This window comes from Giraffa tippelskirchi, chromosome X, assembly GCF_054371585.1.
Source record: "Giraffa tippelskirchi isolate mGirTip1 chromosome X, T2T-mGirTip1v1.2.pri, whole genome shotgun sequence".
Classification (NCBI taxonomy): Eukaryota; Metazoa; Chordata; class Mammalia; order Artiodactyla; family Giraffidae; genus Giraffa; species Giraffa tippelskirchi.
Genome location: NC_137289.1, coordinates 111,128,331 through 111,200,097, shown reverse-complemented (window position 1 = coordinate 111,200,097; position 71,767 = coordinate 111,128,331). Strand labels below are relative to the sequence as shown.

At 49.5% G+C, this 71,767-nt stretch overlaps 1 long non-coding RNA gene across 1 annotated transcript; it reads right to left on the bottom strand.

The window, feature by feature from the left end:
• Positions 1-37,195: 37,195 nt before the first annotated feature.
• LOC145536012 (uncharacterized) lies at positions 37,196-65,045 on the bottom strand. Its single transcript, XR_014075597.1, has 7 exons — positions 64,717-65,045; positions 48,444-48,758; positions 45,329-45,407; positions 42,663-42,812; positions 40,340-40,498; positions 39,414-39,579; positions 37,196-38,383 (listed from the first exon to the last, which is right to left on the bottom strand). It is a non-coding gene; the product is annotated as an uncharacterized LOC145536012 (long non-coding RNA).
• Between the last annotated feature and the right edge of the window lie 6,722 nt (positions 65,046-71,767).

Sequence of the window (71,767 nt, the reverse complement as noted above, 5' to 3'; positions counted from 1 at the left end):
CCACCAGGGACAGAGCCTGAGGGTTTGGAGATAAGGGCCTAAGGATAAGGTCTTATCTCCAAACCCTGAGGCCCAACACACAACTCTCCAACTAAGCCTGAGAACCACAAGCACAGTGTGTTGATTTAAAGGAGGAGATCTTTTCCAGTCCATAGCTCCACAGGGCAGGAAGGTGGAAGTCCTGTCCACCACTTAGAAAAGGAGACTTTGAGTTGAACACTAATTCACACCAAGTCTGGAAGATGGCTAAACAGTCCTTCACTTTTTTTAAAGCTTCTTAAAAGTCCACACAGAGCAGGTCTCTGTGATTAATACAGGGGTTAGTTCTGAGTAACGAAGGTCAACAATAAGAGTGTCTTGAGATGGGAGGGAGGTTCTAGAGGGAGAAGACATACGTACACATAAGGCTGATTCATGTTGATGTTTGACAGACAACAACAAAATTCTGTAAAGCAGTTATCCTTCAATTAAAAAATAAATGCATTTTTAAAAAAGAAAAAAAATAAGGTGTCTTAAGGAGTCAAAGTATATTTCTCACTCAAATTCCAAGCTAGGTGTTTGGGGCTGGTTTGGTGGCTTTCTCCCTGAAACTAAGGGAATTAGGCAGGTGGTATTTTCCAGAACTGACCACCACCGTATCTCTCATCCCTCATGCTCTTGTATGATGTGATCCTGACCCTCTTCCTATCAAGATGGGAAGTGTAATTCTACCCTTCCCTTGACCCTGAGCAGATGTGACTGTTTTTGGCCAATAGAGTTGGCAGAACTGATGCTGAGATTTGGGGGAGTGGGTCATAAAAGGTCATGCAGTTTCCTCCTTGTTCACTGGAGTATTCCTGCTTGGGGCTCATGGAAGACATCCAACTACCCTGAGGCTGCCATGGTGTAAGGATGCAAAGCCACACAGAGAGGCCATGTGTAGATGCCTGGTTGGCATCTACACATGTAGATGGACACATGTAGATGGACACATCTACACATGTAGAGGACTGGTTGGCAGTCCTAATCTTAGTCATCCATTTAGGGGCCCAGACATGCAAATGAAGCTGTGTTGGATCTTCCAGACTAGTCCTTCAGCCCACTGAGTACCACTGACTGACCTTCGTCAATACCACCAAGGGTGAAAGAATTGCCCAGCCAAGCCCTGCCCAAATTCCTGACCCACATAATCTATGAGCACAGTAAAATGGCTCTTTTAAGCCAGGAAGTCTGAGGTGTTACACACCAAAAGTAATGGGAGTGGGGACTCAGGTTCCATCCAGTTCATTGCTCTGCCATACGTGGGTGGGTGGGTGGGGGATGGCCTTGTCCTCATTGTTCAAAATGGTGTCTAGAGCTCCAACCATCACATCTGCATTCCAGACAGTAGGATGTTGAGAGTAATGAAGAGCAAAGGGCATGATCCTATTAAGGAAGTTCATGAAAGGTGTCTCAGGACATGACACATCCTATTGGCTAATATTTAGTCCTGTAGCCATACCTAGTAGTAAGAGAGGGTGGAAAACATCATCTTTATTCTAGATGATTATGTGCAAAACTAACAATCAGGAATTCTTAGAAATTGCCCAGCGGTCCAGTGGTTAAAACTCTGCACTTCCACTGCAGGGGGTACGGGTTTGATCCCAGGTTGGGGAACTAAGATCCCACATGCCACACAGTGAGGCCAAAAAACAAACAAACAAATAAAAAATCAGGAATTCTATTATTGAAGAAAATGAAGATTACAGGTCTGGCCCACAGCCAAAAGTTCTTTGCCCTCCTCCCTTTCCCCTCCCCCACATTTATTTCTATACTCTCAGCCACCTGAACATCAAGGCTGAAAAAACTATAGATCTTCAGCTTGAACATCCAAAAGACAAATGAGTGCTTTTCCAGCCAGTACTGAAGGCGCCTCTCAAGGCATAATTTCTGATGCTGACAAAGTCCCTATCTCTTTTCTTTCTAAAGACCCATTTCCACAAAGGATGAGGAAAGATGGTAAGTTGGGGTGGGGGTGGAGGACCTGGCCTGCCACATATATTAACTGAGCATCTGCTAACATGTCCATCTAATCATCACCCCAAGATACGGCACTGCCATTATTTTCACTTAACAGGTGAAAAAACTGAGGCTGGGAAAATGTAAGTGACTCACTCAGAGTCACACAGTTCATCCCCTGAGCCCAAGGTCAGGCGCTAAGCTGGGGGCGGTGACTCTGTAAATACCAGTCCCAGGGAGTCCCTCCCTGAGATCATCAGAGGGCCTGCCTGTGTTTTGCAAGATCCTTCCACTATGACGATGCCATAGGTCTTTCTTCCTGCTTCTTCAGGATCCTCTATGAATGTGTCTGAGGCCTAGAGGCCAGTGTTATTCTTTTTTATTATTATTAATTTATTTATTTTAGTTGGAGGCTAATTACTTTCCAATATCACCTACCACCTCTGCTGTTGACTCCTGTGAAGCAGGCAGGCTCCACAGGGGAGCTGTCGGAAGCCTTGAGCTGGCTGAGGATGGGGGTGGGGGTGGGGGTTGGCCAGAGCTGAAACACTAGGAGCCCCTTTTATTTCAACTCAGGCTGGGTCACGGTCCAGATCCCTATGCCCAAGCCTGAGCCTCCTGTCTGTCTCCCCTCAGAGGTGGACTCATTACTGTGAGACAGTCAGGGAGGTGGGGGCAACCCCCACAGCATATAAATCAGTGAGCCTTGCTATGTAAAGAACCATCACAAATGATTAAAACGTTTTGGAGATGGATGGTGGGGACGGTGGCACAACAGTGTGAAAGTATTTAATGCCACTCAACAGTACACTTAAAAATGGTTCAAGTGGGCACTTCCCTGGCGGTCTGGTGGTTAAGACACCATGCTCCCACTGCTAGGGTCACAGGTTTGATCTCTTGTGGGGAAACTAAGAACCCACATGCCATGCAGTGAGCCCCCCCCCACAAAAAGGTTCAAATGGCCAATTTTATGTAACATGTATTTTACCACAATAAAAGAAAATCCCCAAACTTAGTGGCTTAAAACAGCAACACTTTATCAGTTCATGAGCCTGTGAGTCTATAGCTTGGGCTGGGCAAGGCTGGGCAGTTCTACTGGACACACCCGGGTTCACTCATGTAGTCATAACCAGCCAGCAGGTTACCTGGCACTGGCTAGCAGAGAGGGCTTTACTCCCGTCTGGTGGTTGGTGCTGGTTGTCGACAGTCTGGGCCACATGCCTCCAGCTGCCTAATCCAGGCATGTGTTGCCATCACCAAGGTGTATTCCCAGCTTAGCAGTTGTGGGGGTCCCAAGAACACCAAGAGAGGGTAAGTCCCAGCGCACAACATTTTGCAAACCTCTGCTAGTCGTGTCTGATAGCACCCTTTTGGCCAAAGCAAGTCACACTGCCAAGCCCAGAGTCAATATGAGAGAAGACATCAGGGGATAAATATGAGGGCCACCACCGCCACACGGCTTGTTCATGAATTACTGTTGCAACTTCTACAACACACGTGTGTGATCACCCAGGCACATTCGCTTTCAAACCAGACAAGAGAGCTGGTTGCCCAAACCAGCAGCTACTTTAGTCATTAAAGGCACAAGATGCCTCCAGGCAGGAGTGTGGTTTCTGAAAACGCAGACCAGAGAGAGCAAGCATTCTGGCATGAAGTCTCCCCACGGAGATCCAGCACAGATCCCACATCCTCAGCTCTTAGGGTTTTCTGCAAGTCCAGGGGAGCAAGCCGGGTGCCCCTAGGTCTTCCCCAGACAGTTTTGTGGCCATGCCATGCTCTCTAACCCATCCGCTCCTTACAGGCAAATGATGATTCCCAGGCTATGTTCCCGATCAATACTGACATGTTAAAAATCAGGATTGGAAAGCAGTGAGAAGGCAGCAGAAAATGAGTCTTTCCACAGTTTTCCTTTCTGCCCTGCCCTGGGAACGAAGAGCCAGAGAATGCCTGACTGTGCCCTTTCATAGGTGACCCCCTGTCCATCTGGGTGGAAGGGGCGGGGGTTGTCCTGCCCCAGTCACTTGTGGAAGGCCAGCCAGCACAGCTAAGTGGATGGCGAGAGAGGTGGCCACACCCACAGTTCGAGTCTGCACAGGGATGTGGAGGACCTGCATCAGCCCCACCAACCACTGCTGACTGACCTTGGGCAAGTTAAGTTACTTAGTCTCATCCAATTAGTTTCCTCATCGACTCAATGGATATGAGTTTGAGCAAACTCCGGGAGATGGACTGCTTGCTGTAGTCCATAGGATCGCCAAGAGTCGGACACGACTAAGCAACTGAACAACAAGTAAAAAGACTAGAATAAGCCCTCCTGTGGGGCCATCCAGAAGATTCTATGCCCGAACCCTTGCATGGAACAGACAGTCCAGAGCACAAAGAAGATGTTTAACAACCATGGCTTGTCTTTCAAAATGGCTGTCTCCCCCAAGCCACCAGGCAAGAAAGCTCCTGGGTAAGAGAGCACAGATGTTGTTTTAAACTTTTGTTTGGGCAGCACATCTAGTTTGCCCTCAGCATGATTCCAGACAGCTCCTCTCCTCTGCCAGGAGCCATCCCAAAGTCTAAGGATATTCCAACAGTCCCTGGAAAGCCTACTTCTCATTCACAGTGGCAGGGATAGAGGAGACGTCTGACAGGAAGGAGGTATCACCATGGTGATGGTGGGGTTGGTGGGGGGTCACAGGCCACTGTCAGTGGGCACCCCAGCAGGTTCCAGAGAGCAGGTCAAGTCATGGCTCCATACACCACCTCTCCAAAGTCCAGAAGCTGTGTTATTGAAAGAATTTTAATTTTTCCCTTCCGTAGACCTTCCCCTGTGCATGCGTGCTAAGTCGATTCAGTCATGTCTGACTCTTTGCGACCCCCATGGACTATAGCCCACCAGGCTCCTCTGTCCATGGGATTCTCCAGGCAAGAATACTGGAGTGGGTTTGCCATGCCCTCCTCCTGAGGATCTTCCCAACCCAGGGATGGAACCCGCATCTCTTATGTCTCCTGCATTGGCAGGCGGATTCTTTACCACTAGCGCCATCTGGGAAGCCCAGACCTTCCCCTCCACCCCACTAAATGCCAATCTCAGAGAGGGAGGGGGGGAGTAGGGATGAGAGGGCATTTTTAATGACCTTATGTGGTAGCAATGTCCTCCAGGATGGAGCATCCTTTGGGTGAAAAAAAAAATTAGTATTCTCATCAGCTGGAGAAAGAATCTGATGCCAGGAAATGGTGTCCGGTGTTCTCTCATCCTATTCCATGAGGCAGATAGCCTACCACCACGACCAAAGAGCCACCCCCTGCACACACACACACAATTCACATCCCCTTGGTTCATGAGATTTACCACTGAGCATGTTCAGTCATCCAGAGCTGATCTTCAATGCACCCTAGATTACCCAGGTGCTGAAAACCAGGCTTATTTTGCATGTTGAGTCATTAAACACTGCCCCCACCCGTTCAGTTGGTTTATTGCAAGTTCATTGGTCTCCCCACCCCCACTCAACTCTATCATACTCCGTTATGTTTTAATTAATTTATTTCTCTATATCAGAAAACAATGTCTCCCTGCTCTTTCATGAGATGACCAAAAACGTCTCTGCCTCCCAATTTTGACTTAGAGCTGGAGGGACGGAGACAAGTGATGTCAGCCTGGCACTGGGGGAGATGTGGAAGCTTCCACCCATGGGCTGCCCCACAAAGGCAGGGAAGGATGAACTGCCACCTTTTCCTTAAGGTTCAGGCTAGCAAGGCTGCAGTCCTCCTGCCGTCCTCTGTGAGCTCCTGATCTCCTCATGCCTAGGGGCATCCGGTCATTGTTATATTGGGGAGGGGGCACCTAGGTACATAGTGGGGGGCTGTGGAGGACCCTGATCAATCCATCCTGGCTTTGAAGCTCTAAATAGGAGCTACCCTCTCGTCCTTTTTTCTCCAGGTTCAGAAACCTGGACAAATAACTCCCAGCCTCCCAGGGCCGATGCCCAGATCCGGATGGAGGGGGAGGAGAGAGTGGGCTGCAGGAGGGAGGGGGCGGGAGTGCCGCACCACCGCCGCCGCCGCCGCTGCCTCCCCCTGTGTATAAAACTCCCTTTGTATGCAGGTCGCCGGCTGCTCCCCATGCCAGGTGCAGCTGCCAGGATTCTCAATGCGGTTTGAACACAATTTGCCAGTGTTGGTTCAGCTCCGCTGGCTTCCAGTTGGGGGGCCATATGCTGCCTTTAATCTGCCTGTGCGATTCTCACCGATGTCAATAGGCGCGGGCGGGTGGGTGGCTCAAATGGCCCGAGAGAGCCGGGGCTGGGGTGGCTCTCCCACTGCTGCCAGGCAGGCCGGCTCTCCACGCCGCTGAGGACCACCGACGGGTCCTTGCGGGAGGTCGTGGCGCTGGGTAGTGGGGACAGGCAGGGCCGGCCGCTGGCAGCTGCCCCTGTGTTTGGCTATGGCGCGTGGGAGCCTCTCTGGTCGGCCATCCCCATAGCCATCATTGGCCTTCCCCTCCGCAGAGATCCCTGCCAAGGAAGTTGGCCAGGGAGGTGCCAGCACTCAGTCCAGACTTCACATTTCCCTCATTCTTTCTTTAATTGGATTTTTGGTCCTGCTGGGCAAAATAAGCTTTCCACTGGCAAAGCACTCTAGCCTCTTCTGAACACACGATGGTGCCCGGCAGCTCTAGGGTGTTCTAGGCAGAGCGTCACCTTCCTCCCCCAAGCCAAAGCATTCATGCCTTCTCTCCAGGGACTCCAGAGCATGGTGTACACACACGTTCGTGCACACACAAATATACTACGTGCACACACACCACAGGCACACATATAGCCCTTACCAAATGCACACACACATACCACAGGTACACCCTACATGCACACACATACCACACACACACTCTACCAGTGACAAACTCGGTCCCCCTCCAAGACCTTGATTCTGAGGCCTTCTTTGAAAACAGATTCTCACTAACCAGGTGAAGATCCCTGCTCCGAACGGCCTGGGAGGAATTGGGCATCAGTGCTCTGAGCTGGGACCCAGAAGCCAGCAGCACCCTGTCAGCGGCTGCTTGGCCTCCTCTCTGCTAGTTTGACCCTCACTCCCTGAAACCCTTTAAGTCCCAGCCACAGATCAAAGTGCCAAGAAAGCCACCTCTCATCCTCGCAGGGCTTAGCTGCAAGGGGCTGAGGAAGAAGCAAGCAGGCAGGCTGGAGTCTGAAGAAGTGGCATTTCCCCAGCAACCCGCGACAGAAGACGTGTGGGTAATCTGAGACTTGGACTGAGCCTTAGGGAAGAGAGGGAGAGGAGAATGGTGGGGAGAAAAGGAAGGGGAGGAGAGAGAGGAAGAAGAAGGGAGGAAAATGCCACTCCCCACCCAATCCCATCCGTCTTTAAATGAGGTTCAGTTTTAAATGCAGGCAGCTCCGAGGGCAGAACATGCTAAACCCCCCCCCCATCTACTGCACCCCCCTCGCCCGAGTTTAGCATATTAAGGAAATGCAACCTATGGGATCCTTACTCCCACGGCCTTCCAGAGCCCCTCATCTCCCTGCTGCCGGGCCCTTCGAGACCTGCAAGGACACCGTTAAGCAGCCCTCGCCCCCCGGGGTTGTGAAGGTGCTTATTAAAATACAACGTGCTCAGCCCCAGCCACGGTCCCCCCCCCCCCGGAAAGCTGCTGACCGTCAAATACATCACAATAGTTCAGAGTCCCAGTTAACAAGCGCCCATTAAAATTTGACAACCAGGTAGTAGCACAGAAAGCGCTCATTTTGAAAAAAACTTGAGCGCTTTCTGCTGGTTCAGCAAGACAAAGTCGGTTTACCTGTCCCTGGCATTTTAAGCCTGGAGGAGCACGGAGGCCTTAGCTCCTGGGTGCTGCCTGGTTAATGGAATGCGGGGTGTTTATTTGCCAGGCCACATCTGAACCGGCTTGCTAATGAGCCTGCGGTGGTAAGCTTGCTGTCAGTCAGTCTGCCTTTTTTTAATCAAAAGATGAAACAGTCGGTTATCAAGGATTAATGACTCTTACAGCATCCATATGAGGCTCATATTTATCTTTTAAAAGAAAACGGAAGGAAGAAAAATGATGAGATTTTGTTTCAGTAAGCAGTTTAAATCTGCTCTGGTAAGTTGAATTCATTCATTCATTAATTCAGTCATGTGTCTGGGAGAAGCCAGCGGGAGCCCCTTCCATCATAAGAACTTCTGACTGTGAAATAAACCCCGAGTAACCAGATTAACTATGAAGTATGTCTCCGTCAGGTTTTAGGCATTAGTTCAAGTGTAGTTTCTGGGCATTTCAGCTTATTGTAGCGACTTGCCGATTCTGGGGTTCCAGGCAGCAAGCACTTCTGGAGGAGATAGAGTCTCTGTTCCTCATCTCCGGCTTCAAATTAGAGTTCCTGTATGCAGTGACATGACCGTGCAGTGTTGACTTCACTAGGAAAGAATATCAGTATTTTAAATAGATTCCCATATAATTTATATATTCCTGCATAGCATAAAAAGTGTAAATACCTCTCCATGTCTGAACACACAGAGGCATATGTGCACACACGGGCACACACATGGGTACACATACACACACCTGTATCACACATACATGCTTGTGACCATGCAGAGAATATGGCTACCAAAATACTCCTTTGAACTGTGAGTGGGCTTTGTTTACAACAAATAGTAGGATACTAGGATCTCTTATTTAGTAACCCAAGACATATTTTGGCCCAAAGAGAAAGCTCTTGGCTTTGTTCTCATCCGGAGTGGGCCCGGCCATTTTCTAAGTTGGCTCTCTCTCTATTGGCCTCTTTCTTTGTATTTGCAGTCTTCTCTCTGAGTACCTATGTGCTCTGGGGGATGAAAGCAATAACTCACATGAGGATACTTGAAATCACAGCCAGAAATGTCAAGGTGCTCCTTCCCACATCATCAACAATGAGACACACTCAGGTTACAATGCCGACCATTTTGGAAATTAAATGATGTTTACGACGCTGCTGCCCAGCATTCGATGGCTTCAAAGAAAGGTAAATACTGATTGTGCAGTGGGCTGGGGAATCACAGATAAATTCAGAAACCTCAATGAGGTCTGTCTACCGTGGTTTAATCTCGCCGGGTCTCTGGCTCCTCTGTAATATGGTGATATTAACACCTGATCTACCAGCCAAACTGGGGAGCCAGGAGAATTAGAGAAGAGAACAGAAATTAAAGGAAGTGCCTAACGGGGATTATTTGAGGGTGGGGTAACTAACAGTTCATTTCCCGTGGGAAAGGTGTCACCTGGTGGACCTGGAACTGACTGTTCTGCAGATTGATGTTCTGACCTCTGGGTTAGGAAAAGAGGTTGTTAGAGGGGGAGTGTAGAGACAATCCCGCAGACTTCCCTTAACCAAATGATGACTTCAACAAACCCCTCCCCCCACACACACACAAAGCACTGAGAAGGACACAGCTTTGCTTCCGCCATCTTCTTGCCAGACATGCAGAACCTGAATGGAATCAGACGAACCCACGTCAAAAGACATTTTGCAAAATAACTAGCCTGTCTGCTTTAAAAAGGTCAAGGTCAAGAAACTCAACACAAGACTGTGGACCTGTTCCAGATTAAAGGGAGACGAAAGAGACATGATGATGAAATGCAATATCCAACTCTGAATTGGATCTTGGAACAGAATTTTTTTTTTCTTTTGCTATACAGAATAGTAGTGGGACAACTGAAGAAATATGAATGTCTGTAGATTAGATAACAGTATTATACCAATGTTAATTTCCTGATTTTGATCATTGCATTGTGGGAATGTAAGAGAATATCCTTGTTTCTCAAGAAAGCTATGCCTAAGTATCATAGGTAAAGGGTCATCATGTCTGCAGCTTATTCTCAAAGAGTTCACAGACATCTGTATCTACAGCTATCTATTTACCTACCTATATGCCTATCTATATCTGTCCAGAGAGACACAAAGAGAGAGGATAAAGGAAATTGGTAAAATGCTTACTTTTGAAGAATCTGGGTGAAGAGTATATCAGAATTCTTTGTACTATTTCTGCAACTTTTCTGTGAGCCTGAAATTTTCTTCAGCTATGGATTAATAAATATATAAAAGACTTTGGGTTTCTCTTTGTAGATATAAGCAAAGAGGAAGTGAGGGAAGGGGCTGGAGCTCGACTTGGTGAGCATGAGGGTGGCCATGACCCAGCAGAGAAGAAACAAGATACGGCACAGCACTAGCGCTGACCTGAGCCAAAAGCTGCCTCTGGAATTTTCTGCCACACGTACAGTGAAGCCAGCTGGGAAAGTGTTCTGTATGACTCAGTACCCAGCATGGGGCTCACCACTTAGTAGGTGCTCACTCCGGTTTTGTTACTGAATGAATGAATATACTCCTCCCTAGGCATCACAGGACTGTGGGCTCTACAGGTCTGACCAGGGCGTTAAAGGAAGCTTGCTATTACGTTTAGTGGCCCCAGTTGGGTGAGAAGTCTTGAGTGGCAGTGGGAGTTGGGACTCCCTGCATTCATCCAAATGCTTATTCGAGATTCATTATTTAAGCAACAGTACATCCCCCAAATAAACACGTGCGTCTTTGCAGCCTGCAGCCCAGGAGCACTATTAAACACACAGCGGCAAGAGGCCCAGGCCCTCGCTGCTGCGTGCAATTTCCAGCCGGCTCGCTATTCTTTTGTCACCGCCTTTTTATTGGTTTTCTCAAAGTGGTTACAATGCTGTTATTGTAAAACCCTCACAGCAGAAGAGAGAGAGAGAGAGAGAGAGAGAGAGAGAGAGAGAGAGAGAGAGAGAAAGAGAGAGAGAGAGAGAGAGAGGCGGCAGTGATGTGGAATGGAGCGATTTCTGCCAGGAGAGCCTGCAGACCCCCGGTGGGGAAAGCTACCTATCAAAAGGGGTGGGGGTAGGGGAAATGGAGCCCTTTCTTTGCTCTGGTCAACTTGACCTGCTCATAAATCCACTGGGAGCCAGGGCAGCTGTTGAATTCCCTGGAGGGTAAATGGCCTTGGCGCTTTCTGCCCCTAGGGAGGCCCCCCGGAAAAGAACCTCAGCTGCCCCTCCCCCTTCACAGTCTACCCCTGCTTCTGGATGCTCGGCCAGGCCTCACCCCAGATCAGGGGAAGGAGGAGGCTGGAGGACTGAAGCCATGCTCTTGGGGACTGTGACTTCCCTAGCATTGCCTCTCTTCGCCTGCAGGAAATACTTATTCTCATCCTACCCCATTATAAGTATTGAGGTATAATTTGCGTGCCATGAAACGTGCACATTTGGGGTCTAGACACCTCAGTGACTTTTCTACATCGCCTAGTTTAACAAATAGAGCAACGCTGTCCAATACAATGTTGTGCAAAGTTGAAAATGTTCTGTACGTGTTACATGCGGCTACTGAGCCTTTGAACTGTCACTGTTGTTACTAAAAAGACAACTTTGTAATTGCATTTCATTTTAATGTACACAGCTGCATGTGGCTAAGGGCTACTATGTTAGCATGGATAGAGAACATTCCCATCAGCCCAGAAAGTTCCCTCGGGCTCCTTCCAGTCACCACACCCCAAGAGGTAACCACTTTTCTGACTTCTATCGCCCAATACCAGGGCTACTGCACCTCGGATAGACATTTGGAGCCAGATAATTGTAGGACTGAGCTGGGCCCTGTAGAATGTTTAACAGATCCCTGACCTTGACCCATTAGGTACCAACAGCACTTACCCTCAGTCGTGACAGCCAAAAATGTCTCCAGACATAGCTAAATGTTCCCCATTGGGGGGGGACTACTGGGGGTTGGGAGGGTGGAGATTGACTCCTGGTCCACAAACACTGTCCTAAATTAGTTTTGCTTGTTTTTGAACTTTAAATAGGGCTTCCCCAGTGGCTCAGTGGTAAGAATCCACCTGACCATGCAGGAGACGCAGGTTCAATCCCTAGATCGAGAAGATCTCCTGGAGGAGGAAATAACAACCCATTCCAGTATTCCTGCCTGAGAAATCCCATGGACAGAAGAGCCTGGCGGGCTACAGTCCATGGGGTCACAAAGAGTCGGACATGACTGAGTGACAAACTTTAAAGAAATGGAATCATACGGTGCATACTATATGCCCCTGCTTCTTTTGTAAAAAAAAAAAAAAGAAAGAAAAAGCAGCAGAAATTTGTTGTTCACAGTTCTGGAGGTTGGAAGTTGGAGATCAGGGCACCAGCCTGGTAGGATGAGGGCCCCTTCCAGGTCTCAGACGTCTGTCACTTCACAGAAGGCCGATTCTTTTACTCGATGTAACGGCTGGGAGTCTCATCCAGGTTGTTGTGTGTATTGGTGGTAACACATTCCTTTGTATGGCTGAGTAGTATTCCATTGCACGGCTATATGATAGTTTGTTTATTGAAAAACATCTAGGCTGTTCCCACTTTGGGGCTATAGGGAATTTTGTGCAGATAAAAAGCTTCCCCGGTAGCTCAGATGGTAAAGCGTCTGCCTACAATGCTGGAGACCCAGGTTTGATCCCTGGGTCGGGAAGATCCCCCGGAAAAGGAAATAGCAACCCACTCCAGTATTCATGCCTGGAAAATCTCATGGACCGAGGAGCCTGCAGGGCTGCAGTCCATGGGGTCCCAAAGAGTTGGACACGACTGAGCGACTTCACTTTTGTGCAGATAGAGGCTGTCATTTCTTTCAGGTAAATGCCCAGGAGTGGAATTGCTCGTCACAGGTAGGTGTGTGTTTAACTTCATCAGGTGCTCTTTCCCAGAGTGGCTGTGCCATTCTACTTTCCCACCAGCAACCTATGAGGGTCCTCTTTGCTCCCTGCATCCTTGCCTTATGGCATCACCCATCTTTTTCATTTTAGCCATTCTAGTGGGTGAGAGGGCGGCTTCCTAACAGCCACAAAAGCTTGCCGCAGGAGTCAGATGAAGACTGCCACCACAGTAACAACAGCATAAGAATTGGGAGGGGGTCTCAGAGATCCCTGGCCTTAGTGAGCTCAGAGTCCAGGGAGCAGAGTGCACCTGGTAAGACACCCCCCCAGTGGGGGTGTGGCCAGTTGCTTCCCCACAATGCTCTTTCTGCTCCTCAGCTTGTAGGAGGGGAGAGGCCATGGCGGGAAGAGGTGCCCTGGGACAGAGAAGACACAGACAAGGACAATAATTCCTGGGAAACAGTTTGCATCACAAATGAAAAGAGCACATAATATGTGTTCAACCCCTCCTTCCCTCAGGCCCACCCCATTTCCAACATACATGGGTACACACACCCCTCCACGAGAGACACAGGACAGCAATTTGTTCTTTGAAGAGAGGAGGGGTGATGTTGAGGGTGGCGCTAGTGGTAAAGAACACACCTACCAATGCAGGAAACAAAAGAGTCTCTAGTTCAATCCCTGGGTTAGGGAGATCCCCTAGAAAAGGGCATGGCAACACACTCCAGTATTCTTGCCTGGAGAATCCCATGGGCCGAGGAGCCTGGCGGGCTACAGTCCATGGGGTCACAAAGAGTCACACACGACTAAAGCAACTGAGCGTGCATGCACACACAGGGTGACGTTGATGAAGGGGAGGTAAGAAGAGTAGCAGCTTGGCTGCTACTTGGGGGTTCAAAATGTTGGGCCAAGGACATGCCTACTTTGGGAATATCATAAATTAGACCCTAGAGAGTAAGAAATGTGTCCAAGAAATCAACCTTGATCCTCACCTCAGAGCAGCTTCTGGTCTAATTTTCGACAGAAAAGAAACAGTGGAGATCATATAATGCCACCAGGACCTGGACACAGAACCGTGCCCCCATCAGGGTTCTGACAAAGTGTGACAGGTGAAGCCAGAGGGTCTACCACCGCAAGTCAGGAATCTGAAGAAGAGGAGCACCTGGAATTAACCACAGGACAGAGGAAGCACCCTGATATCTGAATCAGAATCCGTGTCTCAGCACGCTCTTTCATTTGGTGCTATTTCTGAGGGACTTGTTAATTGCAATGCTCCCCTCAATTGTTATCTCAGGGAAATGCTATTCCCTGCCCACCTCCCGGCCAAAAATTCCATTTATCTCTTTTTAGAACCTCAAGTAAACTCCTGGTAATGAAGCAACCGATACCTTCTACTACAGAAAGTGTCAATCTCTTGTGGGCCATCAAGAAAGGTCTCTGACAATATTACCTTTTAGAGGTCAAGGTGTGTGTATGTGGGGGGCGAGGGGCAGAGATAGGGGATAGGAGGGGGGTCACCTGGAGACAGCCTCACCTGTTCTGTCAGTGGCTCAGAAAAAAATTTGGCTGAAACTGGGAAGCAGCCCTTCTGGCATTTGGAAGGTAGATCTTGGTCAGCCTAGAGAGGGGACTCAGTCTGGTGTTTTGGGGCTGGAACATTCCTAAAGGCACCCTGCCATAGTAGGGCTCCAAGCTGACATCTGATCAGGGAGAGATGTTAGCCAGCCGAGAAATCCTAGTGTGAGGACATCAAGCTGAAGATGGTAAGTCAGATGCTCCAGGTTTGTGTTTGTATATTTTCTCTGTGCCTGCCTCCAAAATATTTATGAAAATATTTCTTAATATTTTCATAGTTAAAAATTAACTTTAATATTAGATGATATGTGCCGAGGGCATCATCTGTTTTGTTCACAGCTACATGAACAGCTATATATGTGCCCAGCACCTCAATCATTGATTATATGTGTTGAACTGCTGAAGAGCAAATCCTTGATTCAATGTGGAGGCCTTGGTTTAGCCAAGCAACTCAATCTGAGAAGGCTCAGTATTCAGGAGCAGAGAAGGCCCACTCAGGGTGCGGCAGAGAAACACGAAGCGTCTGTGACACCAGCATGACAGTCTCAGGGGTGACCAGCGTCAGAATCCCAAGGGGAAGGGGACGTTTCTGAGGTTTCGTTGTCCAGTCGTGTTCTCAGTCCCTTGGCGCTGGTTAAGCTTCCATTGCCAGTCTCCAGGGACAGTAGTTTTTATTTTACTCATCACTGCCCTTATGTGGCCTCTTTTCTTACACAGGCCCCTGAATCTTCAAGGTGTGAACACAAGCAAGTTTCTAGGAAGGAAAAGCTCTCGACAGACAGGGGCGGCCAGACTCTCAAACTTCCCTCCCGGAACAATTCTTTCTCTTGGGGTTTGCACCTAGCAGCCTCCAGTAGCCTCCAGGAAAAATGTGACAGAACCCTGAAGGGCAGAGTCCTTTTCCCTGTTTCACCTCAGCAGAGCCGAGACCAGCAGACATTCTTAAAATGAGCTTTGCTAAACACTGAATGAAAAACAGAAGTATAAGTCATAAAAAGTCACACTGCTTTCCCAAGTCTAGACTCATCCACGCCTGTGCTCTGGAACTAGATAAGGGAGCTGGAGTGCCATCAGAGGCCCTGGTTTTACCTAAGTCTCCCTACTCCCAGCTTAGAAGAAGCCAAGGCCACGTTCCTCCAAGAGGCAGACACCATCTCTGTCCCAGGACCTGGGAGGAGAAGTTTCCTAGTACTTCTGCCTCGGGTATGGCACCTCCCAACTCCCCTTCATCTCTCCCCCATGGTGTGAGGGTGCAGCTAGCCTGTGGATGATTTGCAGGACAGCCGCGCTTGACAGCCAGCAAATAATAGAGCTCTCTGGGTCTCTGTTATCTAATCCACCTACCTCTGGAGCTTCCCTTGGCAATTCACTCAGGAAGCGCCCCTCCCCCCACACCATCTGGAAGTGGTTTTTGAAAAATCGACACATTACTGTTAATGTAGGCTTTTGCAAGATACAGTTGCAAGTGCAGCCCCTAAACTGTAAGTTCCTGGAAGGTAAGGGATTTTATGTTGTGCTCCACTGTAGCACTATCACCACCACATAGTAGGAGCTTAATAAGCAATGGTGGAATGAATAAGGAATTAAAAAACTTACAAAAGGGTGTTCCAGTTATTTCTGCATAACAAATTATTCCAAAGTGTAGGAGCTTAACGACTATTTCATTATACTTGCAGTTTCCACGGGTTGGGATTTTGGATCTAGTACGGCAGTGATACCTGAGGTCTCAGTTGAACAGAGGTGAAGGTTTGGGGGCTGGAGTCACCTGGAGAGTCCTTTGGGCATACATCTGGCACTTGGGCTGAAATAACTCAAAATCTGGACTCAGCTGGGACAGTCATTCTGAGCACCTACATGTGGCCTCTGTGTAGACTGTGCTTCCTCACAATATGGCCAACTCAGGGTGATCAGACTGCTTACATGATAGACACTCAGGGCTCCAAGGTGAGGGCTGCCTGGCCTTTCATGTCCCAGCCCTGTCATACTCTTAGTTGAGGCTGTCATCAGATTCAAGGAAAGGAGAAACAGATCCCACTTCCCATTAGAAAAAGTGTCAGAAAATATTGGGGTTATGTTTTTAAACCACCACAAAGGCCGAAAGATTAGAAAGCCCCATCTCCTAATGATTTTTAATTCATTCCCTCCACAGAATTTATCTTGTATGTCTACCACATGTCAAGCCCTGGGTTGGGTGATGCGTAAGGATTTAAGGGAATGAACAAAATAGACATTGTCTCTGCCTTCATGTAGCCTGCATTCAACTAAAGAAGACAGACATTAACCAAATAAACATGCAAACAAATGCATAGTTACAGATCATGATGAACACTATTAAACCAGTTGGGGGGGGGGGGTGACCTGAGAAGGAAGAGGGAGACTTAATTTAGATGGGAAGGGCTTCCCTGATGGCTCAGTAGTAAAGAATCTGCCTGTCTTGCCAGTACAGGAGACAAGGGTTTGATCCCTGGTCTGAGAAGATCCCACATGCCTTGGAGCAGCTAAGCTTGTGCAACTATTGAGCCTGTGCTCTAGAGCCCAAGAACCACAACAAGAGAAGCCACCACAATGAGAAGCCCACCCACCGCAACTAGAGAGTAACCCCCACTCTCCACAACTAGAGAAAAGCCCACACAGCAACAAAGACCCAGCAAGGTCAAAAATAAATGAATTTTTAATGGGAAATATTTTGCTCCTCTAGAAGCAAAATCTGATGCAAGGTTTTGACTGTAAGGAGTTTCTTTTGAGGCAATTCTTGGAAGTACCATAGGGCAATGGGGCATGAGAGAGAGCCAATAAGGAAGCCGGAGGATGTAGTCATAAGTAGGGTACCACATGGGCAAATGCGTCACTGCCCATTGACAGTGTAGAACACACCTCAGACTATCCCACCTGAAGGACAAGAAACTGGGGCAGTGTTAGTAGCTCAGTCATGTCTGATGATTTGTGACCCCAGGGACTGTAGCTCACCAGGCTCTTCTGTCCATGGAATTATCCAAGAAGAATCATGGAGTAGCCATTTCCTTCTCCAGGGGATCTTCCCAACCCGGGGATCAAACCCAGGTCTCCTGCATTGCAGGCAGATTCTTTACCATCTGAGCCACCAGGGAAGTCCTCTAGAAACTGGGGCATCTCCCCACTAAATCCCAGTAGTCACAGTTTGGGGCAATAGTGCAGGCCACCCTCCTGTGGACACTGCCCATTCAAGCATCCAGTTAGAGCCTCAGGCAAAGGGCCCCAAGTTCTGGCGGAAGGAGCTCTCACTTGACTCTGGAGCCAACGGTCAAAGTGGCCCTCCCTGAGCAAGTGCTCTCTCAGAGAAAAAGTTCAAGCCTCAGGAACACAGGATTTGTAGATACTGTGTATTATTTTTGTGTGTTATTTGTGGATTTTCACTAAGCAACACCCCAGTGTCAACACTTAGGACGTAGCCTTCCATAGCAATACATTCAGGGTTTTCTTCCCAATGACTGGCAACACTGCCCATCCTAGCCCCCACCCACCCCTCCTCCTTTGTGACTAATGGAAAAACATCGGCAAAATTGCCCACAGGCAGGCAAGGTGGAGCTGTTTGTGCCCAGGAGAGTTTTCCCTTTGTGTGAGATTAACTGCCAGGAGTTGTGGGTGCCACACCCTGTGACTGTGACCTCAGCTGAGCTTGCAACAGGGAGGCTGGCCCACCTGAAGTCACCACCTAGCAATTCACAGGGCTCATTCAAACCTAGTCAATTCTCTAGGAGGGGAGGACGTGCATATAGTGAAACCTGGGAAGCCCCACCTTTGTCCAAGGGTGGTCACATTAACAGAAGACAATACTCCTGACACGTGCCCGAGTCACAGTCGAGGCTGGCAGGTGGTTCTCTGGCTCTGGAGCCCTTGGTGAGTTTCCAAGAGAACACACGCAGTTCCTCTGAAAACCTTTGCCAGGCTGGGCTCCACCAAATCACAGGGCTGCCGCAGACCGGGCACGATGCTACAAAAACAGCATTTAATAAACTAGAGCAACAGGAAGAGAAAATAAGCAAGTGGCTGAAAAGAAAGGTATTTTTACTAAGACAATGTAATACCCTTTTATTTTCAAATAGCTAAGTAGAATTTCTATAAAATTTTCAAAGAGCGTTTGTCTTAATGACCCTTTTAAAGCATACTTTTCCAATTCCACTGCTACAGAATCTCAAATATACGCTATGCCTTGGGTTAAGCAATTTTTTTTAAGTTAAAAATAATAAGAATAACTGCTGAGGTAGTGAAGGCGCTTGGCAGGGTGGGTGAGTGAAGTCAGGAATGGAGCTCTTGCCACTTGTCAACACGTTTCCCTGCTGTGTGAGCACTACAGTCATCACCTGCTGCTTACCTGAGAGGCGGCTTGCTTGGGGGCTCTTGAGTCGGTTCCCAGGCAGCGGTTCATCCCTGTGTCTTGCCTGGGTCACTGCCACCCTGAGGACAGCCAAGCCAGGAAGGGGTGCAGGGAGAGGAAGAAGGAAGGAAAGGGAGTGAAGAGGGAGGAGGGGAAAAGGAAGACAAGGTAAGGGAGAGGAGAAGAGGAAGGAGAGGAGGTGATGGGAGAGCAGACGAGGGGAGAGAATTCTACCGGGCTTGGAAAAGCCAGGAAGTTAAATTCCTAAGCCTGTGATAAATAGAATCCCAGCTGTACCAAGAACAGAGCAGTGGTAAAATCATTCACACTTGGAATTCCTGACAGTGGAAAATAAACTCATCATTGCTGGTGAATGGAAACTTAGGTAGGGATGATGATGTCCGGGACTCCAGACCCCACATCCTGGGTCCTTTGGGCACAGACACTTTAATGGGTTAAGAAAGCAGACTGGGGGCCTGCCCAATGCAGCACCCCTGGAAGTCTTCAGGCCAAGTTGCCCAAAGCCCAGAAAGGCAGAGAAAAGAAGCCAGAAGGAGGCAGGGAAGAAGTCGGGAGTCAGAAGATGGGAAAGAGAGCAGGCTGGTCTGGAACAGGGAAGGGTAAGAAGCTGAAGCCGAAATGCAAGAAGCCTGGGCTGGGACAGGGGCGGTCGTGACCTGAAGGAGAGGTCCAGGATGAGGAGTGAAAGGAAGGAAGAAGGTTGCTGGGCTTCGGGGAAACCCCAGGCTGCAGCAGCAAGGATCAGAAGCCTCGCCTGTGGGGTGGACAAGACTTAGTCGCTGGCATCCTGGTCTGCCCCACCCCCATGCCTAGTGGCAGGGTGTCCCCAAAGGTTGGGCTTGGACAGAAGCTCCTCAGGGTTCGGCCTCCTCTGCATCCAGCAACCCTTCCACCTGATATGTGGGGCGAGGCCTGGGCAGTGCCTCGCCTCCTGACTCCAACCATCTTCCCAGTCCCTGACACCGGTCTGATGGAGGGCAGCTGGCCTCTGGGTCCCTTTTTGAATGTAAGCACCCTCCCCTCCACTTCTGACAGCCTGCACCTGGGACTTCTCTACAGGCCACCCTCAGCTCCTGACACAGCTCGTCCTCAGAGAGCGGGTGAATCTAGGAGTTTGTAACCCCACTCCCAGGGGCACCCTGAGCGGCTGACAATGCCACATGAGGGAGTGTGACAGCTCACTTCTCTTGCCTGGAGTCAGGACAGACTGTGAGGTGTGACTTACCCTCAAGAGCACCCCCCCTAAGGAATCACTTCCCCACAAATCCTGTCTCAGGGTCTGCTTCTGGGGAAACGGAAGCCCTAGGGCCCATGAGCAGGACCTGAACAACAGTTAGCTTGAGTAGACACGATACAACGGTGCTTCATCCAGTCCTCGGAACCGATGGCCCCACTGGTACTGAGCACGCCACCCCAAAGAGGAAGCGGAAACGCAGTGATCAGAAAGGGACTCTCCCAGTGTGGCACAGCTGGTGAGCAGAGCAGCCGAGATTAAAGCCAGCTGCTGCCAGCTCTGAAGCCAGCATTTAGTCCTTGACATCCCACTGAAATGAGGTGGGGGCTGCTGGCTCTCCTGCGCAGAGCTCGGCTGCTTCAGAAGGGAGCTAACATCTCTGAGGCCAGCCGGGTGCTTAGGACGGGTGACCAAGGAGAGAGCGAAAGCTCCATTCAAGCCCTTAGTGTAGCGATTGATGTGTCTGCCATACCGGCTCACCTGGACCCAATTCCCCAAATTCCTGCTGGATTTGCCTCTGCACCCAGAGGTCTTCAGCTAGGGGCGAGCTGGCTCATCAACCCTCCCCCATTCTCCATGAGTGTGGCTTTTTTTTTTTAAGACAAACCCCCCAAAGGCAGCACTTACTAGGAAGACTGCAAAAGCTGCCCCAAACGCCCCATGAATAAATGTTCAGGGCTCCATCCACAGTGACTGATGAGTCATCAGATGACCAGCTGTCAGCACAGAGTGTTATATATAGAAGGGGAAAGCTAGCGGGGTGTCCAGGACCTAAAGCAAAGAAGAGGAGCAGGCACCTAGGAGGTGAGGCCCCAGCTAGGAGGTGAGTCTATAGGGCACCTGGAAACTATGCCCCCCAGCTCCCCCAAATAAAGGAATCCAGATCAGCGGTGCCCCAGGACAGAATGCTGCTTAATCAGGAAAGAGACAGGGCCGGACGTGGGCGATGCCAGTGAGCTGACGATGATTACTGCTAATGATGCTAATGGTGGAATAATCGCTCAGAGATCTTCCCGCTCATCACCTAGTGTTCTTCCCATCAAACGCACAGACGGGGGATGTACTAACAGTGCTGCCATTTAGGCAGCCCAAATTGAGTTTCCGAACCCCAGGCTTGGTTAGGGTAGGCCTGTGCTATCCAATACAGTGGCCATGAGCCACATGTGGCTATGGAACACTTGAAATGTGGTCAGTCCAAATGCAGGCATGCCGTAAGCATAAAATACACACCGGATTTTGAAGGTTTAGTCCCCCCAAAACAATGTAAATGATCTCGTTAATTTTTTTTCTTGACTACATGTTGAAATGATAATATTTTGGATAAAGTGGGTTAGATGGGATATGTTATTCAAATTAGTTTCACCTGTTTCTTTCTACCTTTTTCATGTGGCCGCTAGAACATTCCAAAAAGGGTATGCAGCTCACATTTGTGGCTTGCATTATATTTCTATTGGATAGCACTGGGTTACAGGCTAGAGGCCAGAATCTTCAGGAAATCCTGGCTATGCCCTCTCCTGACAAATAAAGCCTGCTTCCTGGTTCAAAGCTGAGGGAGGCCAAGGCTGCTCTCCAGACAATGGCAGTGGCCAGCAGCAGCTCCACACCCCGGCTGCAGCTGGCCCAGGTGGCACCCAAAAGCCTCTGGGTATCTTGCCCTTCACATCTTCAGAAAATTCCCAGCCTTCCTGGGAAGGCTGATGAATCCTTTCTGGCTCTGTCTGTCTTCCCCCAGCTCCCACTTCACCCCCAAGAAAGTTCAACTTGAGGCTGTTTGATTACAAAGAAGAGACTCATAAAATGAGGCCACTTCATAAATGAAGTACCCTTTCCCTCGCATATGCAAACAGCAGAGTCAATCAAAGGAAAGAAGGGAAATGAGAAACAGAAAGAGAAATGCAAATGAGAGTTATCACAATTCTCACCCAGAAGGAGAAACTGTATCCCTGCACAAATGTCACACCCTCTGCCCACAGAGACCTGGGAGGGAGGGGAACACGTGCGTGCCAGCGTGTATGTGTGGGTACACCATGTATATGTTTGTTGAGCACAAGAGAGCACCAGAGAACGGTTTGAGAATGAGGCAGACAGACAGAAACCAAACAAGGAAGAGAAACGCAGGAGGCAAAGCCAAACAGAGGCTCAGCGTGAGTGTGTGTGTATGTGTTGTGTGTGTGTCTCTGCGTGGTAGGGGGAGAGCTGACAGCCTCCCCTTTGTGGCAAGGGCCGCCCTTCCTTTCTGTGTCAGTTTAAATTATTCACGTCAGGACAATGGAAAGAATATAGCAAAATAAAAAATGCATCGGGGCCAGGCGGGCCCTGGATTGCTGAGTGGTGGAAACATCCCGGGGGAGGAAGGCTGCCTGCCTTGCACCCAGGAGTGGGCTGGGCTTCAAGTGGATTCAGTGGGTGGGGGGTGCCCCTCTGCTGGTTCCCATACCTCCAGTGTTGACAGAGCCAGGGCTGCATGTGCAGCCCCAGGGGCCAAGCCTGGAGGGTCCCTGCAGACCACAACCCCTCCTGCTGCCTGCCATCTCCTTCCCACCCCACAACTGGCTGATGCTTTGTACCAGCCTCCTGCCTGCCCTCAGCTGACCCCTCACTAGTGAATCCAGAGAGCCTAGATGGCTCCAGTCAATCCAATCAAAGCATCTTTATGTGCTGCTAGGACAGGATGAGGGCCAAGGGGTGTCCCCACCCCAAGGCTCCCACTCCTCCCAGGTAATACATCCAGGAATAGGCCTTCCGGGAGCCTGTACCCACCTTGGCCACCTCACTGGAAGAGGGCTTTTCCAAAGGATAATGCAGGATGAACGTGCTCTTCTGTTCAGACTGCCATAACAAATTATGAGATATTTAAGACCAGGGTGGCTTAAACAACAAAAAGTTATTTGTCACGGTTCTGGAGGCTGAAAGTCCAAGATCAAGGTGTCAGCAGGGTTGGTTTCTCCTAAGGCCTCTCTCCTTGGCTTACAGGCGGCCGCCTTCTTGCTGTGTCCTCACGTGATCTTTCCTCTGTGCAAGCGGGTTCCTGGTATCACTTCCTCCTCTTATAAAGATACACAGTCTTACTGGATTAGGGCTGCACCCTTGTAACCACATTTAATCTTAATTACCTCCTTAAAGGGGGCTTCCCCAATGGCCCAGCGGTAAAGAATCCTCCTGGAATGCAGGAGATGCAGGAGACTCAGACTTAACCCCTGGGTCAGGAAGATCCCCTGAAGGAGGGCAGGGCAACCCACTCCAGTATTCTTGCCTGGAAAATCCCAGGGACAGAGGAGCTTGGCAGACTGTGGTCCATAGGGTCACAAATAGTCGGAGACGACTGAAGTGACTTAGCATGCATGCACACACCTCCCTAAAGGCCCTATTTCCAAACACAATCACATTCTGTGGTACCGGGAGTTGGGATTTCACCGTATGACTTTGGGAAGACATGATTCAGCCTGTAACAACAAACAACAGAGAAGGATAAGGCCAAGCCAGCACAGGGATAGGGGTGGAAAGTGGGGACAGTTCAGGGTGAACCACTCCCTCTACCTGCCTTTTTAGGGCCGTCTCCATGTTTCATTCCTGGGTTGGGAAGATCCCCTGGAGAAGGAAATGGCAATCCACTCCAGTATTCTTGCCTGGAAAATCCCATGGACAGAGGAGCCTGTCAGGCTACAGTCCATGGGGTCTCAAGAGTCGGACATGACTTAGTGACTAAACCACCACTATCAGTGTACATTTATAAAAACTGAAGAAGATAATTCTCTGGGGTAGGTGTTTGGAGGAATTTTCTCCTTGCAGCTGATAGTTGCTGTTTTTTCCTGGGACCAGGAATTTTGTATCCCCAATTCCAGCTCAGTGTCTGGCTCCTAGCAGGGAAGCTATGATGGGGACAGAACAGAGGCTACTGAGCAAAACTCTGGGTCCCTAGTCATTTAGCATCTTTTTATTTATGTATTTATTTAACTTTATTTATTTATTTTTGGTTGTGCTGGGTCTTCGTTGCTGTGCACTCTTTTCTCTAGTTGCAGCAAGCAGGAACTACTCTCTAGTTGCAGTGCATGGGCTTCTCATTGTGGTGGCTTCTGTTGTTGCAGCTCCCAAGCTCACACAGGCTCAATAGTTGTGGTGCACAGGCTTAGGTGCTCCACAGCATGTGGGATCTTCCTGGACCAGGGATCGAACTCGTGTCTCCTGTGTTGGTAGGTGGATTCTTCACCACTGAGCCACCAAGGAAACCCTCATTTAGCATTTGGTCACTAATAGAAGTGACTCCAAAATGAATCTAGACTTAATTCAGAGGCTCTTACAAGGTTATTTTAAAAAATTAAAGAGAAAAAGTATAATGGCAGATTGCATTTTCCAAGATGGCCACAACAAGATCTCCCATGCCACAAGCCCATTTTACAATCTCATGTCATTCTTCCTATCAACAGCTGGGATCTATAGTCCCTCCCCTTGACTCTGTCTGGATTTGTGACAGTGATAGAAGTGTCACTATGTGACTTCTAAGGCCTCCGCTCTCAGGATACTTGCTCTTACAAACTAGCCGCCATGCTGTGGGGAAGCCCAGACGACACAGAGAGGCCTCATGGCAATGTTCCAGCTGACAGCCCCAGCTGAGATCCTTGCTAACAGCCAGCATCAATGACCAGATATGTGAGAGAGGAAGGAAGCCTTCCTTAGGACCTCAGCCCCGGACGTTGTCTGATGCAGTGGCACCAGACAGCCACAGAGACAGAGGGAGAACTGTCTAGCTGAGGACAGACAACTCCCAGAACAGCAGGAGATAATAATGAAATGATAGTTGTTTTATTTTTTTTAAGTCACTAAGTTTTAGTGCGATTCATTATATAGCAATAGATAACTAGAACACAGGCCCAAAACACACACACACAAGTGCACAAAAACCCCACTTCACAGAAACTGTTTAGGGGCCCTGGGTGCTCGCTACATAGGTCCTGTGGACAGGCTGCCAGGATCAAGTCCTTTTTCCAGCACTTCTGGTCTACAACCTTGGACGAGTGAATTCACACACCTCTGCCTCAGTTTCCTCATTTCTGAACAGAACAGGATGGATATGATGGCAAAATCTGATAACCCACATCAAGTGCTCAGATCGGTGCCAGGCATGCAGTAAGCACTCAATAACTGCTTGCAGTGTTGATCTTAGTCAACATCGCTCTTTCCACTTCCTAACAGGTGGGCTGAGAAACATGCCATTTCTGGCAGACGCTCTGCTGACTGTCTTTTTCCATCACACTGAGGTCACCAGCTCTGCCCCACACTTATTTGTTTTGTAAAAATGTCAGCAGCTGGGCCCCGTCCCTTCCCCCAGCCCTTGTGGGAAGTCAGCTCCCCTCCCCCTGCGGTATTTGAGCTCTGCTCCTTGCCACTGTCATCTCTCTCCTTTGCCTTGCAAACCATTGATTGGCAGAAGACAAAACACTAGCTAACAGCTGACCTGAGACCTCTTTTTAAAGTCCCTGGGCCCGGCCCAGCTACCGAACCGTGGGACGCGGTATGGGCCGGCAGCGGATGACGACAGGACAACAGTTGGCTAGACAGGCCTCACCCTCTTGTCTCCCCTTTTGTGGAGTGACTTAATATTACAGCCCGGGGATGCCCACTTCCTCTACATGCTGCTGGCACGGGGACCCACCTCCCGGAGGTGGCTCCCCACCAGCCTTCAGGGGACCAGGCCAGTACAGGTTAGTTCCTGCTGGGGGGATGGTGGGAATCCTCGGGGTAACCACAGAGACAGAGGCCCCGCCCCTTAAGAACTGGAGAAGCCGAGAGCAGAGCAGAAGGAAGTCAGCAGCGGGGGCCCTTTTCTGTTCAGCTAAGGCTTGCCTGGCCTGGGCAAGGGCCCCGTCTGCCTTTTTCTGAGGCAACCCGTTGACTCTGCCCCACCTGAAAGCCCCTGTCTGGGGCACACCCCTGCCTCCTCTGACTTTGGAGTGAGGAGGGGGCCCAACCTCACAGTGATCTACCTATAGTCTTCCTTCTCACTCTCTGTTGGTGGTAACTGGCTTCCCTACATGGCACCACCCCCTCCCCACATACCTCTCCCCTAGACCTCTCCCCACATGCCTCCAAGTGACCAGTGGGTCCTCAGGCCTCTCCCAGGCCTCCTTTCTTTGTAGCTACTAGCTCTGTCAATGGGACAATCCTCCCCAGGGTAAGATGTTAAGTGTCCTTGTCCCCCTCCCTGGTCCCTAAATGTCAGTAGCAGCCCCTAGTCATTGTGACAACTAAAAATGTGCCCCCATTTCCAAATCCACCCCCCAGAGTGGGGAGATGGCTCCTGAACAGGGAAGCACTGTTCATATCTGGGTAAAATTCTTTTTACTCTGCAACCATCACGCACCTGCCAGCAGGATCAGTTATGCATGGCCCTCCTTCCACTGTTCCCACGTTCACCTGTGCACACTGAAAGCGGGGGCTCTGAGCCCCCTAGCTCGACTCCCCTTTACTCAGGCTTAAGTGTGGGTTGCCCCTGATAGATGATTCTCAGCCTAGTGTTTGTTTACTGCGACATCCTTTGTAGAATTCCGCACCTCCCCTTCCATTGCTGGCATCACTTTAAAAACTAAATAAATAAATAAGAGCCACCATTGTGGGAAGTGTTCCATGGGAGCTGTTTGTTCTTCAAGGTCTATTGAGTCAAAATTTCCAGTTTAACTTTGAATGCTCGGCTCCGCTGCTTCTACTGTGAGGTTGGCGTTCATACCTTAAAAAGAGAAGGGAAATCTAGTCATCTAAAGAAAGAGGAAAGGGAATAAAATAATTCCCCCTCTACAGTGTCTACTGGATGCATCCACTTTTCAATATAACATGAGGATGCTGGCCCCTTTTATCTGTTTCCTTTGAGCTATCCTTTTACCAAAACCCATGGCCGGCTTGGCATAAAGTGCCCATACTTGGATCGACCAGGAGGGAAAGCATCTATTTTCAGAGGGACATAGCTTTGACCCTCCTGCTGACAGTGAAGCAGGTCTGTGGGTCTAGCTGAAGTAGGTCCAGACACCTTGGGCAGTTTTCCTTCTTGGAACAACTGCTCTTAACACCAATAGGTTCTTGCTGATGTCTTAGAGTCCCAAACTTATAGTCACAGCCTAGGCCTCACAGTGATAGGGGTTTGGTCTTTGGGGGTCCACTTTAACCTCTCTTCCCAGAACAAGTCATGTATGTGTATATGTGGGCTGTGCCCACCCCCGGTCCCACAGAACTTTTGCACACAATCGGAAAGCTCCCAGAAGCTTGTCCAAAGGCAGTGGATTGAGAATGAAGCCTTCTTGTATTCTAATAGGGAGTCTGATGTCAGAACAGCTCTGGTGGCACAGAGAGATACGATATGCTCCCAGCAAGTAAGGAGATCGACTTGGTAGTGATTCTTCCTGAAACGAGCTAAGAGCCTTGTAAAGATGATGGTTGCTGTAGAGAGCACCACTGGTTTGCAAACACAGCCAGAGATAGAGAAAGCTTCCAGAACCTACTGTTGCTCCTAAGCACACCAAATATATGTGGATTGCTAAGGAGGGAGGCCATAAAACAAAGTAACCTTGAAAAACTCAAAACCCGTTGCCCCCAAAATGAAACAGTTCATCCTGATGACAGTTCCTGGAGCTAATGATACTGCTTTGCTTTCACTTGGATGAGGCTTTGCACAGTCCATGTTGCTTTCACAAGTGTTACTCCATCAATCTCTCAACCATTCCGTGAGGAAGCCAGGACCAGTATTCTTACCCCTATTAGCAGGTTATGACAAAAAAAGGACGGTTCAAAGAGCTGCAGCGGTGCCTGAAAGGACATGTTGATGGGTAGTGGTAAGGCTGGAAGCTGACCCCCAAGTTCAACAGTCATAGGAACCAGAGCGGGTATTACACCATCATGGAGTAATCAACTGATAATAAATATAATAACCACAATTCACTCTTGTAAGCCAGGTCCCTAAACTTCTACCCCCAGTGTTTTAGCAGCCCCATTGGGTTGTGAAAAGGAATAGCTCTAAATGTTCTTTTCTGGAATTTAAACTCATGCCTCTACTTCCAAATATTTTCCTGTCTCTTCCTTCTTTCAACCTGGAGACAGAGGATGTTGGAGTTAGAACAGCCAGAAAAAAGCAAAGAGAAAGGAAGAAAAGACAAAGGAAAACTGGATAAAAGATAAAAGAGTCACACTGATGTTAGTAACAAAGCAATGGGATCTGTAAGCAGAAAGTGGGGTGGGGGCGTATTGGGAAGCAGGAAGCTATGTGGATGGGGAAGGTCACAGTGGTGATGTTGTGTGCCCCCTTCCACCTCCCACCCCCGCCCCCAGCCAGCAAGACTCAGTCCCAGTTTTAGCAAATGTTTAGCCACTGCCAAACGTGCGTCACTATCTTTCTGTTCTCTTTGCCATCTGCCACCCAACCCTAAGCCAAGACCTTATATTTTAGAGTTTTTGTTATAGCTAAATCCCACTTCTGGTTCCAACTTCTATATAGGCTAGGTTATCCTGCGGTAACAATTAGCCCCCAAAATCTCACTCCTTAGTCCCCTCAAATCTTTTTTTTTTTGGCAACACTGCACCTACCAGAGCTCAAACCCATGCCCCCTGTGGGGTAAGTGCTGAGTCGTAACCACTGAACTGCCAGGGAAGCCCCACTTTTTAAAATTTTTCTCTTTTTCCCCCAGCCCCTCAAACCTGAATCATTCTCTCTGTAGTCTTTTCAACTCAAGGAGGCTAGACCAAGGCTTCTTCATATGGTGAAAGCAACAGGTCAAGTAGACAGGCCTCAATGCCCAAGCACTTGTATCATGCTTGTTCATGTCCCATTGGTCAAAATAAGTCATGTGGCTAAACATAAAGTCCATGTGAGAGAGGCCTACCTACAGATGTGGATACTGGCAGGTATGATCCATTGGGGGCTATATTTGTAACAATCCCCCATTCACATGAGCAAAATATCTCCCCACCTGCACGTTGCCTGAAATGTCATCATTTAAGTTTTAGACTTTCAGTCTAAGAATTGCCGTCTTTTGGCTTACTCTAAAAATCAAGCATGGTTTCACTGCATATCCTATGACCCAGCAATTTCATTTTAAGGCATATACCCAAGAGAAACAAGTGCTTATGTTCACCTAGCCCTACAAATGCACAGAGCAGTTTTATTCAGCACAGTCTCAAACTGGAAACTACCCAAATGCCCATCAAAACGAGAATAGATACACCGACCATGATGTAATCATGCAAAGGGACATGACACAGCATTGGAGAAAGAACAAATGACTGCTCCATGTGACCATATGGATAGATGGATGGATGGATGGATGGATGGATGGATGGATGGATGGATGGATGGATGTCCTGGGCAATGTTGAGTGGAAGAAGCCAGACCCATATGAATATATATTGTATGATTCTAGTTAATGGAAGTTCTCAAACAAGTCTATATTGTTAGAAGACAGAATAGTTATCTTTCGGGCATGTCAAAATGTCAGCTGACAGGGGCATAAGGAACTTCTGGGCGAGTATTGATAATGTCCTGTATCTTTATTTATTGCAGTATAGTTGATTCACAATGTTATATTAGTTTCAGGTATATAGTAAAGTGGTTCTGTTATACATACAATATATATCATTTTTCGGATTATTTTCCATTATAGGTTATTACAAGACATTGAGTTCCCTGTGCTATACAGTAGGATCTTGTTGTTTATCTATTTTGTATATAGTACTGTGTGTATCTATAAATCCCAAAGTCCTAACTTACCCCTCACCCCCATCTATGTCTTGTACCTTGATCTGGGTGATCATGAATCTATACTTATGTAAAAAGCCATAGACCTGTACACTTAAGATCGGTGGACTTTACCGAACATATGTTAAATCTTAATTGCTTTCAAAGTACAAAAGTAGAAGTAAGAATAGTTTTCCTAGCTTGGTGGCTCTGAATGTGGGGGGTGAGGAGAGGGCAGAGCCTGAGGAGTTGGGAATGGGAGCATCTGACCCAGTTCTGCTCCACCTTTGAAGCCAGCAGGGAAGAGACCTTGCTAGGGGGCGCAGAAATGTTCCCCATCTCCAGCCCTGGGTGGGGGTACTTGGGGCTAGGGCCCAGTGGTGGTGGCTCTGCGGGCTCCTATGGGGAGGGAAATGCTTTGATGAGCCTTTGTTCCGGGAATTGATCAAGGAAACGAGCTGATAATGAACAGCAGAAATAACAATAATTAATAATGGGTAGAATAAAAATGGATTTCAAATCCTGCAGCTAATTTGCCAGGAGACTTATTTCTGTGGCAGTCAGCCGCTCTCCCCTCCACAGACTGCTGTAAACCAGGAAGTGGCAGGACTAGGGCAGCCAGTTCTTGTGTGTTGGGGGGGGATTGAAGAGAGAATGACGGAAGGGTGGGGGGAGGGTCAAGGAAGCACAGTAACTGTAGGGAGTGGGAATGAGCCTGGACTCTGGGTCCTGAGCTGGGTCATGGGCTCTGCACTCTGCTAGAAAGGGTAGGAGACCTCAAATTTCAAGGATGCCTCTCAGAGACCAGGCAGCCCTTCCTGCCCCCATGATGGCTGCCAAGCCCAGGGAACCACCCACCGGGGCCACCTCCTCAAGCCCTTGGACCCTTGACATATACCCCCCACCAGTACTGTCCCCTTCCAGGAGCCAAGGTTGAAGGGGGAGGGGAGCAAGACCACACAACAATGGAAGGAAACCCTTTGTCAGAGAAGAAAGATTCTAATTGGAGCCCTAAATGCTCCAGAAAGATTATCTTTCCGGTTCCCATTGCACAGAGAGCAACTAAGAGTCACCCCGCCTGCTAACCCTCACTGCCCTTTTCCACCCCACCCCCCTAAACAGGCTGACTTGTATAGCTTTATCACTCCATTAAAAAGTAAGTGCTCAGAGATCCTTCCAGCTTCTCCCCAGGATGGGCAAAACGCAGGCCAGGCCTGTTCTGTTGGTTTTTAGTGCAAGATCTTTGGGGGGAGACGGTCAGTGCTTGCAAGGTGACCATGTACTGGGTTGAGTCTAAGACCTGTTCACACCAGGCTGAACTTAGCTACTCTTTCCACTAGGGCCCAGGCTGTTGCCCATAGCATCTACCCTTTAAGCCCTGCCCCCCGCTTTTTTTCCAGGACCACCTTATCAGGTGCAGGGGGAAGCCCAAATCTATCAGTGCAGCTCTGTCTTTGACTAGAGTCCTTGGAAGTAGAATGTCTTAATCCCGAGACTGGTGGACGAACTGCTTGAGCGGCTGCCTACGTTGACAAACGGATCTCTCCCAATTCAACTTTAGCAAAGTGGATTCTTCTTGCTAAAGGCTAAGTACTCGCTGAGTTGCAAGTTTTAGAAAATGAGGCCATTGTGGGGCTATTTCTGAGGGAAAGAAAGGCCAGCGGTGCCAGCGCCAGCCCCGTCCACCTCCCACAAGAATTGGGCACCATTATTTCTACATCGGGGAAAATTCCATCTCCCGTTTCAGAAAACAGCTGAATCTGGCTTCATCTTCTGCAAAAGTATGCATGGTAGGGACAGGGCGAGCATTTAACATTAAGGACAGTTCAGAGCAGGTGACCAAAAGGAAGTTCAGAATAACCATGACTAGGAAGGCTTGACTGGAGAAGCCCCTGCAATGAGGGTGTCAGCTGTGGAGTGAAGGGGGTAGGAGAAAGACCCCGGGAGGGCAGTGAGCTGAGAGCAAAGCTCCAGGCAAGGAAGCCAGGCCCCCAGGAAGGAGCCAGGAGAGGTGGGGCTCCCAGTAGTATTTGAAACCAGTGGTATTAGTCGGCTCAGGCTGTCGTACGAAGAACCACAGGCTGGGTGGTTTCAACAACAGAGTTTTACTGTCTCACAGTTGTGGAGGCTGGAAGTCGGAGATTAACGTATCAGCAGGGTTGGTTTCATTCTGAGTCCTCTCTCCTTGGCTTGGAGACAGCTGTCTTCTCCCTGTGTCTTCATACCATCTCCTTTTGTGTGGGTCTGGGTCCTAATCTCTTCTTACAAGGACACCCATCACATTGGATTAGGGCCCACCCACATGACCACCTTTTAATTTAATTACCTTCCAAAAGACCCTATCTTCAAATACAATCACCTTCTAAGATACACTGGGAGGAAGGGCTTCAACATGTGAATTTTGGGGGAGACACAATTTACCCATGACACCAGCACAGAATTTCTCTCTTGCTTCCATAATGACGACCTGCTCTCACTACAATCAATGTAGTTGCTGGGTTGGGAGGAGCTACAGGGCTGTGGACCCTACCTACACAAGGGGGTCCTTGTCCGCCCATTCCCCAGGCTCCTTCCTAGGTAAATTCTCCTCAGCAGCCAAGTCCTGCCTCTTTCAAGAAGCCCTCCCTGACTGCTAAGCTCGCGTGGAGGTTTCCTTTTGCCAAACATCACCACACTGTGGGAAGGGTCATTAGGGTTCAGCTCTGTGACCTGAGTATAAATCTGCTTTCTTAAGTAAGACCTTTGAGGATACCCTGATGCTGGGAAAGACCGAGGGCAGGAGGAGAAGGGGGCGACAGTGGACGAGATGGTTGGATGGCATCACCGACTCCGTGGACATGAGTTTGAGCAAACTCCAGGAGATAGTGAAGGACAGGAAAGCCTGGTGTGCCGCAGTCCATGGGGTCAAAAAGAGTTGGACATGACTGAGTGACTGAACAACCCCAAAGCCCCCCCGCTCCCCCTCAACACACACACTGCCAGTATATTTTTCCTCCCTTTCCCAGCCAGACAGTTTGGAGAGTTGGGGCTGGCTATACCCCCAGCTCCAGGGATCAGCCTGATTGGTTTAATTAGAGGACATACATGACCGCATTGGTCCAATCAGAGTGAACATCAGGACTTTGGCTGGGAATGCTGGGTCTCTCTCCTAGGCTGGGTTTGTTTGAGGGAGAATGCCAGGCTTAGAATACATAGCTGCAACAAAGGTGGGGGAGATGAGGTGTGGCAGAGTGCTAGAAGATCCAGGGATTTGAGTGGGAAAGGGCAGGGCACAAACACTATATGCAGCCACTGAAGCTTATCCAGAGGAAACAAAGCAAACAATGGGTGCTAGAGCGATATTTAAGCCCTAGATCAAGCCATACATGAAGTAGGGAACTCCTGGATCATTCAGTAACATAAAGCCATAAATTTGTCCTTTTGCTAACATTGGTTTGAGCTGAGTTTATAATGGAAAGATCACTAACTGATACAATTTCTTCAGATCCTCCAAAGAGCTTAACCCCATGATAACAAAGACACCCAATAAATATTGAGTTGGCCAAAAAGTTCATTCAGGTTTTTTCGTAAGCTGGTATGGGAAACCTGGAATGAACTTTTTGGGCAACCCAGTACTGCATGCGTGCTAAGTCACTTCAGGTGGGTTGCCTGCCATGCCCTCCTCTAGGGGATCTTCCTGACCCAGGGATTGAACCCATGTCTCTTAAGTCTCCTGCACTGGCAGGCGGGTTCTCTACTACTAGTGCCTGGGAAGCCCCAACTCAATACTACAGAGTCACAACATGTGAAGACTCTGTAGATGAGGAAACTGGAACCAGAGTTAAAGGGATTTGCTGAGTCTAGTGGCAAGTGAGTGGCAGAGCCTGGGTGAGAGCCTAGGTCTCAGTCGAGGGCCTCTCCTACTGCAGGGACAAAGGCCACTGTTCCTCCTGCCCTGCCCCCCAAACCTTGTCCCTGGGGGGAGAGGGAGGGGCCGGAGAAAGCCAGTGCGAAGCCGCAGCACCCTCAGCCCCCCAAACAGGAAGACTCGGTTGCAAGCCAGGAGGCCAGAGGGGAGGTGAGGCAGGAAATTGAGTGGCTCTGTATCAACCACACGTGCCACGTCACCTGGAGACTGTGAGCAAGAAGCCGGTGCAGATATGGGGAGCAGCTGCCAAAGTGGGCAGCAGGCAGGTCCATGTCCCCAGGACCTGGGGGGGCCCCATCCCATGCTTCAAAGAGCTCTCTGCCCTCAGGAAGGCTGTCCTCAAGTGGAACAGTGGGGCTGGGAAAGCTCCAATAGGGGCAGAAATATGTGGTCCCTGGAACAGAACAGTCAGACATTTGTGACAGACAAGTGCTTATGGCCATCTGCATAGCAATCGGATGCCTTGGATTTTCAAACCAGTTGGCATTTCAGTCAACGAATGTTAAGCTCCAGAAGCCATCTTGGGCCATGAAGTGACTTTAGGAAAAAGAGCTGAACCAGTTGTTTACTGCTATGTAACAAATCACCCCAAAGTCTAGTGGCTTAAAAGAACATCATTTGATGGTCTTGTTTTGTTTTCTCATGTTCCAGGGGTTGACTGGCCTCAGCTCAGTGGTTCCTGCTCTTTTGTGTGTTTGTGGGCAGATGGTGGCTGGGGTTAAATCAACTCCTTGCAATGCAGGAGACCCGGGTTCAATCCCTGTGTCAGGAAGATCCCCTGGAGGAGGGCATGTCAACCCACTCCAGTATTCTTGCCTGGAGAATCCCATGGACAGAGGAGCCTGGAAGGCTACAGTCCATGGGGTCACAAAGAGTCAGACACGACTGAGCACTCACGCACGTGCACGAGCACACACACACACACCCCTCATGCATCTCTCTCCAACATGGTGGCTTCAGAATAACAGAGCTTCTTACATAGCAGCTCAAGGCTCCAAAGACCTGTGAGAAGGGGCAGAGAAACAATCAGAGGGAAGCCATATCTCCTTTTGTGACCTCACCTCAGAAATCCTTCATTGTCACTTCTGCCTCATTTAATTCATTAGAAGAGTCTGGCCTAGGATCATCCCTCATAGTCTAGTAGCTAAAATTCTGTGCTCCCAATGCAGGGACTCCAGGTTCGATCCCTGGTCAGGGAACTAGATCCCACATGCTGCAACTAAGACCTGGCGCAGCCAAATAATATATTTATATATTTTTTAAATTTAAAAAAATTTTTTTTAACTTTATTATGTTTTTAAATTTTTTGCTGTGCCCATGGCATGTGGGACCTTAGTTCCCCAGCCAGGGATTGAACCCATGCCCCTGAATTGGAAGGCTGAGCCTTAACCCCTGGTCCACTGAGGAAGTCCCTATATATATTTTAAAGAAGAGTCTGGCCCATATACAAAGAGAGGGGACTTAAACTCCACCCAGTTGGAAGGACCGTTGAAGAATGTTCAGACATGGTTTTCAACCACCGTAGAAGCCAAACTTGGCAAAGCAACAAGGTCAGGGGGCCCGGGTCTCAGCAATGCTGGAGGTGCCGGGACTGCCTAAACCTAAACTTCTCAAACTGGAGAGAGAAATCGAACTCTGTTCTGAACATGCCGCTGTCAAGTGGGGTTTTTCAGTGACCCTCAGCCCAACTTGACCCTAATGAACAGAGTACAAACTGCCATGTCGGGTTCCTGGCAGAGAGCAAGCTCTCAAAGGGAGGGAGGTTAGGGAGTGTGTGGCAGGAACGAGCAGGCCATCAGAGCTCAAATATTCCCCTGTTCACTTCCACTATGTCCCCATATTGATTTGTTAAAATGAGAAAACACACAAAGGAAAGCTAAGGAAGTAGAGTGCAAACAGTAAGTGCCTATCAACGGAATCAATGAATGAATAAGTACAGAGGCTTAACGGACAAGGGAAGGACTCCAAAGCAAAGGCTCTCACATGTGGCCGAGGGGCCCAGGGTGGCTGAAGACCACATTATGAAAAAGTCCTTTGTCTTAGGATTTGTCTCTGTTCCTCTCCTCCTCCTTCTCTTTCTTCTTTCCCTTCATTTCTCACCCTCTCTCTCTCCCTCCCTTTCAGGTTTTCCTCCTCCTCCTTCTTCCCCCAGTGGCTTCTTTGGTCTCTCTTCCCACACCCACCTAGCTCCTATTCTTCCCAAGGAAACCAGGAATGCTCTGATGCCCTGGACAGAGGAAAGAGAAAAATCAATCCCTCCATCGATCCTATCTCTTTGGCAGGCCTGGAGGATGTGGTCCCAGCCTCCATCCACCCTCCCCCCCTTCCCTCACCACTTCCACCCACATGCTCCAGTCACCTCACCACATTCCTCCCCGCTTGGTGCCTTTGCGCACGCTGTCCTCTCTGCAGAGATGTCTGCCTCATCTCCCCTTTCTGTTCCGGCAACACCTACTTGTCAATCACCACCCAGCTCAGATGTCACACCTTCAGTGGGAAAGGCCCGTCTGAGCTCTGGGGGAAAGCTCTTGTCCCTTGTGTGCCCAGAAGCTGGTGCTTGCATGGTCGGAACACTTATCCCACTGGGTTGGTGCAGTTTGTCTTGGTCTTGCATTGCAGACCCTCTGAGAGTACATTTTCCAGAACATTTGCAAAGCCAGCTCTAATGACTTACTCTCTCCTGGATCACAGCAAGGACTAACCCAGAAGAGGGTGTCTCCTGTGTTCCGACACCTGGAATGAACATCTTCTTGGCATCACTCAGATCAAGGCAGGTGAGCAGCCCTTGTATCGTGTCTGGACCCAAAGGAACCCTGGGTGTTCCTTGGACTGGTTCCCTGGAATCTGAGTTTTTAACATGTTTGAGCAATGTCTTACCCACTTATTCCCTGGACACTTCTGTTATGATCAATTGTATTTTTCAAATATGTCACGGCAATATTTCCGGTCCCATAGGTTCTTCCAGAATCTTGCCACTCCCATCAAGAGGTGGTGTCTTTTTGAACCTGGGTGGGTGTAAGTGATGCTATGCGACTCCATGCTAGGTCATAAAATGCAAACAGCTTTCACCTATCTCTCTCTCTCTTTTGGGACCCTCACTCTTGGAACTCAGTTGCCATGCTGTGAGGAAGCCCAAGCCACCTGGAGAGGTCACATGTAGATTTTTGGCCAACAGTCCCAACTCAGCTGACAGCCAGAATCAATTGCCAGGCATATGAACAAGCCAGCCTCCTTCCTGGATGAGCATGCTTGCCTGACAAGCAGGCTCCCGCAGTGTATGCAGCAACAGAGAAGCCCCTGGCAGAAAACACAAGGCACAGATGCAAGGTTCACACTTTGGGTGAGAGGCTGTCAGGGTGAGTTGAGTGGAAGCCCTCATGGAACTGTCGGCCGCAGCCGCAGCTGGAAATGGAGGTCAGGCTGCTGGGAAGTGAGTCTGGGCACCAGAGACAAAAAAAAAAAAAAAAAAAATCCCAGCAACTTCTTTAGCCCCTCAGTCTCAGTTTCCTCATATGCAAACTGGCAATCCTCACAGAGCAGTTGTGAGGATTACGCTAGATGACCCATGCAAAGCGAGGGCCGTGTCAGAAGGGCTCAATGAATCTTAGTCTGCTGGGAAGGAAAAGCTTCCAGGGTCTCAGGAAGACTTCCGTAAATCTGTAGCAGATCAGCTGCCATGAATTCCCAATGCAAGCACCCAGGGCTTGGGACAAAAATGAATGTTCTGGAATTCTGAAAACCTACCTTCTTAGGTGCCTGGGATTTAATGTTCATTCTATACCATAACATGGAGAACAGGGAGGCAGGAGAGCAGCTTTCCTGCCACAGGGAAAGGGAATAAAGGTTCCACTAGTTTGAGAGGTTGGTTAACCGGTAGAAAGGTCTCCAGGTCAACTGAAGCCTGGGACAGGCCTGAGGCTCTTACAGTACAGAGACAGGAGAGGCACGGAAAGCCCAGAGAGGTTGACCAGTGTGGAAAGGAGAGAGGGGCCCGGGCCTTACTCTGCAGCAGCCCGTCGGGACAATTGTACACCCTAGAGAATCCCATGGACAGAGGAGCCTCGTGGGCTACAGTCCATGTGATCACAAAGGGTCAGACAGGACTGAGTGAGCACACTCGCATGCAGAGGTAAAGGGGCCGTGAGTAAATGAGGGGCCTTGGCAGTGGTCCCGAGGTTGGCACAGGCCCTGCACACTCCAGCACAGTGGGGGGAACAGCCAAGAGCACACATGCACCCACAGTACCCCTAAGGGTTAACTGAAGCCCCACCCCCACCCTGGGGCATGTAAGGAAACAGCATGCCAGGCCCCTGGACCCAAGCCTCCCAAGGACATCAGGCTCTGTGTTCTAGCCTAGGAAGGACAAATGCAACTGCAACTCGTCCAAGATCAGCAAGCCCAGGGGAGGGAGGGGGAGCAGGAAGCAGGGCAGCATGTGGACCACAAAGAACTCCCTCCCTCCCTCCCCAACCCAGCCCTCCCCAACCCAACCCTGCAACTCAGACCAGGGCAGAAAGGGCAAGAGAGACTCGGCCCCAAAGTGACCATGATCTCAACCCAAGTGAGTTGTGCCTGGACTTGCCAAGTTCAAGCTGCCCACCACCAGCAGAAACAGGGGCTCAAGAGCCCAGCTAAGCCTGCAGTTTGGGAGAAATAGGGAAAAGCACACCTGAGGGTCAGGACTTTAGAACTTCACCCCCCTACATGTCTTTTCTCAAGGCTTGAAAACCACAGCAGGGAATGAAGTCAGAAGGTAGAATCTGCTTGACAAGCTGGGACTTGCTCTCTGGGGGTCCACCAGGTGGGGGCAGGCAGAGGGGGAGGGGCAAAATACCAGGAGTCTTTCAGACAAAAACGTGTGAGTCTTCTTTTTGGATCCTGCTGGCTCTCTCAACAACTCTTAATTACCAGCAATCAGCTCTTAATTACCTACAACAAGAGAGACCGGGAAAACACAGATAAATGAAATCCATAGATAATCCCCAAACCCCTATTTGGTCGATAATATCATCTAGCTTCCCCAAGCAACCTCTCGCCAGGACTGCTGATCTCCTGACAGGTCGTGGTGTGGAATGACCCCCAGTTCCCCGGCTGGCCTGACCCTTACCCCTGGTACAGAGGGAGAAGCCCTGGGGCCCCAAATAATGCCCACCTCCCTACGATGCTCTTTCCTGCCAGCCCAGGGTGGGGGTAGGGGGTGGCTACCAGGTTGCAAGCCTCTGGAACTGGACTGTTTTCACCGTGTGTTTGCCCAGCAAACAGGAGTGCTGGCTGCAAAGTCACACCGCCTTGAAGAGTAAGAAGGAAGACAACAGGTCCCAGGGCCAGGGCCTCTGGGACCACAACAGTCCAAGGGCTCCTGGGGGCCACCGCGCATCCCACAGACCCAGGGGCGTCTTTGTCTACACCCCCGGTGTAGGATGGCCACCCAGAGCAGGGGACGCAACTAAGGCAGGTGAGAGCCTTGAGAAAGAGCAGGAATGGGAGCAAGATGGTGCATCCCAGGGGCTCCCAGTTTCCTGACTTTCCACACTCAAGGATTCTTAAGTGTTCCCCCTCCTCTTGAGTGGGCAGGCCGGGCAGAAACCTCATGCCCCACATCAGGGCCAGCAGAACCCTGGGAAAGCTGTCTGTACTGAAGAAAAAGAATGTCTTGTGGTCATCACTTGGGGAAAAAATGTCCAATTGTGACCCAAGGGCACTAAAAATGGTGCCCAGCATTAATTCAAATGGTGTAGGAAATGGCAACCCACTCTAGCATTCTGGCCTAGAGAATCCCATGGACAGAGGAGCCTGGCAGACTAGGGTCCCTGGGGTCACAAAGAGTCGGACACGACTAAAGTGACTTAGCACACCTGCATTAATTCAAAAGAAAAAAATAGAGGACAAGGGGATGCAGAGAATGAGCAACAGGCCCCTCAACCCCCGCCAAACCCTCTCCTCCCCCCGCACCCCATACCCCCAGTGGCAGCCAAGGTAGAGGTCTGCAGGGGTCCAGAGGAGTCGAGAAAGTTGAACACAAAACCGAATGCTGCTCTCTGTTTTCTGACTTTTCCTTTTTTCCTCCAGTCCAGTTAACACAGTGGACAAGCCAATCCTCATTCCCGCCGGCCTCATTAATGAACCTGCAGTAGCAAATGCGCCTTGTTATTGCTCAGAGCCTGGAAGCAGCACGCTCCCCACTGATGTGCAAATACCACACAGAAGGGCTCCCCTCCCCTCCCCCATCCCTGGCCAGGCCCCCACGTCTCCAGGAGCTGTTCTGAGGCTAATGCCAGCAGCTGGGTCCCCCAGCACCACTCCCCACCACCCCCATCCCATCCATGGCCCTTACCCATCCCCCCCCAGATTTCTCCCCAAATCTGGAAATCTGACAAGGGGGTGGCACACAGGGAGCCCCAGGGAGGAGGCTACCCACCTGAGGAAGGATGGGATGCAAAGCTATCACTTCGCCCATGCTCAGACCTGCTCCCCCCGCGTGCAAATGTGCAAATCGGGGCCAGACGGTGCATTGAAAGGGGACCACTGGGCCCAGGTTGCAAAGGAGACTAAGGGATGCTAAGAGCTATGAGGCCACAGTGGGGGGGGGACATCCCCCCACCCTCCCAGCCCAGCCCTGACCCGGTCGCGGTCCCTTCCGCACTCTAAGTGGGCATTAATGTGGCCAGCGCTAACTTGATTTCATCACAGGGAGACAGGGATCATTTGTCTCCCGTCCTCTGCCTCTGCATCGTCTCCTCTGATGGGGACACTTGGCTCTACCTCATGGGGTCAGATTTGCAGGGGTTTTGGCCTTTTCTTGCTTGCTTAATGACAACCTGGGTAAAGGAGAGGCCAAGAGAGAGAGATGGAGAAAAACACAGGCTCCAGGCACAAAGAACTTGCCTGCAATCCAAGCCGACATGTTTCTGGGGGGTCATTCTGCATCTCTCCCCTCACCTGGTGACCCAGGAAGCCCGGGAGCCACATGGCACAGCAGGTGAGATATGCCAAGAGCCCATCTTGCCAAATGGATGGGAAATCAAACAATGCAGGGAAGTATTTCTAGAAGGGAAAAGAAGAAAGACAACATTTGATTTCCTCCCGCTGAGGAGGCTGACATCACTCTCTGCCAAGCAGAAAGTGCCTGCCTTTCTCCAAGCCAGCATTCTGGAGCTGTTTTCTGATTATTTCAATCAGCCTAATAACATGTACATTTGAGACAGCTGCCTTGGCGATTTGAAGAGTTTGGCTCTTCTGCTGGCTCCTGCAGAAGCATAATTTTTGCTCCTCGAAGTTCACATGCAGCTAGGAAAAAAGGGTTTGGATGGATTTCCCAACCCCAAAATAGAGCCTTCCTGGAGTTAGGTTCTAGGTGCAGAAGTCTTTGCACATTGACTGGTCAGCTTAGAGACCCCACCACCAAATTCCCATTGGAGCATTTATTAATACATTCTCAGCTGGTTTCCTCCCCCTACAATAGGAACTGGGTAGTCTGGGGTTCCGTTCATTCCTGTTTGCAATCTGCCAGCCTCGGAGCCCCATGGGAGCGTGCTGGGGGTGATGGTTCCCCTCATGGCTTGTTACTTCATGCCAGGCACATGTAGAGCCATCCGCCACGTGCAACAGAGCCCAGAGAAATGGATGCAACTCATTGGACTGCGCTTAACTCAAGGTGGCTCTCTGGGCAGGCAAGGTTAGACTCAGGCTCCTCTCAGGCGGAAACAAAAACATTCAGAATGGCATCAGAGAAAGTTAACCAACGTATTCTATAGAACTCCATGTATTAGAATAACAACACTCACATTTTGAGCGCCTGTTCTGAGCCTTGCATACATTACCTCATTTAATCCTCAGGACAAGGAAGGCAGATATTACAATCACCATTTTCATTTCCGAAATCTGGAAAACCTTCCTGGGAGTTCATTTTTCTTCTGCAACTACAAAAGCTCCCTTCTCTGGGCCTATGTGTTTCCAAAACAGACACACTCCTAAATCAGCCTTAAAAGATCATGGTGTTCAGAAAACAGTGCAGGAAGAGGTCTGTCTTCCCGGAGGCCAGCCCTGATGGGAGAGGGAGATGGAAGGGCACCCGTCTCCTTACTGTTCAGGGGAAGTATGCTCTTTTATCCTTTTTCTTTTTTTCTTTTTCTGGCTACTCTGTCCCTGATTGGAAGTTTCTTTCTGACACCACTGCACGCATGTACAAGTCGGTTCATATCTTTTCTCTTGGTTGCAGAGTGTGAACAGCAGCCTAACTGTCCTAAATATTTCCTGATGCCCATCATACTGCAGGTTTTCAGAACATGAGGAGGAAGTTGTCACAGACCCTGGAGAAGCTGATGTCCACTGCCCACCGCAGAGGGAGAACCTCAGTCAAACAAGGTGTTCATGGAACAACTCTGCACTGGGCTCCCCAGAACTCACAAAAGCCCCCACCTGAGCAGGGAACCATGTTCTGCCATCCCTGAGCAAAGAAGAGCCTTCTCAGGAGAAGTCACTAAGAGGGCAGTGTGAGAGAGCCAGAAAACTAACGAGCGCCCTAAAGGGTACCCCAGCGGACAGACACCCAAAGGTGTCTCCCTCACCGCTGACACCTGATGAGGCCACAGGTTTACTTTGATCATGCAGTCATCACTCACAACCTCGATCAACTCCACTTTTAGAATCACTGCCAGAGGTAGTCGCCAGACCACATGAAAAACTTTGTTACATTGCATTAAGCTTTGCCTCATATTGGCCCCCTCCCCAAAAGTGTTATTCCCCACACATACAAGTAATCTCTTTGGGAGGTGATCCCAGAAAATACAATGGAGAGGGTGGAGAAAGTGAGATAAGAAAGAGGGGAAAGGCAAAAAAAGGTATGTTAGAGACTTCCCTGGTGGTCCAGCGGTAAAGAGTCCACCTTGCAATGCAGAGGACTTGCATAGCAGGTTTGATCCCTGGTCAGGGAACTAAAATGCCACAAGCCTCGGAGCAACTAAACCCACACACTGCAACTACTGACCCTGCATGCTCTGGAGCCCGTGTGCCACAACTACCGAGTCCTTCCCCAGGTTCCAAACGATGCAATGAACATCCCATGTGCCGTCATTAAGACCCGATGCAACCAAATCAATTCTTTTAAAAGGGTGCATTAATAAGCATATTTGCCATGTGGTGGGACCCTCCAGGAGACTGTAGACTTGTCCCATGGTGCAGTGATGAAACAGAGATATTGATGAATTACCTCCTCTGCCTCACTGGTTAATAGTTGCTCCAAGGGTGTTCATTCCCCAACGCTTGCAGAGCCATTATCCCGCCCATAAGCCACTTGGAAGGGCCTTCATTCCTTCCAAGGCCAGACAACACCTTTTGGCAGCGACATGCAGGACACCATCTGCAGGTACAAGAATGGTCAGAAGAGGCCTCTGGGGTGGGCAGAGGGCACACTGGCACCAACAGCACCTGCCACAGATCTTGATGACTTTCGAACTGTCAGCAAGAAATCCAATCCACCTTCACAAGGTAAAGATTGCTATCAGCAGAGATGTTTATGGGAGTAATAATAATAGCTGGAGTTTATTGAGTGCTTATTGCGTGCCAGCTGCTGTTGTAAGCACTTTATATGCACTAAGTCTTTTAGTTCTCACACATCTGTATAAAAGAGGCACTATTATTATCGCCTGTTGACAGATAAGGACATGGATGTACCACAAATTCCATAGGCAGTTAATTTCACAGACCTCTTGGAGCAGTGAACCTCTCATTGGAATGAACTGTCATGCAAGGGATAGTTTCAAAGAAGGAGATAAGGTAGATTTGTGTGTGTATATATAAATATATGTATATGCAAATGGATTTGGGTGTGTTTGTGAAAAGCAAAATAGTCTTATTGTTTATACATGAACCAATGAATAACCAGTTGAATTTTGACCACCTTTCAGGAAGCAGGAAGTACCTGTGCTGGGAATATTAAGAAAATCTTTATAGGAATGATAGGCCTGGAGCTGTGGTTAAAAGGTGAGAAATTAGCACGAAATAAGTCCTCGAAGCAGGATGGAGGCAAGCATGGAGGGACTAGATTATCTAGAATATTAGTCAAGATGGTTCACGAGATATTTCCAACTTTCTGCTTCCCTGGCATATGGTAGAATGATATTGTCTTGCCCTCCTTTGAAGTTCAGTGTGGCCATTTGCTTGATTTGGCCAATGAAATGTTAGTGGAGCTTACTTGTGAAACTTACTTAGAGTGAAAGTTTAAAGAGCCAGGGCACTATTCGCCATGTTTCACCCCCCCTTGGAGGTGATCACAGAGCACAAACTAAGATGGACTCTCCATCCTCCTGAATACCTGAGTGACTATGACAGGAAGAGCCTCTTCTCCTGCTGACCTACACAAAACATGTAGCATGAGCAAGAAGTAAAGCTTTGGTGTTGTGTGTAAGCCAATGAGATTTGGAGTTGTTGCTACAGCATAACTCCACCTATCCTGACCAACACGTTTGGCTTGTGCTATCATAACGAACAACTCCCAGATCGCAGTGGCTCAACCAATGGACTTCATCCCCTTGCAAGGTTCATTGCAAGGCAATGGATGAAAGGGGAAAGGTGTTCTGTTCCATACAGATCACTCGGGGACTTAGGCTAATGGAGGCTCCACCCTCGGGAACATTCCCACTACTCACCCAGCAAGACTAGGAAGAAGTTGGAGAGTCCTACAGGGTCTTCCCATTGCCTCAATATAATGTATCATACATCACATCCATATGTATTAATATTTCATTGACCAGAACTGGGCACTGCCTCTACCTAACTGCAAAGGGACTGTAAGAATCATTTCCCCCATGCTGGAGAGAGGAACTGGCTCTTGGTGAACACTAATAACATCCACCACACCTGGCTCCAGAATACTGGAAAGTAGTGGGTAGTTGGAGAGCGTGGGCTCAGGTGAAGAAGGCTTTTGAAAGCCATAACATGACCCATGAGGTATCAGGGAGCCACTGTACATGTGTGAGCAGGGCAGGGACATGAGAAAGGCTGATTTAAGTATCACTGGACTAGTCTAATGCTGGATAGATGAGTATGCAGGGGGCCAATGGAGGTGGCATGGGGCCTGTATGCCTATGTTCAAGGAGGTTTGTTAGGAGGTTGTTGTATTATCAACATCTATAGTGAAGAGGGCTTGGTATCCACTGTTGTCAGAGGAAGAGATGAGGAGTGAATCCTGTGATAATTTAAGGAAAGACGAAGTATGGTGTATTGGGAGCCCAGGCTTTGACATCAGACAAACCAGGATTCAAATTCCACCTCTAACACCTACTAGCTTTTTGATCTTGGACAAAATACATTAACTTCTCAGAACCTCAGTGTTCTTACCTGCAAAATGTGGATAATAATATTACTTACCTTATGCAGCTACTGTGAGGATTGAAAGATTAGTGATTATGTTTGTAAACTGGCAGTGCAAATGGTGGAAATGGTGATGGTGGTGGTGACGATGATGATGGTGGTGGTCGTTAGTGGTGGTAATGGAGACAGATGGTGGTGGAGATGGTGGGAATGGCAGTGGTGCTAGTGAATCATAAAAGGAAAAGGACTAAGATTAAAGCTTAGGGGGATAAAGTATCTAGAATTATGGGCAAGACAAGGAAGAGGCTCCCACCCTATGCAAAACATAGAAGTCATAGTCAGAATATAGAAAGTGAACTATGAAATCTAGGATCCTAGAAACCAAAGGGGAAAAGAGTTTCATTAGAAGGCTTAAGGACACTTTAGGACACAGAAGATAGGAACAACAGTCATTAGATTTTATTAGAATAAAATGACTATGACCTGGTGAAGGAGCCAGTTGGTGGCAAGGGATTAAGAGGGACTAGGCATCTGAAAGTGGGTGCCCAGAGAGTGTAGACCTACCTCATAAGGAGCTTCCAGTGGAAGGAAGAACCATAAAAGGATCTATATCAGTCAGAAATGTTTTTGGATGTAAGTAGTACTTTTGTTTAAAAAAGAAGTCCATGGAAAGAAAAAGAGGAGAAATATTTGTTAAAATCCTTTGCATTCACAGAGTTGAAAAGATCAGCCATAGCTAGAGAGAGGGGAAAATATCAATAGCTAAAATTTAAAGTGGGGCTTCCCAAGTGGCATGGTGATAAAGACTCTGCCTGCCAATGCAGGAGACAAGAGATGCCAGTTTGATCCCTGGGTCAGGAAGATCCCTGGAGGAGGAAATGACAAGCCACTCTAGTATTCTTGCCTGGAAAATCCCATGGACAGAGGAAACTGGTGGGCTACAGTCCATAGGGTCGCCAAGAGTCAGACCTGACTGAGCACACACAAACACACAAAATTTAAAGTAAGGCTCTATTTAACCTACAGCTCCTTTCTTATCTTAACAGATATTTATAGAGCATTTTCACTGAAGAATCCCAATATTTGGATGACGTTGAGCCATTTTTTTAAAATATTTATTTATTTTGGCTTTGCCAGGTCTTAGTTGCAGCATGTGGGATCTAGTTCCCTGACCAGGAATCGAACCCAGGCCCCCTGCATTGGGAGTTCTGAGTCTTAACCACTGGAGCATCAGGGAAATCCGAGCCATTTTTCATAGTCTATGAACTTGTCCCTCAACATCTCCTCTCTCCTGGTTCCCTAGGAGAAAGACTCCATTTCCCAGCTAGGTGTGGTCATGTGACTAAGTTCTGGCCAATGTGCCATAAGTGGATGCATGATCTATTAAGTTTCCAGGAATCTTCCTGAAAAGACAGCAGTGCCTTTTCATCCCCTTCTTTTTAGTCACTTCCTCTCTCCTGTTGCCTTAACACATGAGTGTCACAGCTGCCATCTTGGACCACAGGACTTAAAGTCCCATTCTGAGGGCAGAGCATTGAGCTTGGGGATCCTAGATCTGTCAAAATTTCATGGTACAGAGGAGTCATTCCGGCTCTGGACTCAAGCCAAAGCCCATCCTCCCAGACACGCTCCTCAGGGAGGGGACAAATGGCTTGGATACCCACCGGGGTGGCCTCCAAGATTCACCCAGGGAGACCAGCCCTCTCTCTGGGGGTAGCAGTCTCACAGAGGGCTGCCCCTGTTTCCTAGGTACCACTTTGTAGGAAGGAGCAGTAATGTCCACACTGTCCTCTGCCTCCTCCTCAGGCTGGAGAAATCTTAGAAGGAAGGTGCCCGAACAGCCCTTCAGCGCAGCCTGTGAGGCCCTGGGCCTCTGCGCTGGCTGGCTGGCAGGAGGACAGATTCTGATTTCAGTTGTGCATTGCTAACAAGCGGTGACTTCACATTGGCGAAGAGAGCCGATCTGAGTGCTTTCAAGGACAAAACGTGTCCTGCTATCTGGAGGTGAAAATCAGAACCCAGTCTCACCACCTTGCTATTTCTAGAGGCAAAGGAAAAACTTTTAGAAGCAGATCCCACCCCTGCTCTGAAATGAAGGCCACTCCTCACGCCAGCCCCTCACCCCATAGAGTTTCTGCGTCATTTCGCCTTATGATTCATCCAGTACATCCCACTGACAGCTTGGTTCTATGGTCATCTCTTGGGCAGGGTCATCCCTCTCATGACCCTGTTATGAACTCCACGGGAACAAGGAAGGTCATTTATTCATTTTTGTAACCTCATGACATAGCACTGTGCCTGGCATGCAGCAAATGCTCGAAAAAGGTTTCTGATTAATCATTCCTGCATTTCATTTGGGGATCTTTGCCTGCAAATCAGAGGCAAGTCATCTGCGCTGATCCCCTGATGCCAGGCCAGCCGAATAAAGCCACATCTAGTCCATGTTGAAAACCTACCTCTCGGAACCCCTAAAGTTTCAGAGAGAACAGTCACCAGCCCACCTTGGTAAAAGGTAGTGATAGCGGTTTTCCAATGACTAGCCTAAATTTCTCTTGCCGCATTTGAGAACTACTCCATCTGCTCTGCACGTCAGTGTGACAGCCCAGCTGCTCACTGCCACCTACAACCTGGGCTGACATTCAGCTGCAATGCACAGCTACGACAGCTGGACAGGTTGTTAAAATATTGAAATGCTTCTGTACCGTATAGTAAATAGCCCCTGTCCTCAGCTCCTGAGTGTCCTCATCTGCCACCCTGGTCAACCTCAGCTACTCCCCTTTGATCCCCAGATTCCACTCCAGAGCACAGAAGACCTCCAAGAATGGTGCTTGGTGCCCACCTTCGAATCTCTCCCAGCTGTAGCAACTCATACTTCTCCTCCCCAGCTGAGTCTGGCAGCCTGTCCCTTCCCCTTGGGCATCACCATCCTATGACAGCAGCCCCTGGCAGACATGTAGGCAGATGTGCCAATCGCAGGCTGGGGAAGGATACTGTCAGCTATCCACAACGGGAGGAGAGGTGAAGTCACTCACCAGAGACAGGTAGGGATTGAATGCCCAGAGAGGGGACAGGTCAAAGCCTGGTCTATGAAGCCACCAAAAGCCACAATGAGGCTGGGCTGGATTCAGTGGGAGTTAGACCTGAGCAGGATGCCTGGGAGACACCAGGTTCTGGGACAAGGGTGAGGTCGAGACCAGCCAGACAAGAGACAGGCTTATCTAAGCCACTTGCTCCCTCTCCCAAGCCTGGAAATGCCCATGAAATGAGAAGGTACCCTATATTCCAGCAGGCAGCCAAGACCCAGTGAGAAACTCCAGGAGAGCCTTGAAGTGGTATCTGTCAGGATGGTGGGTGGCCAGCGCAGAAATGAAGGAGCAGGTAAAGAAGAAGCTTTTGAACTTCGGTTTTTGCATCATCTCATCTGCCCAAGACTTTGGGACTGTCATTTCCTGCCCCCAACCCATGGCAGAAATTGGTGGCACCAGCTCATGTTGCCAATGCCAGGGTCGTGGGGGTACAATCAGGTGACACAAGCCCACTGGGTGAGGAACTGATGAAAAAAGGCGCTGGGCGGAGCAGTAGCCCCCAGGACCAATAGGCTAGAATCCAGCAAGGCTGCTCCCTCCTCTGCTGTGGACGTTGGAGGGTTGAAAGGAAAATCACCATCTGGAAGATATACCTGGTGATGTGGCTGTAAACCTGGGTGACCGACACTGGTTCTGTGGTGCCTGGCTTTCAGCCCTACCCCATGGCACATGACCTCACAGAGCAAAGCATCGAGGCCCCTGAGGAGAATGCCCAGCACAAAAGAAAGCTCTGGAACTGGACGTCAGGCCCAGCAGCGGCAGACATGCATAACTGGCACCGAAGGCCCAAGCATTTAAAATAAGCGCAAGGAGGGACTTTCCTGGCGGTCCAGTGGTTAAGATCCCAGGTGCTGCCAATGCAGGGAGTGCAGGTTCTATCCCTGGTCGGAGAATTAAAATCCCACATGCTGCAACAAAAAGATAAATAAAGAAATTAAAATCAGGACGAAGACTCTCTTGAAGGAGGTAACAGAAGATAGGAACAACTTCAGAGAAGAACACAGGATCATTGAAACATAGCAAATGGAAATCAACAGAAAGAAGAGATGAAATTGAGAGCATGCTGGCTGGGATAACTATCAGCACGGGGACAATTAGAGACCAAATTGGCGAGTCTGTTCTTTGTAAGTCACCCATGTCCCATGTGTATCCCTCAGGTCCCTTTCACATTTCTGTGTGTGCCCAGAAGCTAGCCCCAGTGTCCCTTGGCCAGAGGACCCTCCTCAGGCTACTGGACTCGCTTGATGTGAATTCAGCCCTGAACCACTCATTGGAGAGAGAGGTAGTAAAATTCTGGCCCCTCATCCCAGACCAGGGCCAACTTTGAGGTGTGACCTGCCCTGTCTCCCAGTTCTCCGTGAGACTGAGTCCAAGTGCCCTCCATGAGACTCTGCATGGCAGCATACTCTGGCCTGGCCCCCTTCCCTCCCCCTCCCAGTTCCCCACTCCCCAGTTTGTGTTCCCCAAAAGCAGATTCTAACAAATCACTTTCACATACCGCCCTGGCTCGGGGGCTAGCTGCTGGGGTACCCACCCTAAGACACAGAGCAGTCTTTCTCAGTGAACACCACTGCCGTCTCTCCAACTGCCCAAGCCCCAAACCATGGAAGCAACTTGCATCCCATTCTCTCTTTCACCCCCACATCCGATCCACCAGATATCCTTGGCTCTAGCCCTTCAACGCCTCTAGAATCTTCTCTCTCTCATAGTCACGTCCTGCGTGAACTACTAAAACAGCTCCTAACAGCCCATCTCTTCCTGTCTTGGCCCCTCCAATCCTCCTCCAGGAGGTGGGCCCCTCTGGGGCTCTCTGTGACTCTCAAGCTAACACCCAGTCTTACTCATGTTTGCAGGAGCTCTGCTAACCCGGCCCCTTGCCCTCATCCAGCCTCGTCTCTCACCACCCACCACCTCCCAGCCTCACTGAATGCATCACCTCCTGGTCTCACACAGGCTCTTCCTTCTGCCTCCAACAGCTGTCTCCCCTGCAGCCTGCTCTCTCAGCTTGCCCTATTTCAGCTCTCCATCTAAACATCCCTGTCTTTGAACACCTGCCCCCCGACCCTCAGCCTGAGCCAATGCCCCTACCACTCTGGAATGGACACTTCATGTATTATCTGCTCCTTTTCCACAAGTGGCCCCCTTCCCATTCACTCGGTTTCCACGGACAGAATCTTATTAATCATTCATAGCCCTGCCCCTTCACAGAAGTGATTGGTTTAGAGCTGGGCACCTGACCAAGCAGAGCCAGTGAAAACCTTCCCTAGAAATCTTGGACCTGGAATGGAGTTCAGTTCAGTTCAGTCGCTCAGTCGTGTCCAACTCTTTGCGACCCCATGAACTGCAGCACGCCAGGCCTCTCTGTCCATCACCAACTCCCGGAGTCTACCCAAATCCATGCCCATCGAGTCAGTGATGCCAGCCAACCATCTCATCCTCTGTCGTCCCCTTCTCCTCCTGCCCCCAATCCTACCCAGCATTAGGGTCTTTTCCAATGAGTCAGCTCTTCGCATGAGGTGGCCAAAGGATTGGAGTTTCAGCTTCAACATCAGTCCTTCCAATGAACACCCAGGATTGATCTCCTTTAGGATGGATTGATTGGATCTCCTTGCAGTCCAAGGGACTCTCAAGAGTCTTCTCCAACACCACAGTTCAAAAGCATCAATTCTGCAGTGCTCAGCTTTCTTCACTGTCCAACTCTCACATCCATACATGACCACTGGAAAAACCATAGCCTTGACTAGATGGACTTTTGTTGGCAAAGTAATGTCTCTGCTTTTAAATATGCTATCTAGGTTGGAATGGAGTGGAGACTTACAAAGAACAGACTCGCCAATTTGGTCTCTAATTGTCCCCGTGCTGGTAGTTATCCCAACCAGCATGCTCTCAATTTCATCTCTTCTTTCTGTTGATTTCCATTCGTTATGTTTCTCCTGGAATGGAGAAAGGTGAATAAATCTGACTGGTGGCTAAAGCTTCCAGGAGATAACACTCCAAAGCATCAGACATTATATTCTATGTCACGTGAAGAAAATTAGTCTTTGTGAGAGAGAAGAGAACCACTAAAGAGCAGTGGGGAGATGGAGAGAAGAGGTTCCTGGGTTCCTAGTGTCCTGAGCCCAGACACATTACGGCCTTGAGTTCGCTGAGATGCCCGTTTCCCTGAATATAATGGTGGGACTTGAACTCCATTTTCCTTGAAGCTGCTTTGAATTGAGTTTTGTCCCTTGCAACAGACAAGATGTAACTATTAAGCTAATGTCAGACTTTACTGTAAGCATCTGTTTAGTTGGCCCTCTTCTAGTCGGCAAGCTTCTGTCCCCATCTTCGTCCCTATGGAATCAGAGGACCAAGAGCCATGCTTGGGTCATGGTAGGTGCTCGGCGTGCGTGAGGTGGCAAGTGTGGCAGTTGCTCATGGCTGCAGAACAGGTGCAGGCACAGACTGGTCATCTCGTCTCTCCAAAGGCTGCCCAATCTGGCAGCTCCTGCATCCCTTCTTGTGCCCTGCAGGTGGGCAGCAGGGGAGGAAGGGGCATGTGCACTGTGATTCAGTCTAGTTCTGAGCTTTAGGAGTCTGAAAGTGGCTACTGAGGGGAACAGCAACCCACTCCAGTATTCTTGCCTGGAGAATCCCATGGACAGAGGAGTCCATGGGGTCGCAAAGAGTCAGACACGGCTGAGCGACCAACACACACACACACACACACTGACAGCTTGAGCAACACTTCTAAGTAGCTTCGGTCCTGGTGCAGGTTGAGTTATGCCCCTGCAGGCGTCTGGCTGACCTCGACCACAGGCTCAGGAGTGAATCTGCTGTTATTCCAGAGCCTGATCAGGAGGACGACATAACCACACAGAAACCCATTACCACATGACTCCAGACACATTCAGAGAAATGGGATCCTATTCTCACAGACCAGCACACTGACATTCAAAGAGCCAAGGAATATATCCCCGCTCAAAGTCAGCCCCAAACATGTCTGGAAAATGCCTGTGGCATCCTTTGGAAATGTCAGCGCCTGGTCATAAGCGAAGGTGGGGAATGTTCTGTCAGTCCTCAGGGACAGCACACCCCAGAAGCGGAAACACCTGCCCTTTCACCTTTAGAGAGAGGGTGTTTCCCAAAACAGATTCACAAAGGGCAAAGCAGATTAGGTACCGAGGTTTAAATTAGGCATAATTACTCAGCCTCCCCATTGCAGGCTCGTCTCTTTTTTTTTTTTTTTAGATCTACAAAGACTTCTAAAAGCCAAGCAAGACTGTGACTTTCCCTTTCTTTGCTCCCCACACTATTCATTTCTTATTTCTCTTTCCAGAGTTAATTTATGCAAATACAAGCAAACACAAATACATAATTCTTATTTCTCTCCTCTATTTACATAAAAGGTAGCATACTATCCACACTGCCCCGCACATGGCTTTTTTCACTTCAACTACCTTCAGGATTTTTCCATTCGTACACAGGGGGATTCTTCATCCTTTGTTCAGCTGCAAATGATGCCAGCTCATGGATGCCATAGTTTATTTAGTCCATCTTCTACTGGTGGCCATTTTGGTTGATTCTGTCACAAGCAATGCTGCATTGAGTAACCATGCACAAACGTCATTGCACACATGTGGAGGATTGAACACATATGTCGTTGCATTGATGATCCCAAGCCTTTAGCTCTTCCTGTGTCCCTGCCCTTTGACCCTTGACTTTGCTGCTTCTCTCACTAAAAAGGCACAGTGCCTTTCCTTGACCCCTGAAATCTGGACTTTACCATGTAACTTGTTTAGCAGACTTGATGTAAGAAGAAACTTCAAAACATACTTGAGGTTTTAATTTCTTCTTTCTTTTCTCTGAAATTGCCATAAACATGCCCAGATCAGCCGAGAACAAGCTCAGGCTAGCATGCTGGAGTATGAGAGCATGTAGGGTGCAGGGCCCAGTGGCCCAGCTGAGGCTGTCCTAGACAAGCCAGGCCCTAGCCAATCTGTCAGCTGACCACAGATACAGGAGTGAACTTAGCCAAGATTAGCTGAGTCTACCTTAAATCAGCAGAAACACCCCCAACAACCAAGTAGTGAGAAATAATTGAGTTGTGGTTTTAAGACACTAAAATGTAGGGTGGTTTGTTATGCAGCAATGACTAACTAATACATCATACAATATAGAGGCAAGTAAGATAAATTCCCAGAAGTGGAATTGCCAGATCAAAGGATCTGGTATATTTGAAATTTTGATAGATATTGCCAGTGTCTCTGCATAAAGATTGGACTAGTTTACACTCCCACAACAAGGCATAAGAGTACTTGTTTGTAAATAGTATGTTATCAGTTTTTTGTCAATCTGGTAGATGAAACAGAATACCTCTATGTAGTTCTGTTTGCATTTTCTTATCATAAGCATGAACACTTCATATGTTTAAAAACCATTTTGACCTCCTTTTCAGTAAATTGTGTGTTCATGTTTGTGAACCATTTTTCCTATTGGATCATTATTTTTCTTATTGATTTCTAGGAACTCTTCGTATATTAGTAAGATAGCCCTTGGCCTGTGAACACCATTCCATGAAACCATACACTCCAGATGAGAAGCTTAATGGTAGGCGAAGGGGGTAAACAGAAAGCAGAGCTCTAGCAGAAGGTAACTTTTCCTCAATCAGCAACTATGTCTTGAGCACTTTTTTTGGTTCAGGGTTCTGGGTTAAGCATCCCAGCATACTCAGAAAAAAATTGACATGGTACATAAGGAATGTTCTAGAGATGGCTATGGTTAAATCCCCACATATATCTACCCATAGTCCCTGCCTAAGGAGTGGGCAAGGGGACCATAGACATTCCTCATAGCTCAACTTCCCTGGCCACTGCTGATTGATCACAGCAATATGCCTGATTGAGGGCAGAACCAATTCGATTCTCTTTTGAGACTTTGAGCTCAGAGACATAAAATCAATCAGAGAATGGTGGGTCCTGAAGGTATCAGATCACTTTGCAGAGGTGGCGCTACCATTTGGTGCAGCCCTACAGAGCCATGTACAAGCAGACAAATGAACTGAGGAAGAGCCAGGGTGCAGACAGAAAACAGCAGTCACTCAGACACCAGCAGGGAGGAGCAGACACAGGCCCCAGCCTGAGGGAGAGACAGACAGACTGCCCCCTCATTTCCAGCTCTTCCAGACTCAGATCCTGCCCCCTTGGCCCCCCAACAGTTTCTTTCTAGCTGGGTTTTGTAAGAGCCCTTTGAATCCTGTTACTAAACCTCCTTGTACTAATTTAAGGAGTGTTCTTATTCTTGGTATCAAGAGTGTCTTAAGACAAGGAATATTCATATCAGCTGAAAAAAAGAATAGAGCCTTTTCATCTTGTATGACATAGTTCTGGTTTTAAGTTTCCTAGTTGCCATCACTTCTCATTTCATAGTGGGAGAACCTGGGGGCTTGGCCAAGGTCACTTTGACCACAAAAGGCAGAGCCCAGCCAGGAGGGGAGGGGTTTGCTGCCAAATGGCCTTTCCCCTCAACCCCGACGTGTTGCTGCCTCCAGGCCGAAGCATTGTATAAGTGCATGCTTAATCATGAGACTAAGACTCTAGGTGCTGAACAGCTCCCGCGAGAGGGTGATCAATATAGACTAGCATCGCCAGGGCATCTCTCTACCCACAGTCTGTGGGAGGTAGAGAGGCTGTGGTCAGGCCCTGAGGACCTCTCAGGCTCCCACTGCACCCCGCACCCCGGGACACTCAGGGATACATCCCACGCCCACCCGTGCTTATTTATGTGTATGGCACCCTGCCTGGGAGGAGGGCTGGTTGTCTAAAGGAAAATCCCCCAAAGAGATATGCTGGCTGTTTAATGGCCCATACCTCCCACTCCACCCCCACCCTGCCCCCATCCCACCCTGGAGGGAACTTGCAGACCCCCTTCTTTGGGGGCAAAGGGGCCCCCTGAAAGGAGTCCCCATTGTCCCACTGTCCACAGTCACATCAGAAAAAAAGAGTGAGTTCACCCAGTCTTTCCTAAGCACCCACTGCATACAAGACATCCCGCAGGGCACTGGCATCGCTTCTGGAACCTTCTGGGTGCATTCTCTAGGTGGGGGAGGGGACAGGGCTGGGGCCCGGGGGGAGGGGGAGCAGGAAATTAACCTCCTGCCAAGTAGAACGGAAATTGAATTTTTTCCCTTCCCCCTTCTTCTGCCTCTCTCACCACCCCTCCCCGACAACTCACTTTTTATCTCTCTCCAATTACAGTTTTAAACATTTAGGGTGCTGCTGCTTTAGTTTTAAAATTTGTTAGGCTCAATTTATGCCACTTAGTAAAACCTCTTTTCCAAATGAAGCCAAATTAGAACTAAAACACTGCAAGCCATAAAATGTGGGCTGGGTGGGCTTTTTGATTGTTTGTGTAAATGAAGCAGAGAGAAGCATTCAGGAGTCTGTCTCAGGTCTTGGTGAGGGGAGATCCCCCTGGGTCCCCCAGAGGTCTGCCGGTGGCTTAGGCCAGCCAATCCCCTGGCCCTCAGTTTGACCCTCTTGTGCCCCTGGGAGACTAGTGAGCCTTGAAACAGGTCACTCCTTACTTTGGCAATGCCCTCCCATCCCTAAGTTCTCCTCTAACAATGGGGACCACTTCATGCAAGCCAATGGCACCCACTGCCACCGAACAGCATACAATAAATCAATGGCGAATTCAATCCAACTGGCTGTGACTAGGGGTGGGAGCTGGGGGCACAGTTTGGAAATATCTACTCTCACACCCTTGCAGTGCAATGTCTAAAAAACCCCTGGTCTCAGTGACCTTCGACTGGAGGGAAAGGTGAGCCCCACCCCTCTCCTGGTGGAGGAAAGGAGCCGGGAAAGGGGGGAGGCGAAGGGGGGCGAGGGAGGAGATCCTGAGCCACTAATTAGGCTTCTGGTGTTAGGGGTGTTGGCTGCCAAGAAGGTCAGAGAAGTTGATGAGCTGGGCCTCCCAGGGGCCCTCAAGAGGTGACATCTGGGGTTCCCAGGCTAGCCCCGTCTGTGCCAGGGGAAGCGGGCAGCAAACACCACCAGGACTGAGAGCCCAGGAGGGGAGACAGGCAGCAGCGATGGCCACAGTGATGAGACGGTGACTAAGGGCTGGTGTGGACCTTGCCAAGTGATTTGGCTTGTCCCCACACCAACAATAAAGGCCCGGTGTCTGGCAGGGGATGGAGTTTTGTGTGCCGAGGGACACCTTATGACTGACCCTGGCAGAGAGCCACAACCATCAGGAACCAGCTCAAGAAGAGAGCAGACAGGAGCGGGCAGAGGAGTCCTTTATGGGAGCAGGGGCTGGCCTCGGGTTGGGGGCAGGGTGTCTGAGGAGGAAGGGCAGAAAGTGAAAGGGAGGGAGTGAAAAAACATTCATGCTGAGGACCAGTGGGGGAGTTCCCCTAACGAAGGAGTTGACTGTGTTTGGGATAATCTCTGAAAGCGAGTGGAGATAAAACCCAGTCAGTGGAGGAAACTTTGGAAACCATTTAAAGGAAATGGGACAAAACCCCCAGAATAAAATGCCATCTGGAGTCCTGCTGGTCCCTAGGATGGAATCCATGATCCAAGGTGTAGGTGACCCTCTGTCACAGGCTGGGTTCCCCGGAAGCAGATGCTGAGATGGAGTTAGGGGGCCGAGGCGTGTTTGGGAGGGATCAATCCCTCTGAAAGGAAGGGGGTGGAGGGGAACAGGACTGGACAGAGTGGGGAGTAGGGTTGAAATGCAAGCCTGACAGATTCAACCAACCTGGAGGAGCGAGCTAGGGTGTGAGGCGTGTCTAGGACAGTGTCCTGCCTGGAGCCAAAATGGCCAGGTCTTTATAAAGGCTTTCCTGGTGGCTCAGAGGGTTAAAAAAAAAATCTGCCTGCAATGCAGGAGACCCGGGTTCGATCCCTGGGTAGGGAAGATCCCCTGGAGAAGGAAATGGCAACCCACTCCAGTATTTTTGCCTGGAAAATTCCATGGACAGAGGAGCCTGGCGGGCTACAGTCCAGGTGGGGTCTCAAAGAGTTGGACACGACTGAGCAACTAACACTTTATAATGGCCCCACCCCACACCAGCTCAGCCACCAGATGAGGGTCTCCCAGGAGAGGGGCCCCTGGGTGAGGTGTTCTCAGCTGCTGAGGCCGAGCCTGAATGGGCAGCAAATCCTTCCTAGAAGGAGGCTCTTCTCCTCTATGTCTGTCACATCCTCCCCCTCCCTTAATTTCTAAGCTCCTGGCTTAAATCCCTCTTTTCCTCTGGGCCTGGTTGCCCCCTCCCTGTTCTTCAGGCCCCTGTCTGGAACCCGGTCTGACCCTAGCCCAGCCCAGCGTTTTCGATTTGCTGCATTCTCCCAGGCCCACAGAGGAGAATTCTGGTCTTATTTCTCCATCATGATTTCCTCCTCCACTCAGGCCCTGCGTCCTGGTAACCAGCAGCCATCACAGCTGTCAACTTGCAGGGCGCCTAACGCTCATGGCTTGTTTGGGGCTCAGACTTGGTCCTGCAGTGCTGGTCATTAAGCTTCATTGTGCTGCCCACCAGGGCACTGGCTGGCCCAGGATAAGCCTCAGATGAACTCAGCCTCACTTATTAACTAGGACAAACCAAGCCGGACCACAAAACGTCCACTGCTTGAGCCATCAGCTGTAGCAGACGTGGTTCTCTGCAGCCTCCAGCTCAGCCTCCCTTCTGTCCATGGGTTGCCAGCAACCAGCTGTTACTCAGCCCCATAGCTTCACGTCCACAGAATCCAGAGCACCAGTTCCACTTTGGAGCCTCGTTAGTGGAATCACTGGCACGTTCTCCAGATACATGCCCATTTCCTGATTTGCCCAGGCTGTTCAGAAGCACATTTTCTCTCTCTGGACTCATGGGGAGGATTCTGCAGCGAGAGGGGGACAAGTCTGGGGATGCATAGGAAAGGAGCTAAACATTCAGGCCTGGTTTCTCTTCCTGACTTCTGTCCTAACCTCTGCAGCCCCTGAAGCCCATCCAGGATAACACAAGTTATAGCACAAAATGAGCACTGTTCGGGGCCTAAGTGAAGGCAGGGGCAGCTGCCAGCTTCCATGGTGGTGGGAAAGGAAGGCCAGGAGCCCTAATCTCCAATGAGCTGGGGGAGCCACCGGGGGGAGGGCATGGCACACCCAGCATACATGTGCACAGAGATGGAACCAGTTAAGCCCAGCTCTACCAGTCTTCCCGCTTTGCTGGGCTCACCCCATGGCCCCAGGCCCCTACCAGGAGGGAAGTTTTGCTTGGAGGTGCCCGGCCTGCTCTCACTTGTAACTCGGGTCAGGAAGTAGCTGTGGGCTTCTGGGGGTGGAATCCTGCAAGAGGCCTCCTACAGGCCTACTTAACCCCCATTACATTCGTTCCCTAATATACTTTTCACCTTCAGCAAATAGTGCAAATTTGAATTTTTACTCACTGATCAAATATTTACCCTGTGAGCTGCCAATCTGGCTGAGCTCGGTTTCTCCAATTCTCCACATTTGTATTAGATGAATTAGCATTTTATTGTTGGTCCACTGGTTTGGGACTCAAAGGTGAGACAGGGAAAACCAGAGGAAGCAGCTCAAGAGATTCTCCATGAAGAATGGGTTCGGTTTAGTCTTGTGTCAGGTCTCCCAAACAACTCGTGAGATACACGAAAATAGTTATTTTGGAAGCGACAGGCAATCGTGGCTTCTGAAGAACAGCTACTTTGTGTACTTCCTATCTGCACGACATACATCTTTGAAATCTATTATCCAGGAATGTGGGTTCAAGGTTCATCTCATGGTTTATTTGCTGTAGAAAAGCAGACAAATCAGGTCATCTCTCAGAGTCTTGGTTTCCTTATCAGCATAGTGGGTACAATAACATTACCCTAGTCGGAAGGTTGTTGCAAAAGTCAAATGAAATATTGGAGGTGACAACACCATAAAATGGAAGGCACTAAATGGAGAGTCATATAAGATCAGAAAGTGAAGCTGTTTTAAAATATAGCCCCCAAATTCTCTGATACTCCTCACACCAAGAATTGTGGGGTCTGTGTCCCCTCCCATTGAATTGGAGTGGGCTTGTGACTCCTCCAGTGGCTAGAGTATGGAACATGTAACATTGTGTGACTGTCCAGGCTGGATCAGAAAAAACCATGTAGCTCCCCACCTGAGTCTCTTGGGACTGTTACTGTGGAGGAAGCCAGTAGCCATATAGGAAGTCAATCACCCCAAAACTTCCCTGCTGGGGGGCAGATGCAGATACTCCAGGCAACAGACATGGGAGAGAAGCATCTAGACGCATCACTGGGCAGCCTCAGTAGATGCTACAAGGAGCAAAAGAACTACCCAGTTGAGCCCTGTCTGAATTCTGACCCCAAGATCTGTAAGCATAATACAATGCTTGTTATGTCACTAAGTTTGGGGTTGTTTGTTACACAGCAGTAGTAACTGGAACCCTAACAATTCATCTATGAAGTTTCTATATCGGCTAAGAGATCAAAACCCCCCATCACTTGTTTTCTCTCCTTGTCCCTATTTGACTCTAAGCATCAAGGTGAGGTGGGATTTCTTATGACCCAGCTTTGTGGATACAGGACCACAACATGTCCAAGAGTCCATGGAATCATGGAAGGCTTGAACCCAGGGGTCCTGCTTTGTGGACGCTGGCCTCTCCCACAGGACAGAACAGCAAAAACCCCAAAAGGTAAGGCTATCCTCGTGGGTTGTGACCTCATGAAAAAGAAAAACGAAGAAATTCCCAAATACCAAACAGTAAAGCAAGTGGGTACCACAGAACACCCCCAACAGCCCATCATCCACAATTAATTTCTTCTGGACTTGGGAATGCTGGGGAGGTTGTTGTTGAAGCAGACTGTCTTTCCACTTATGTTTGGGGTTCTTCTAAAATGCAAGAAAAAAAAAAAAGAAAGGAAAAAAAAAAAGGCTGGCCTTCCCAGAACCTCCTCTATACTGCCTGGAAGGAGCTTGGTGTGGCCCAGCAGGGCGTGATAAGCGTGCTGGCAGTGGCCTGCCAGGGATCTTAAAAATACCCTGCCTCAGACAATCCGGAAAGTGAGCAACCCACACCTGGAAAGCAGGTTGCCGGCTACACAGAGGTTTCCAAGTATGGATCCCGTTTACACTTGCCGGAGAGCAGCCTTCTAATTCCAGCCGCTCATGAAAAGGCACGTAGGTCCTCCTTGACGTCAAATCGCTCTTTCCACTGAGCATAATTTCTTTCAATGATGGGCTTGGAGGGGTTTCAGCGACGGTGGGTCTTTTTTTTTTTAATGAATCATAGACATGCAGATCAGATTTAGTGTTATGACTGTGGTGCACTGAGCGTCACTGTTAATTCTTGCTAAGCGCTGACAGCAGGATCAACCCCCAAACAGCACAGGCAAATATACCACCCCAGCCCCGGGGGCTTAGAGACTGCATAATTACAGGCGTCAGCACGGTACTCATTACCACCGGAACATCTCAGCCCAGGCACAGCAACCCCCACCCGGATCCAGAGAGCCCCCGGCGCGCCTGCCAGCTCAGGTCCTCTGAGTTCACTCCCCTTCTCCAGACAGGAACGTGGTCACCAAAAACAAGCTGGGCTGAGCTATATAGCAACCCTTTTTCCTGTCCTGAAGGTTGTGGTCCATGGCGGTTGAAGCTTGCTCTGAAATGCCGCTGAGTTTGAGCTGGAAGGGAAGGGGTGCAAGGCTTGCTAAATGCCGAACAGCTGAACAAGTCCCCAGGGCTGAGGAAAGAGCGTTCTCCTTCCCTGTGAGCCAGTCGCTGGTTCTCCGTGTTTCTCATCAAAGGACGGGGGTGGGGGGAGGTGGAGGGAGGCAGAAGTCACAGCGCTCGCCTGGGGTGCCCTGTCACTGTGAGTTGTCCCGGGATGGCCTGGGGTCGGGGCGGGGGGGGGGTGGCCAGTGGGAGTCACCAGCCCTCAGCTGTGTTCACACTGCTCAATCAGGGCATTAAAAAAAAAAAAAAAAACCTACATCTGGAGTTTTTGCTCCATCTTTCCTCCAAAAGGTTTAAAGGGAAAACCAAACTCCTGGGGTCTGTTGAACTCGGCAGGGTTCTCCTTGCTCCTTCTCTGTCGACCTGCAAATATTTAATGAGCCTCAACCACATGCAAGTGATGGAGTTGGGCTAAGAAGGCTGAAAAGAAAATAGGCAGCCACCAGACCGGGAGGATGGAGAAGTGATTTTATATCTTTCGGTTCAATGTTTTCCGGCACAGGAAGGCCAGCAATCATGCTTTAGCACCTGCTTCATGGACCCTGGCTCACTTGGCCCCCACAAAGTCACTGGGACATAGGTATCACCACCATCCACTCAGCAGATAGGGAAAGGCTCTGAGTTTGAATGGAATTCTGTTCCAGGTCAGACCCTGGAGGTTACTGGTCCTGACTCGGGGACTCACACTAGAGTCCCTAGAGAGCTTTCAAAAACCCCCATGCCCAGGCCATGCTCCAGACCAACTGAGTCTGAATTCTGGGGGCTGGCATGTAGACATCAGTACTTTTTAAAGCCTTTTGCGTGCGTGCTAAATCACTTCAGTCATGTCTGACTCTGTGACCCCATGGACTGTAGCCCACCAGGCTCCTCTGTCCATGGAATTCTCCAGACAAGAATACTGGAGTGGGTTGCCATTTCCTCCTCCAGGGGATCTTCCTGACCCAGGGATCGAACCCGGGTTTCCTGCTTTGGAGGCAGATTCTTTACCATCTGAGCCACCTGGGAAGCCCCATTGAGCGCTTGCTGGGCACTAGATGCTCAATAAATGAGCTCCCTTCCTTGAAAGCAGTGGTTCTTCAGCACACGTGTTTGCACGTCCCACAAACAATCCCTGAGAGTGATGCGGGGTGACCAGACATGAGTGGGGTTGCTAGAGTGGCCAGAGTGGAGGCAGAAAACGGGGTGCAAAATCAGGACCCTCAAGGGCCCTGATCATCAATCCTCTGGCTCTGGTCAGAGACTCCAGAAAGGAGACGAGGTGAGGGGGATATGGCATTGATCATTCCAAGCTTGGAAAGTTTATTCCTCAAGTGGCTTCCATCTCCCCAGGAGGAGAAAGAGGCACACCAATGGAGGCCTAAGCTCAGCCTCAGGCCGACAGGGCCCCTATAACCAAGGGGGAGCCCTTGGATTACCTCCACTGCACCCATCCAGCCTCTGTGGTGAGCTCTGCTGGACCAAAGGGTCCCCTTCCCTATTGTCAGGAACAAAGGAGTGGGGAGCACCCTCCTTCCTATTGTACTACCAGCCCTCCTGGAAGCCAGGAAACAGTGCTGCAAATGAATTGTTTTCAAACTAAAGGGTGCTCTGATGGGCATGCTTCTCAAATTCTGCATTCAAAGGAATGCCAGGCTTCCTATGTCAAGTGAGATAAAGTGAATTTTCTTGGGCAGCCAGCAGAAATTTTTTCATCTTTCAGAAATAACATGTAGGGAAAACACTAACCCCCTCACTTAACCAGCATCAGGGAACAATGAGCTATTTTCAAGAAATGAATCTGCAGGCAAAGTAAAGTTCCCCCTCTGGAAACACTAAAACTTCAAAACAAAAGTGCATGTATTTTTAAATAAACCATGTCCAGGGGGAGGGATGAATTAGGATTATCAGATACACACGACTATATATAAAATAGATAACCAACAAGGACCTACTCTATAGCACAAGAAACTCTAGTCAATATTTTGAAAGAACATATAAGGGAAAAGAATCTGAAAAAGAACATATAATATATATGTAACTGAATGACTGTGATGCACATCTGAAACTAACACAACATTGTAAATCAACTATGCTTCAATTAAAAAATAATAAAATAAAAAAAAGTAAATGGCATTACACGTTGCCTCTTTCCTTTGATGGCACAGACACAGTTGAAGTGGTCTTGGTGGCTCACTCACTGGGTACATGGACAATCATGCCACGCTCACAGATGAGGCCACCTTCTGCATCCATGTGCCCCATCACTAGATGGCTCCACCCTTGCCCTCCTCCTTGATGTCTTGTTTCTGCTTTCTTTCTGTCTCTTCTTTTGCTCAGATGTGCGTAATAACACCTTCCTGTGGCTGTCAGTATCCCAGCCACATCACCTTTTCCTCCTATCTGCTCCTCCTCCTCTTGTATTCCTGACCCTGGTCAACAGCACCCGTGTTCACCCACCGTCATCAGCAAAACAAAAACTAAAATGGAAACAGGAGTTGGAGGGAACTTCAGAGTCATCTGATGTGTTAGAATAGTTTGTGAAGTAACAGTCAAGAGATGCTGATGAAAAGAGATCCCAATATGTCTGTGGTAAACAGTCAATGAACTTCAGCGCAGGGAATTCTTCAGCTATTTTGGCTCTTTTGGATGGTTCCCAATAGTTGAGGTCACTAAGGCCAGTAACTTCTGGATAAGCAAGGTGTCATGGTTCATAGGTTTTTGCTTGTTTCCTTTGGTTTAAAGGATCGATTTTGTATTATTCCAGAAACAGGCTACAATTCAGGGACTTGATGAGAGCTTTTGACTTCTCACTTCCCCCATCACTCCATCCCCAAAGGGCCAAGACTCCCAAATTGGAAAGGGCAGCTGTCAGACCAGGATGAGTGTGAAATGAGGGCAAGGCCTCCTCCATCATCCCTTCTCTCTTTCTTGTCCTTCTTTTCCCCACCCACAGCTCTACCTGTCTCGTACACCAGTCAGAAACCAAGGCAAGAGGCAGCACTGCCCGGGAAGAAGGGCAAATAAGGCTCTTGAAATTCCAGAGGGGAATGAGCTCTCAGAACATGGGGCAGGGCCGGGCACCCAGCAGACCACCACATTCCAGAGCTGACTCAGAAACAGGATTTGGTCAGTGCACCTGGAGCAGAGGAGGGGCGGCCAGGGCTGACTCACCATCGCCACACTGAAGAGACTGATACAAAAGTCAGATGCCAACACAGCCATTGGCCACAGAGCCTATTCCTTTCCCAGGGCAGGAAAACCCATGCCCGCCTCCCAACCATTCTCTTTGAGGCTCCTGGGACACTGAGTCAGTGTGGCAGGTGTGTGATGCAAAAGAGAGGCCGAAGTGGAGGTCAGTGACTGCATAAATCCTGCTGTTGGATGGTCGCTTTGGACCTCCTGGCTCTGTGCTGACCCACTCCCTGCCTTTGACACCATCTACCAGACTGATCCCAAAAAGACAGGCTAGGCAAGAGCTCTCCCTGACGTCCCAAGATGGTAGGCCTATGTTGTGGGTGAGCTAGACTATCCCAGCCGCCCCCAGGCCCAGCCCCAGATGAGTGTAAAGGGGAGATGGTTTGGTAGAGCGAGGAGAGTGGAGTAACCTACAGACGGCTACTCATTTTCCCAAACTCTGCGGGTCCTCACCAAAGACCCCTATAAACGGACTCCAAGTGCCTCTGGTAAGATAAGTCCCTCCAGCCTTTCCCACTGGCTTCCAGGCACCTAAAGGCTAATCATTAACTGTTTTAAGATTGTGGATTCTCAGAGAAAGCCTGCCAAGAACTAGGAGCAGAGACGGCATGGGGGGTTCCCTACCATGACTCCCACCACACTTCTCCAGAGCACCAGGTCGGTCTCCCTGCCCTGCGCCATCACTCACCAGGGGAGCTGTTCTTGACCTCGTGGAAGTCGCCTGCCTGCCTGGGGGGCCAGCCTAGCAGAATAGCTCTCCCACAGCCTGCTGCCCACCTCCCAGGGCAGTGTTTCCAAGCTGTCCCTCTGGCTAACACAGGAGCTTTGGAATAAGACAGGGAGAGAAAGACATGAGGGGTGGGGGTGGTGGCCCTTTCTCCGAGCTTATTAAAAATCTTTTGTGTGCCATAGAATAAGTCCAGCCTTCTCCGTCCTGCTTCGCCCCCCTTCCCCCCGCCCCCGCCCCCAGCACTTAACTTTTTCAGGCCTGAGCAGCATAAACGCTTCAGTTAGTCCATGTAAACCAAAGATCCTTCTGGCCTTCAACAGTGTCTGGGTCTCCTTTACGTGGCCTTTCACCATGAAGCAGCCGCCCGACCCCGTGGCCAGAGGTGCCGGCTCCGCCTCGCTACGGCCCCGTCTCTGTGTCTGAGGACCCACGCGTTGTGCCAGGCTGGAAGAACAGTCTGGAAGGAAAGCCCGTTGTCAAACAAATCATCGTTCTGGGAACACAAAGCCACGGGGACCCTCTGGGTGAGGCTGACACTCGGGCCGGCAGCATCAGAGAGTCGAGTCTCCTGTGTGGCGCTGAAGCCCCAAGTGGGAGACAGAAAGCTGGCTGGCGGCCAAGAGCAGCGGCCGCGGACACCTTATCTAAATAAAGGAGAGCTTGCAGCGTGCAATGTTATCACAGGCGCACAACAGGCTCCGGGAGGGGAAGGGGTGGGTGGACGCTGCGTGGGTGGTTTCGTGTTGCGATTTTTTTTTTTCCCTTTTGTGGCTGTTGTTTTCTTTTTTATCTATTCAGTTTTGGAGTATTCAGCAGCCGGGGAGCTTGGCAAAGCCTGGCAGCGATACCCACCTGGCCCTTTCCAGTCCAAACGGCTCCTGTCAACTTTTACAACCCTGCGCTAAAACTCCAGGCACGCCTCCCATTGCCGGCACCAGGTTATTTATTTGCCCGGCCTGTCTGGCCTCACATTTTTTCACGTGTGTGTTACCCCCACGGTGGCTACAACTTCCCTCCAGCTCTTAAAATGCCAGTAACCACCCAGTCCCAGGGAGAGCTGGGAAGTGTTTCAGCCGTTCATGGTTTCAGGATCCGGCACTGCTTCGTGTCATTTTCCTCTCCGCTCAGCGTTTTTGTGACCTGAAGGAAGAGGAAGACTTCTCCATTGTGAAAATTGCTCTTTTTCACTGGAAACCATTGTTACTAATAATAACCTCACCAGGCGCAGCTGTCAAAGGGCCTGCCGGCTGTCCCCTCCCTGCAGGGGTCTGGCACACACACAACTCAGAAGGGACACGGCTGGCCCAGGTCAGCGGGTGAGGGCCCCAGCCTCCGCCACTCCCACCGCCCCCCACCCCCGCCCCATCCGTGATCTGGAACCCTGCTCATGTTCTCGAGCTGGGCTTTTCATTCTTTTTTAATCCTTTACACAAACAGCTTGTGTGTGTGTGTGTGTGTGTGTGTGTGTGTGTGTGTGTGTGTGTGCGTTCCTGTGTATGTGTGTGTGGCTTTGAAATCATCCAAAAAATAATAATAATAATAAAAAGGGTTTTCATGGTTGAGTCTGACCCAGTGCAATGCAGAATATATTATTTCTTTCAGAGCATGGATAGCAGATCTGCACGTGAAACACAGATCAAACACGGCCCACAGAAACAATGATAGGAAGCATAACCAGAGTGAATCGATTCCTTGATCCTGCTGTACCAAAAAATTAAAGAGGAGCACTCCTGGGGTTTTTAACCCAGATACGTCTTCAGCCACAGCTGTGTTTCCCATGTTCTGAGATCTCTTGCTCTGGCTGCCTTTTCGTGTGTGTAATATGTGGAATACAGTAAGCAGTGTCAAGTTCTGGTTTTTTTTTTTAATTAAATACCTTCATCCAATCACCCTTAACACACACATACATACTCTCACATGCACGCACTTGTTTTACCTTTTCCCTAGAACTCAACACTACACGGGACAGTCTCTGCCATTTCCCTCATCAGGAAAACAACAAGAAGCCAGAGAAGTCCCTGGCAGACATCAGGGGGAAAAAAAATCCTTACAGCAAAGAAGGTTCTATTCCTCAGCCTGCGGCCCGTCCTCTCTCTCCATCCCCAAGTGATAACATGGCCCCTTTGCTCTCAAAGGTCTGTTTTAATATGTAGGTGGTCTTGCTCAAGTCCGCTGGTTTTTATGTCGGCATTGACCCCGGGCTGACCCCAGCCCTGAAGATCCAAGATTGCCCAGCTTGGCTGAGTGCTGGAGGGTGGAGCTCGCAGCCCGCCCCTAGCCTTCTGATGGGCCACCAAGGCCACCCTGTCTGGCTGGTCAGCAGCAGCCAGCGTCCTCTCCTGACCTCTGCTCTAATCCCGAGGACGCCCTTTATTTAGACAGCACAGTCCAGCCCTCAAGTCCCAGATTTGTTCACTGGAGACAGGCTGGCAGTGGCCACTGGCTGACTCCAGACAGCTCCTCAAAAGAGGCCTCAGGAGGGTAGGCCAGGCTCAGGCAGGTGCTTGCTGCCTGCGATGGAACAGAGATCATAGGTTTGAGTCTCCAAGGGTTCAACTTCCAGCTCTCTCATTGGCTGTGACCTTGGGCTACTGTGTAAACTCCCGGCTCCTGGTATCTGCATTCATAAAATGGAAGAGGAGAAGGTCACAAAAGGACAGAGCAGAGAGAGATAGGAAGATGCTGGCCTGGAAGTCTGGAGTGATGAAGCCACAGGCCAAGGAAGGCCAGTGGCTATTGGAAGCTGGCAGAAGCAAGGAACTGATTCTTCCCTAAATTCTACAGAGGACACACAGCTGATACCTTGATTTCCACCCCAGTGAAACCAGTTTCAGACTTCTGGCCTCCAGAATTGCGAGGGAATAAATTGTTATTTTTTTTAAGACCCTGAGTTTCTGGGCATTTGTTACCGCAGCAATGCTAGACCAATACTGGCTTCCATGAGATGGGCTATGACCTGGCTGTCTGATCTAAATGGGCCTCACAAAGAGCCTATAAAATCTCTAACCAGTAATCCCTTTACTGATTAAAAATTGGAGATGCCCCAAAATTATATGTCTCGCTCAAGGTCACATGCGATTTGGTGGCAAGGCCAGGACTAGACTGATCATTCAGAACCTGGCTCCTCTCCACCACTCACCATGCCCTGTACCCACCCTTTCCCCTCTGGACAATTCTAAGCAGGTGGAAAAGAAGGCTCACCCCCTAATGGGAGCTGGGCAAGGCCTCAGAGGGTCTGGAGGATGCAGAAACTACTTTCCCAGCCCCTTCCTGGCCCCAGTGTTTGCCTTTGGAGGGTGCACTATAGGGTAGATGCCACCACCCCACCCCACCCCGCCCCACAGAGTTGCATCTCTCCTCCTGGAGGAGAGGGAATCCCGGGACGTGAATTCTCTTTCAGTGACTCACTTCTGAGCCCTGTCAGGTCTCCCGGGCCTCAGATTCCTCCGGGGTGACATGGAAATACTAACAGGGCTGCCCCCCCACCCCCGGCCTTCAAGGAGCCGTGGGATGAGAGAAGGCAAGCCTGTACAGAAATGCCTGAGGTCAGTGGGTTAGCAGGCCCCCCTCTCTCCACCGGGACTCCTCAGGAACAGGAGGGCCACAGGGAAGCTCCAGACTGGGGGGAGGCCTTGCTCAGCCTGCACGCACGTGGGCCCCAGCCATGTCTCCTGGAGCTACCCAGAGAGGCTTCCTCTTTCTCCCTGCCTCGCTGTCTTATTCTCTCATGGTCTCTGCTGCAAAGGATGCCCCAGAACTCCCCCTCGGGATCTGACTGAGGCCAGACTTCTCATGAAACGGCATCCTTGCCTAACCTCCTCTTCTCCCACTCCTGCTTCCCTCACTCCCTCACCGGTTTCTCCTGAGAGCACACTCTCCGTAAATCACATGCACGTCGCATGAAAAAGGGCTCAACATCGCTCATTATCAGAGAAATGCAAATCCTAACTATAATGAGATATCACCTCACACTGGTCAGAATGACCATCATTAAAAAATCTACACATAACAAATGCTGCAGAGGGTGTGGAGAAAAGGGAACCCTCCTACACTGTTGGTGGGAGTGTAAATTGGTGCAGCCACTATGGAAAACAGTACGGAGGTTCCTCAGAAAACTAAAAATAGAGCCACCATATGATCCAGCAATCTCACTCCTGGGCATATATCCAGAGAAAACCCTAATTTGAAAAGACATGGGAACAATCTACATGTCCACTGATAGGTGAATGGATAAAGAAGATATGGTACCTATATACAATAGAATATTACTCAGCCATAAAAAAGAATGAAATAATGCCATTTGCAGCAAATGGATGGACCTAGAGATTATCATACTAAGTGAAGTAAGTTGGATAGAAAAGATAATTATCATATGATATCACTTATATGTATAATCTAAAATATGATACAAATGAGCTTATTTACAAAACAGAAACAGACTCACAGAGATAAAAAACAAACTTACCAAAGGGGAAAAGGGTTGGGGAGGAGGGCTAAATTAGCAGCTTGATATTAACAGATACACACTACCTTATATAAAAATAGAAAAACAACAAGGTCCTACTGTATAGCCCAGGAAACTATATTCAAGGTTATACAAGGTTGTATAACCTTGTATATTCACAAGGTTGTATATTCACTATATACCAGGTTATATCTTGTAATAACCTATAAAGGAAAAGAATATGAAAAAGAATATATACATATATTGTTGTTGTTGTTTAGTCACTAAGTTGTGTCTGACTCTTTTGCAACCCCGTGGACTGTAGCCCGCCAGGCTCCTCTGTCCATGGGGTTTTTCAGGCAAGAATACTGGAGTGGGTTGTCATTTCCTTGTCTAGGGGATATTCCCAACCCAGGTATCGAACCTGTGTCTGCCTTGTCTCCTGCATTGCAGGTGGATAGTTTACCACTGAGCCATTGGGGAAGCCTATATATATATACATATATATATATGTATATATGTATATATATATGTATATATGTGTGTGTGTATATATATATATGGGATGTATATATATAATGTATATGTATATACATAAAATGGAATATATATATATATAATGGAATCATTTTCCCACATACCAGAAACTAACACAACATTGTAAATCAACAATACTTTAAAAAATAATAAAATTTAAAATACCACGTGCACATGATTGCCTGTCTCAGGCTCTTCATCCAGAGAATTCTCATCTGAGATACCACCACATTAGGTTCCAGGGAAGCAAAACCAGTAAAGTCATGCCCTGGCCCTTCAGGAGTTTCTGGCCTGCTGGGAGAAATAGCATGATGAAGAATACAGAGCAGTCTCCAATGTTCTAGGTGCAATGATGGCGGTCTGCTCAGCCCACAACAGAGCAGGTGATCTGTCAAGAGTGTGGAGGGGTAAAGCAGGGAAGGCTTCATAAAGGAAGAGGCCCAGATTAATGAGGGGGAAGGGGAGGGAAGGGAGATGAGAAGAGAGGAGATAGGGCTACAGTCTAGCCCAGGAGGGAGCTGCTGTGTGGGGCTGGAACACGGGGTGACCAGGGTGGGTGGCACACGACGATGAGCCTGGAAAAGTCAGAGGGCCTCATACAGCAGGCTTCCGGGGGCTCTGCTAAGGAGCTCCAACTTACTCCTGAGGGTGGTAGGGAGCCATTGAAGGTTTTACAGAGATCTGGGTTTGTTTCTGAGAGCTTACCTTGGTAGGAGAACAGAAAGATTTGAGCAAGGCAACTGGAGGCAGGGGTTTGAACAAGACGGCCTCTCAGATGCCTTTCAACCTGAAAGTCCTAGAAGTCTCCAGGGAAGACAGGGAGAACTGTGGGACACGGAGAATAAAGAAGGGCAAGAGCTGGCCAGTTAGTTCCCCTGGACAGCGGCTCTCAGGAGAGACGGCAGAGTAAGGAGCAGGCAGAGGGCCTGTCCAAGTGCTGGAATGGCCACACACTGCCAATAGCCCCCTGGCTCAGAGACATTCCCACTGGGGTCCATCATGTAGCCAGGACCTGGAGCGCCCGGGGCTGGCAGACAGGGGGCAACAGGGCGATGATGGACTGGGGAGATGCCCAGTGAGGCCCTGGGATGGAGCCAGGTGGGCTCCAGACCCCTTTATTCCTCTGAGGGCCCTTCTCCAGTCCTGAGCACCGCAGGCCAGCATCCCACCCCTTCCCCAGGGGAGCAGCTGCAAGGAAAGGTGTTCAGGCCACCTCCAGTGTCCCAAGAAGACAAGCTTGTGGCCTTTCTGCCAGTCTGGTGATGAGCAGAGTCCAGAAAGCAGACAGAGCCCTGAGAGCCCGGAGGGGACAGGGCAAGGGGCCGCTTACTCGTTAGAATGCAAAGCACTTCCGTCCATCCGAAAGCCTCTCTCTAGTGCCCTGGCCACTCTCGCCAAGAGCTGTGTGCAGAGCTGTGGGGAATAGGGCAGGACAAGGTGCCCAGAACCAGGAGTCCCAGGAAGACAAGGAGATGCTTGTCGGGGTTCTGGGAACCAGGGGCAGCCTCAAGGCCCAGGGCGGGGAGTCAGCACCCCACACACTGCCCTTTTGACCTGACTCTCTCTTCCCTGGCTTTCTAAGACCCCAGAGCAGAAGGAGACAGCTCTAATTCCTTTCTGTGTCATTCTGCAAACACAGAGATCTCCTTCTAAATGGGCCTGAGTTGGAGGGTGGGGGCAGGGTGTGGTGGGCGAGAGAGGTGGGCTGGGAGTGGGGGGTCTCTACCATGCAGCTGTAAGTTATTTTCACTCCTGCCCTCCAGAAGTTCCAGTCTAATGGGGGAGATAGACACAGTCACGACCACCCACGGTGCAATCAGATACGGAGAATAAATGGTATCTATACTTAGTAACACGGGAGGAGGGCTGCTCTGAGAGGCTGACGTACATGAACACATTTCCTTCTCATTTTACAGGTGAGGCAGCTGAGGCCCAGAGATGCTGAGCAACTTGCCCAAGGTCACACAGGGAGAGTGGGATGTGTCCCGAATGGCCTGGTTCCCTGAGTTTGTGCCCTCAACCATCAGCCTAGACAAAGGAATAATGACAGCATTGGTGTGAGACAGAGAGCTTGGGGCCTTGAGTCCAGTAGACCCTTGTGTCACTCTCAGTGGTCTTAGGCAAACTCCCTGCCGCTTTGAAGCCTCAGTTTTCCTCATCAGCAAGATGGGGATAGCAACCTTCTCGAGGGGCTGCCCAGAAGAGTATAGAAGAGCAGAGGGGTGTGGGCTCTCAGCACAGTTGGATTTGTAGGGTTCGATCCCTGGGTGGGGAAGATGCCCTGGAGAAGGACATGGCAGCCCACTCCAGTATACTTG